Genomic DNA, 72,089 nt, shown 5'->3' with positions numbered 1-72,089 from the left:
CTGTATCCAGTCAACCCAGAAATACCACAAGTTCAACCTTTCTCACAGTATTTTTCCACTTCTTTGGGACTCAGCCAGAATCTCAAAGTGCAGAAATGAGCAATAATCATAAAATCTGGGCCCCTTCCAGGAAACGTGTCAAATGAATTCAAATTATTCTCATTAGCATCACTAACAGGAATGGTAATAATGGCTTTCATTGCCAGTGTCCTATGAACCAGGATGGCTGGGAAAAGTGATTGCAAAAAAAAAAAAAAAAAAAAAAAAAGCGCCTCTTCTACTTGCTCCAGAAAACTGCACTCCTGGCATCCGGGGGTTTGAAGGTGGCAGAGTCCACATCACTCATTCTGAGAAAACAGAGGCCCAGAGATGTTGTCTCAAGGTGGTAGCCAGGCCAGGGAAGAGGTCAGAGCTCCTGGCTCAGAGTCCAGGCCATTTTCCACGACTGCACTTAGAACCCAGCTCAGACCCTGCCAGGAGCCCAGGAGTGAGGACAAGACGCAGCTGCGCTCCAGCTGCTTTTGCCCCTCTGCAGGCCCCTCCCCTTTACCTGGTCTCATAGAAATTCAGCGTTCAGGGGCAGCAACATGTTTCCCTGTGAGCACCCCACTGCTCCATCATGATGAGATGACTGTGAACTGGGACACCTCGCCTTGATTTTCTTATCTGTAGGATGGTGAAAATAATGGGCCCTACTTCACACAGGCTGCATGTCCTACCACAGTGCCTGGTCTTTCCACCATCATTATTTTTCCACGCAAAGCATTTCCTGACAAATTGTGAGGAATACATTGAGAACGCAAGTTCAATGTGCATCGTCACTAACTGCGCAGGAAGAGCCCCTGGTCTTGGATTCATTCCAGACAATGAGTGAGGCGTTGGTAGGTGGACTCAGTGTGATCCACATTGCTTCCTCACCAACAACTTGGCTTTGGACATTTCTGGAGAGTTTTGAATTACTGTAGTCCATAAATGACTTCAACAGATATCTCTTCTTAGGTATATACTTCTGGATTTCTGGCATTTAAAAGAGAATGATCATAAAAATGGGTTGCATATGAGCTAGTCTTTTTAACACATTTCAGTGCTCAAGGAAAAAATAACACTCACTTCTTACAATCTTAACAGCAGAAAGGTAGATATTTTCAAATGCAAACAAAATAAAATAAGAAACTGTGAAATTTACTGAGTGTATTTGAGGGAACCCTATTACTGCCTAGATTTCAAAATACCAGCTTTGAGCAGAAGAAAAGCCACCTGCCTATGAACTTCATCTATATGCACTGAAACAGTCACATATTCTTTCTCCCATAAAAACCTAAAACAGATGATTAATATAGCCAAAGACTGAGTTAGATTAATTAATTTAGCTAATTTGAAATAATCTGGCATGTTGGCAGCATAATTTAGTCTCAGCCCAGTGATAAAAAAACGGACGTCAAGAGATTCTTCCCCAAGTGTTTCAGCCTTGGAACCATTTTAATTTCATGTTGATCTCATTAGTAATTCCAATCACAGGGGAAAGGAGGGAAAAAAATACCTTTCCTCAGTTCATGGTCAATAACTTTGTCCCCGTGTGGACAAGTGCTCTCCCGCTTCTCACTAGGGGCTGGAAGCCTTCCATCTGATAATGGACGGTAATGGATGGATGGCGGATTTGCACAGCGTGTGGTCCCCAGGGGAGACAGCGGGGCGGGTGACTCAGAGGATGGGAGCCTCGCCCGGCAGCACAGCCCTCCCCAGCTCCAGGCGCATTTCCTCCTGAAAACAGGAAGCGACCTCGGTTTATAAATGCCCCGAAGGGAACATTTCAGCTGTCTCCTCCGTCATTGTACAAAGAACCAGGCAGAGATCCTGGAAGGTCATGAGGATGGGAAGTGAGTCCGCGGGGGTCGTGTCTCCCCCCGGGTGCGTGGGGCTCAGCAACACGTGTGGGGCCCTTCTCCCCAAGGCTCACTCTAGGACTCCCAGGAAAGGCGGCTTAGGTGAACCTGGGTGTGGCAGGTATTACAGGAAGGAAAATGGGCTGTACGGGTGATAGATAGGAGTGTAGGGGAAGGGATAGCAGGTGGAGCGGGGAAGGGATGGCGCAGGTGGGTAGCACGGGGCGCCTGCAGAACGATGAGGCCTCTGGGTTTCAGAGCCCTCAGGGTCCTACTCTCCCAGAAAGCCTGCGGGTCCAGCACCAGGCTTCTGTGTCTTAGGGCAGCTTTTGGAGGTGCTTCTTTTGTCTGCTAATTTTCCTTTACCTTCCTACATTTTGTTTGAAGTCAGAGAAAATTGCCCATTTGGGGGCAACAATGAAGCATTCATCACTCTCGGGAGCTAAGCCATCTCGAGTAGCCCTCAATCAAACTCTGCTATTTTTACCTCAGAGCACAGAGGCCACAGCGGATAAAGGACCCTTAAGGTAGCTCATCTAATTTGTGATGGGGCCCAGGGTTGTAATACATCGTCTTCACGGCCGTCTTCAGGGCCGTGAGCCCTGAGCAGGGCTGGTTTCCCGTGCATGTCTGCTTGGGATGGGGAGTTCATCAGGAAAACCAAGCACAGTTTAGAACAGGAACAGCAGCATGGCAGTCAGGGCCAGGACCAAGAATGCAAAGGGGCTGGAGGATCCAGGCTCAATAGTTGCTCAAAAAGGAAGGTACACACAAAGCTGACACACAGAGTGAGCCACCGCCGGCACTGAGGTCTCGGTACACAGTGAGCCACGCCTGGCCAGGACATGGACACACGGGACACTACCCTCCCTCTGCCCCCTCACCCCTACCGCCTGGTCCCACGCTTCCTCTGGAGCCGCCTCCTTTCCTATCCTCTGCACTCTGGTCCACTCAAGTCCCTGCTCTCTCACACTTCCTCCTGAAGCCAGGCTTTCTCAGAATCGCTGGGATCCGCCTCCCTCTGCAGCTCTGCAGAGCTGGGGGCTTTGCTGCCTCTAAAGCGCTAACTACTCACAGAACGATGTCAAGGCCACCTCTCGTCATCCACATCCATCTTTTGTCTCCTGCGGAGGGGCTGAGTCCACGCTTTGTGTGGCTTCAGTATTCAGCCCCTGGCTTCCTCATCTGGCCACTGTGAGCTTTCCTTACACAAAACTGGACTGAACTGCTGGGTCAATTCTCGAACCATGCAGAAAAGCAAGGAGGTGCGGGCATCGGCCTGAATGGATCATACTCTTCATTTCCCCGAAGTATTAATTAACATTAGGCCCTGAGATCCACAGCGTATAATCACTCTAAATTCAGATGCAATAGATTATAAAATGTGACTGTCACCTTCAGTAAATATTAAAACAAACAGGCCAGGCGCAGCGGCTCACGCCTGTAATCCCAGCGCTTTGGGAGGCCGAGGCGGGAGGATCACAAGGTCAGGAGTTCGAGACCAGCCTGGCCAATATGTTGAAACCCCCATCTCTACTAAAAATACAAAATTAGCCAGGAGTGGTGGCGCATGCCTGTAATCTCTGCTACTTGGGAGGCTGAGGCAGGAGAATTACTTGAACCCGGGAGGCGGAGGTTGCAGTGAGCCAAGTCACACCACTGCACTCCAGCTTGGGCAACAGAGTGAGACTCCGTCTCAAAAACAAACAAACAACAAAAACCCAAAGACTGTGGGGTTGGTAGTGAACCTAGGACATCATATTTCTTAGGAGAGTCCCTTTATCTAGGGGATATAGTTAAAATAAGACTAAAAAGGATCTGGAGTGTGTGTAAAGGTACGATTGAAAACCATCAGCTATCATCCCTGCAACAGTGCTAACATTTACACTGGCTGGGGGGCCGTGGGAGCCCTGCTTCTTCAGGGACATGAGGCCACGCTGACAGCAAGGAAGGCAAACACAGGAATCCGGTCCCCGCAAGAGTAGAGCATCCACCCACAACACTCCTCGACAGCGGCCGGGGGTGGGGGATCCGCACACCGCTCCGCTGAGACAGTACACAGCTCGGCCCCTCCAAGGGCAACACCTGCGTATTCCAGTCTCACTGGGATTAAAATCTTTATTTACATTTTCATTTTTGTATTACCATTTTTCTCTTCCCTCTGCTCTAAAACTTAAAACCCTATCTCAACTGAAATTAGTGCCTTTTTTAATACAAAATATTTATCCTAATCCTCCTTCAGTCAATTTTGAGGATCATATTAATGCAACAATCAGATAAGAATGGTCCCTATAACACCAAAGCCATCCATTTACTTTCAATTTTAAAGGAAGAAAAAAAAAACCTGACTCATTTAGGGCACCACTGAGAACCAAGTCACTCCTTTTCACACCTTTTCATTGTGGGTAATAACTGCCCAGCAAGTTTCTGGGCAGGAAGTTGAACAAGAGGAAACTTGAAGAGTTGGCTGAAGAGTGACTAACGAGCCACCAGGTAGCTGCCACCCTTCTCCACTGCTGCAGGGGACAGCGGTGGCCACATCCACAGCCTGCACCCCAGTCCCTTGTGCGCAGGCATCATACCTGGGAGGAGGAGGCTGCCTCTGGGTTTTTCGCGCTTCTGGACAAAATCAGGCCCAGTCCCTGGAGTCTGCTGGGGTGGCAAGATGGCGGAGGTTGGGGGCACATTGTGGCCTCCCTCCATGCCAAGGTGTCCTGATTATACCAAGATGTGCAAGTGCTATGCTAGCCACGGGGGCTCAGAGCCCAGGGCCCAGGCTGGCCCCTCTCCGGGAGCTGGGCATAGCTATACGGCTCCCTGCAGCCGCAGGGCACGGCCACGCTCACTGTGAGGGCGCCAGGTGCCATACACTGTTGTCTTCTTTGCCAGCATTTTTCTCCCTCTTGCTTTTCCTATCTCTTTCTCTCTAAGATTAGAAAGGAAAAGGAAGGAAAGGAACCTAATTGGGTGATGTTAGGAGCTAGATCTTGTTCAATCTTTCCATGGCCATCAAGGCAGGAATTATTATTGCACAGATATGTTGCCAACAAGGAGAGAACTAAGGCTCAGAGAGACTGAGGAAGGGAACAAAGCTGCCCAACAGTTCAGTGAAGGAGCTGGGCTTTGGGCTCAGGGCTCAGTCTCTCCAACATCCACGTGGATTTGTTCACAGGTGCATCTGTCCCGGGAGCATGCCCTGTAGGGCTGCACATTCACACTCTCATGGGCCAGCTGGCGCAGGACACTACAGAATTTTCCAGGCGGCATCTCTGGTCCTTACAGGGCCACAGCCCTGGGGCTAAGCATTCACAGTCTTCATCCGAACGCAGCCCTCCCTCTGGGACCCATCATATTCTGGCACTCCAGGCACAGCACTGAGGTCCAGAGCTATTGACACAGCTGAGTGCACACACCTGTCTCAACATCTACCTGCGTCCCACCTGCACCCTACCTGAGTCCCTGCTGTGTCCCACCTGCACCATACCTGCATCCCACCTGCATCCTACCTACAACCCTCCTGAGTTCTACCTGCGTCCCAGCTGCACCCTACATGCGTCCCACCTGCATCCCACCTGCATCCCTACCTGCATCTCACCTGCATTCCCACCTGTGTCCCACCTGGATTCCACTTGCATCCTACCTGTGCCCCACCTACACCCTACCTCTGGCTCTGTGCTGTGCTGCAGGACACCATCCTTGCACAACAGGGTGTGGTCCTGGGACTCCCCTGTGATTCTCTCCTAGAATGGTCACGAGCTATGCCAATCACACTGAACACACCAATCACACCGATCACACTGACTGCCTGCAGACACCTCTTCCTGGCTCATGCCTGCTAAGAGCTAATTCAAGAGCAAGATTCCATGGTACCTAGAGACCAGCAGTGCCCACTCAAGAGAAGCTCCTGTAGTCCTGACCCACACTGCTCAGTCCCGGATGACAGTGACAAGGAGCTGGGTCCCCTGTCTTGCTGTGGCACTCTGAGGAGGCCATGTCTTCTGCAGCAGCCACAGCGTGATGCCCATCAATGCCTGGAGATTTTGTCTCCTCCTGTGCCATGCAAGGTGGTGCTCATTCAGGACCAAGGTCCTGGTGTCCAGCTCCCAGGACTGTGGTCTGCTGAGGCTGATGGCAACTGCCTCCATGCAGTGCCTGGGGGTGGCCCTGCAGGGGAGCCCTGCCCAGCTACCACTGGGTCTGGGGGCACAAGCCCCACTCCTCTGCTTCAGTGAGTGCTGCTCTGAAGGGCCCTTCCAGTCCTGAGCCTCCGTGGAAGCTGTCGGGATCCCCTTGTGGGCATTGTCTGCCCTCCACGAGAGCCTCCCCAGAACCTCTGCCTCAGACTTTACCAGGAAGCCCAACCACAAGAGTTCCTATCAAACTTCACTTGTGTGGTTAACCTCTCAGCCCTTCCTGTCCCTTCTTGTTCGTTCCTCAGCCAGAATAAGCAGAGCAAGCAAAAAGGAGAGGGTGCCGGAGAGGTAGGCAGAGTGGGCTGCAGCATGGAGACCCTCTCACCTTCAGGGGCACTGCCCAGGTCACCAGCAACCCCTGAGCTCGCACAGTGAGAAATGCTGACTCAGCACAGGAATGTGGCTATGGGCCACACCCACAGCCCAATTGGATAGGCCAAAATGTAGAAGGAATAAGGAAACTACCCCTGATTAGTTATCATCCATTTATCTTTATCTATCATCTATCTATTATCTATCTATTATCATTCCAAATCTATCTTTTATTATCTATATCTATTATCTATCCATATCTATCTATTATCTATATATCTGTTACCAATCTAAATGATCTATTGTCAATTTAGCCATCATCTACCTAACCTATAACTATTTCATCTATTATCTGTATGTTATCTATTATCTATCGTCTAATTATCTATCATCTATCCTCTATCTACACATATATGTACATTCAACAGCATTTTGCATTTATGTAATAGCTGTGTTACAAAAATAGAACTATACAAAATATAGTATGAGTTTTGGATTTGATCACAATTTAAGGTCATGAGAACCAACTAAGAATTATTGGCAAAATCTTTGCAAACATAGTATCTCACTTGCTGTTTTGAAAATTATATGGTTGAGGTGATATATACTGTGAATTTCACATAAGAAATGTAAAGTTGAACAAACGGTGCTGGTGCCTCTAAGTGGTAGAGCTGGGACCCAAACCCAGGTCTGCTGGCTCCAAATGCCATTCTCCTTCCACCACACAAGGCCTCGCCTCAGCTGCGCTCTGAATGGATTTGAATTGAATTAACTGGCTGTGCCCAGTTTGGTGGTGTACAGAATTGAGGAGCAGCCTCGCCAGGGCAGCCCCCATCCAGTTACCCCTTGACATAGGTTGTGGGGGCACAAAACCAGCCCTGCCTCAGTGGAGCAGCTGTGCAGGGCTTCCCGGCCCCCTAGGTGCCCCTGGACATTGCTACCCAAAGTGTTCCCGTGGACCAGCAGCAAGGGCAGCATCCATGAGATCCTTACAAATGCAAACCTCAGGCCTCACTCCAGACCCACCGGCTCAGGATCTGTATCTTAACAAGGCATGGCTCAGGCCAAAAATAAGTTTAGATCCATTCCTGAAAAAATGCCAAAAAATAGACAAAGCAAAGTGTAATAATGATAGTACCAGTTTTTTTGAGCATCATTTTGAAGAAGACTGTTTAGTGCAAAAAAAAAAAAAAAAAAGAAAGAAAAAAGGCAGAGAAAGGAAATCCACAGTTTTTGCTGAATTGAAGTGAAACTTTGTTTGACTCTGATTTATGTGCCAGTCATCCTGACCTGCCATATGTTTTGCTTGGCTGGGATGGTGTTCTTGCAGGAGGAGACACTGCGGAAGTAAATTATTAGCTTTTTAAGTTCTACGGAACAAGAGAGAAAAGATTAAATGGAATGAATACCTGTTGCCTTCATGCCTGAACTATCCATAAAATCTTATCTTGTTTTTACTCTTATCTTGGTTCTTCCTATTAAAGCAAGGGGAATTTTCAACGGCTTTATAAGCTGCTGAAATGAACTGCATAGTCTTCATTAGAAGTGAAGGCCGTGAGAACAACCAGGATTTCAGAAGAAATTCCTTTGCTCAGCTCCTCAGAATCGACATAGATGAAGTTTTAAAAAGCCTGATATATGTAAACTAAACTAGATATTCGCCTGGGTGGAGAAGAGGAGAGCGTTTGTCTTGCAATTTTAGTTTTATCATGACATCTCCACTCTGGCTTTCCAGTCCCCAGAAACTGAACTGAACGACACTCTCGGGAAAAGTGGCCTTATCATGACAAAATCCATCCCCACGGCCCCGCCAGCTCAAACCATAAACACGGGAGTCACCCCTAATTCCCTCTTTTCTTCCTTGCCCTCAGTAGCGCAAAGCCATTTGTCTCCACCTCTGAAATCTCTCTCCAGCCCATCTCTTTCCCTTCGGATGCATGGGCTCCCATTTCTCCCTAGACTGCCTTATTTAGCGTTCCTATTAATACATATCAGAGACCTATTTCACAGCCCTGCATACACGCGTGTCTTTTAACGTTATTCTTCACAACTGTTTTTAAAGTCTGTGAGAGAAATTTGATTAGCTACTCCTTTACAAAGTATGAAGAAAATATTTATATCATTAAATATGTAATTATTTTGATTAATAACTTAATAATAAACAATAATTTATAAATAGTTAATACTAATAAATAATTTACAAATATTTACAATTTATAAATAATAAATTATTCATTGTTTAATAGTAATATATAATTAATTGATAAATTAACAATTTAAATAATTATCTAGATTAACTGGTCACTGTTAATTTGTCTTATATGCTAATCCTAACATATGAGGAATTAATCATTCAGATAATACAATATAATTATTAATATATAACAATATAATATTAATATATAATAATATAACATTAATGTAATATTAATATATAATAATATATGATAATAACATTATCTGAGTGATTAACCAATTCCCTGTATGTGTTAGGATTTGCATATAAGACACACCTGCCCCTTTAAGGAATCTGTAATTATGTTGCAGGGACATGACTTACTCTAATGAAGCAAAAAGATTCTAATAGAAGACACTGAGAAATGAGTGTCAGGGTTCACAGAGGTTAAAAAGAAGTGTCTTGGTAGTTCCATGAGAGCTTCCCGCTACAGTGCTGGACTCCAGTGCGATGGTGATTTTGGAGTCTCCCTGCATCCGACAGCTTTCAGGAAGCTAAACATTTCAGCAGGAAAAGTAGAGCCCTTACCCCTGCAGGGCCTGGAGTCTGGGTTCTCAGGCAGCTTCTGTTTCTTTAGTTTGTAGATTCCGAGGAATCAGCCGTCCACCCTCCAAAAGGTCCTAGGCCAGAACACGGGCACGTCTGAATAGGTCTCTGATATTTATTAATAGGAATTCTGAAGGTAGCTGTCTGCTGGAGTCACTTGGTGTTACTGTCTGTATTCATATATAATAATATAACATTCCAAAAGCTTGTGCCCCCACCTCTGTGCCCTGCACCCTCCCACCCCCTTCCCTTATCCCTCATCCCATAAAGAGAGAGGAAGCAGGTGGAGAACTGACCGGAGTCAAAGGCCAAATGCATCTAACAGCCCTGGGGAGTCACGTTCTGTTTAACTGCAATATTCCCAAAGTTGTAAGGACTGAATCTTGGTATTGCTTTTCCCACCTTCTTTGGATTCACTCTGGCCCCATTTCTCTTTCTTACTGAGAAAATATCCTTGGATGTTCCAGAGGATAATGTATCTCTCGGAAAAGCAGCCCTGTCCTTTAGGACAGGGGTTGATTACAATCGTAAAAGGGATTCTCACCTGTTTCCTCTCCCCTCTCTTACGGTCACTTGGTAGAATCAGAAAACAGTCTTGAAAGGTCTGTCATTTGCTCTGCATCAGGAACTGACCAATCCAACCCCAACCAGCCCAACTTAAGCTGTTGAAATGGGAAGATTTAGGAGACGGTATCAATACTCTTATTTGAGCCAACTCATTTTGCTGTGGGCCAGGATACAATGTCACAGCATTCGATTCGGCTTCTAGACCAGTGGAACACATCCTCCATGGCTCCCAACTCCCACGGCCAGGTCCTGTTCCCACTATGGCTCGGGAGAACATGCCAGAAGCACAGCCCACATGGGCCTCCACCACCCAGCAAACTGGGACAAGCGTGGCTGTAGACTCAGGTCTTCTTAAACCCCTGCTGTTCCTTACTTAGACTTCAGAAGATAGGAAATGGCTTTGTAACAGCCACCAAGAGCCACAGCGCCACATGGAATGGAGCCTTCTTCTCCGGATAAAGGAGAAAAAGAGAAGCCCTTTGCTCTGGCCAGCCAGGAGGGATGGGGTTTGCTGATGCCCAGGCATTTCTCAGAGCAATGCACCCCGGGGGCTTCAGCCCCACTAAGAAGCCGCCTCCGTCAAGCCATGGCCTCAGCATGGGCCCTGGAGATGCTGGCCCCTGTCCTCCATGGATCCTCAAGGGGAAGCTCCAAGCGAGAGCCCACGGAGAGGTGGAGCCTCCATCCATCTCGGGGGTTTCCAGACCTTCGTGATGAATCAAACCTCTTTTTCAAATGTGATTTCACCCCAAACGCCAACGTGTAAAAGCAGATAAACACAGAAAGCCATTGTAAAAGTCAAGAGAAGGAGAAGGGCTGTTGGGGGCTGATTGTTGCTTCCAAATTCATCTGTTGCAGCCTGGGCCCTTGGTTCCCCAGAATGTGACTGCACCTAAAGAGGTAATTAAGGTCAAAGGAGGCTGACAGGGTGGGCCCTAATCCAACCTTCCTGGAGTCCTTCTAAGAGGAAATTAGGACACAGACACAGAACAAGGGATGGCCCTGAGGGCTGGGGGAGAGGACACCATCCGCAAGCCACAGGGAGAAGCCGCAGGAGAAACTGGCCCTGTGGACACCTTGATGCCAACTCCCAGCCTTGAGGACCTTGAGACAACCAACGCCTGCTGTTTACGCCGCCTGTCTATGGTGCTTTGTTACACGGGCTTGTGGACACGAGGCTGTGCCTGTTCTCCTGACAGCCCCTGCTCTCCCCAGACTCTATCCAGGCACCTGACACTCCTTGGAATGCTATTGTTTGAAACCCACTGATCTAATTCCATCCTTTCATTGTGGAATCCCATTGTGGAATGTGAGTCCATTCCGTGCTCCCAGCCCAGGGCAGAAAGGACAAGGGTCGTAACAGCCACACTGGCTGCCTGTCCTTCCCACAGCAGTGCAGCGGGATGGCCCGGCTGGGTCCGGGCACACTTGTCCCTGCCGGCTCCTGGGTTCTGTGCTATTAGAGACACAGCTGGGAGCCTCTGGCCCACTCCACCCCGCCCGTGTCAGACGTGCTCCTGGGAAGGTGTATCTGAAACCTGATTTGCAGTTCATATCGCACCACCTTTGTTAGGTGATGCTTAAATCACTTTCTTTTTCTAACTCACAATTAAGCTCAGGTGCTTATCTCACCAGATGATTCTAATGACTAATCCTCAAACACATGGAGTGATCTAAATTTTTCTTTTCTCAGACAAGCACAGAGGACAGAGGACATGCTCTCCTGGTGTGAAAAGCTCTGTCGCTCTCTGCCTCGGCTGACACAGGCTGCAGGAAGAGCCTGTTCAGAAGAAGGGAGGAATCGCATGGAGGGACAATTTGACCTTGGCCAGCTGGCTGCTCCGTCGTGACTTCTTTCATGGAAATAGCATCAGGAATTTGATAAGAGAGATAAAGGAGCAGCGAGCTTCCTGCGGCCACAAAGGCAGTTTTCAGAAAGCAGGTTTTAACGACGATGCCACTGGGGTCTCCATGCTGGGAAGAAAAGGAAGGAGAAACAGAGATGTTGCCTGTCCGTCTAGGGCCTTGGGAAGCTGGAATTCCGAATCCAGCCCTGCTGTTTAAGTGGAAATCACCCACTCAGCCTTCACGCCCAACTCTAGGGTCTCAGTCTGCTGGAGGCTTCATAACAAATGCCGCAGATGGGCGGCTTAAGCCACAGACATGATCCTCTCCCTTCTCGGGGGCTGGACGTCCAAGATCCAGCTGTCCGCAGGGCTGGTTCCTCCAGAGGCCTCCCTTTCTGGCTACTGGATGACGTCTTCTCCCCATGTCCTCAGTCAGTCATCCCTTTGCGTGACTCTCTATGCCTTAACCTCCTCTTCTCATAGGATGCCAGTCAGATCAAATTAGGGCCACTCCAACGGCTTCGTTTCAACTCAGTTGCTTCTGTAATGACCCTGTCTCCAAGTCCGGCCACACCCTGGGGTATGAGAGTTAGGATTCAGCGCATGAGTCTTGGCCAACCCACCTCAGCCCATGACACCAAGCCCCTGACGCAGTGCCCACCCTCATGCATTCCTCCCGGAGCCCCTGTTTCACTAGCACGCACATTGCAGGCACCCAACTGGAGGAGACGCTCTCATCCATGCGCCGTGATAATTGTGCTGCCAGTCTCTCCTTCCTGAACCTTACTCGGAGCAGAGCCTGTCTTCTGTTTTTTGTTGTTGTTGTTGTTGTTGTTGTTGTTGTTTTGAGACGGAGTCTCGCTCTTGTTGCCCAGGCTGGAGTGCAATGGCACGATATCAGCTCACTGCAACCTCTGCCTCCCAGGTTCAAGCCATTCTCCTGCCTCAGCCTCCCAAGTAACTGGGATTACAGGCATGCACCACCATGCCCGGCTAATTTTGTATTTTTAGTAGTGGTGGGGTTTCTCCCTGTTGGTCAGGCTGGTCTCGAACTCCCGACCTCAGGTGATCCACCCACCTCGGCCTGCCAAAATGCTGGGGTTACAGGCATGAGCGACTGCCCCCAGCCTCTGTTTCTTCTTTATGGACCTGGCATGGAGCAGCCAAGGGCCTTTCTGATTGATGCCTTCAGATCCACCCCGAGACCCTCAGTAGGTCCAACATACTAAAGCCTGGTGGATCTGCGCACTGAGCACAAATCTTATTGATTTATTTGTTTATTTCTTTTTGAGACAAGGTCTCACTCTGACGCCCAGGCTGGAGTGCAGTGGCGCAATGAGAGCTCATGGTAACCTTCAACCCCTGGGCTCAAGCAATCCTCTCACCTCGGCCTCCCACATAGCTGGCACTACAGGCATGCACCACCACACTTGGCTAATTTTGGTATTTTTTGTAGAGATGGGGTCTCACTATGCTTCCAAAGTTGGTCTTGGACTCCTGGCCTCAAGTGATGCTCCTGCCTCGGCCTCCCAAAGTGTTGGGATTATGGGCGTGAGCCACCGTGACTGGCCCTACAATCCTTATTTGTAAATCTTTCAATGAGGTGTTAAGAAGGCTTGGAAACACACAGTGTCTGCGGGGTCCTCCAGGAATCAGACACTGAGATGGAATCGGACTTGCAGGAGATTGGTTGGGACATACCCATTGTGGGTAAAGGTGAGGTGGAGCCAGAGGCCAGAGGGCTTCAGGCCACGGTGCAGATCAGACACCTGTGGATGGAGAAAAGGAAGCAGAGAGATGGCAGGAAAAGCCGAGGACAGACGGAGGCAGCAGCTCTGAGGCCCCACAGCCCAGCTGATGGGAAGCCCCGGAGGAGAGACTGACCGTTAGGGAACCCCAGGCTGGGGGCAGAGGCCAGCCATCCACGTCCGTGACATGCAGCCCTGGTCAGGATGTGAGTGGCAGAGTGGGCCCAGGAGTGGAAGACGCATCATATCTCAAGGGTGGGGAGGCTGAACTCTGTCCTGTCAGAAGCTGCTCTCCTGGGGGGCTCTCAGCGGGCACCCCCACAGCAGCCACACCACCTCGGTAGACAGGAATCACCAGGTGTGGGACCAGCAGAATTCCCCCAGCTGGGCCCCACGGGGCTGGGGACTGTAATGTGTGGGGTCATGTGTGTGAATTGTGAGTGGGAAAGTGAGACCATGCAGGGAAAAACCCACTGTCCTTGTCCCCACCTGAGAAAAGGGAGCAGAGAGGCAGGCAGCAGGGAAGCCCATTAGAGTTAATGAGCTGGGCCCCTCTAGCAGATGGTTCGGGCAAGCACTTCAGGACAGTCCCACTGACTGGCCAGGATCAGGGAGGTTTTTCTCACCTGTCCCTGCCTCTCCTTGGTTGAGGGCTGCCCGCGCTTGATGAGCAAAAAGTCCAAGCACAGACAGAGTTGTGTGTGGTCCTTGGACGGACCAGGGTGCAGTGGTGCAGCCCACGGTGGGTGTGTAGCTGCCCAAATCCATCCACACCCGCCTCAGTTGGCTCTGCCATGTTGCTAACCCTTCAAGGAGATGGCCTCTGGTAATCACCCAAACCCAATAAAAGACAGCAGGAGAGTGAGGGGGGCAGGGGACAGTGGCTGCTGCAGCCGTTGGGCTGAGGGTAGCATGAAATAAATAGCATTCACCCACCTCCCTCCTCTCCTCCTGACATTCCAGGTGCCTCCAGCCAACCGCTTCTGTGCCACCAAGACAAAGGGAGGCTGGCAGATGACTGGTGTGGGCCCCTTGTCGCATCTCCATCTTCATAAAGTGGTCTTAGGCCATGTGGATAAATCACACAGTGTGGGCCCTCAGAAAATGATGTGCACCAGATTTGAGCCAGAGAAGAAACCCAGTCCTCAACAGGTGTCAACCTGGGAGGACTCAGCGCTTCTCTCTCCTGTTCCCAGATCACATAGCTGAGCCTTCACCAGGCCCTGGGAGTCCAAACACATCTTTGCCTCCAGCCACAGAGCTGATGACTGAGTGTCCAGGGGGAAGCATAGCCACTGTGCAAGATGCTTCTCTGGATGCCGTCTTTCTGGGGTTCCCTGACATGCTGAATGGAACTGAGGTAGATGGCAGTGCATTTTTGTCTTGCGTACAAATGCCAGAAACTCTTTCAGTAAAGAGGCCACACTAGGCAACTGTGATTGAAATGATCACTTGGTTGAGTTTGCGGCAGCCACTGTTATCTGCAGTCATCCACCTGGTTCTGAGAGGGGCTGGGCCAGTGACTACACTGAGGGTGCTATGGGAACCCCCCTGCTCATCTGCTTAAGTCTTTCAAGGAAGTAGTGATCTTCCCCGTAGTGATCTCATGTCTCCCGCAGCGATCTCTCCCGCAGCGATCTCTCCCGCAGCGATCTCTCCCGTAGCGATCTCTCCCGCAGTGATCTCTCCTGCAGCGATCTCTCCCGTAGCGATCTCCCGCAGCGATCTCTCCCGCAGCGATCTCTCCCGTAGTGATCTCCCGCAGCGATCTCTCCCGCAGCGATCTCTCCCGTAGTGATCTCCCGCAGTGATCTCTCCCGCAGCGATCTCTCCCGCAGCGATCTCTCCCTTAGTGATCTCTCCCACAGTGATCTCTCCACAGTGATCTCTCCCGCAGTGATCTCTCCCGTAGGGATCTCTCCTGTAGTGATCTCTCCCACAGCGATCTCTCCCGCAGCGATCTCTCCCGCAGCGATCTCTCCCGCAGTGATCTCTCCCATAGTGATCTCTCCCACAGCGATCTCTCCCGCAGCGATCTCTCCCGCAGCGATCTCTCCCGTAGTGATCTCTCCCGTAGGGATCTCTCCCGCAGCGATCTCTCCCATAGCGATCTCTCCCGCAGCGATCTCTCCCGTAGCGATCTCTCCCGCAGCGATCTCTCCCGTAGGGATCTCTCCTGCAGCGATCTCTCCCGCAGCGATCTCTCCCGCAGCGATCTCTCCCATAGCGATCTCTCCCGCACTGATCTCTCTCGTAGTGATCTCTCCCGTAGTGATCTCTCCCGCAGCGATCTCTCCCGCAGCGATCTCTCCCGCAGTGATCTCTCCCGCAGTGATCTCTCCCGTAGGGATCTCTCCCGTAGCGATCTCTCCCGCAGCGATCTCTCCCGCAGTGATCTCTCCTGTTGGGATCTCTCCCTTAGTGATCTCTCCTGTTGAGCCCTCTCCCGTTGCACTCCAAGTGCATTCTTGCTTCTGATTTACTGTGGTGACTGGAAGGGGAATGTCTTAGTCTGTTCAGGTGGCTATAACAAAATCCCATAGATTGTGTGTCTTATAAACAATAGAAATTTGTTTTTCACAGTTCCAGAGGCTGGGAAGTCCAAGATCAAGGTGGAGGTCTAAGACAGGTTGACCTCTGTCAAGGGCACTGTTCCTTCTGTGGCTGGAATCTGGTGTCCACATCATTTTCTGAGGGCTCAGAGTAGGTGTGACTTACCCACATTGACCAAGATGACATTATGAACATGGAGGTGCCAGCGGATTTGGTGTCTGGTGAGGATCCACCTCCTGGTTCATAAATGGTGCCTTCACGCTGTGTCCTTGCATGGTAGAAGGAGGTGAGGCCTCTTTTCTTTTCTTTTGTTTGAGATGGAGTCTCACTCTGTCGCCCAGGCTGGAGGGCAGTGGCACAATCTCGGCTCACTGCAAGCTCTGCCTCCTGGGTTCATGCCATTCTCCTGACTCAGCCTCCTGAGTAGCTGGGACTACAGGTGCCCGCCACCACGCCCAGCTAATTTTTTGTATTTTTAGTAGAGACAGGGTTTCACCATGTTAGCCAGGATGGTCTCGATCTCCTGACCTTGTGATCTGCCCATCTCAGCCTCCTAAAGTGCTGGGATTACAGGCGTGAGCCACAGTGCTCAGCCTGAGGCCTCTTTTCTAAAGGCACTAATTTATCATGAGGGCTGTGCCCCATGACCTAATCATCTCCCAGAGACCCTACCTTCTAACACCATCTCATCTCCCAGAGGCCCTACCTCCTAACACCATCACCTGGAGGGCTTGGTTTCAACAGATGAGTCTTGTGAAAGCAGGAACACTCAGACCACAGCAGGGGACATCCACTTGGCCTTCCTTACCTTAGTGACTAACATAACGTCTAACAAGACAGCTCCAAAGGCAAGAAGTGGCACCCCTGAGGCTGAGGACCAGGGACCCACCAGGGAAGCTGGGGCCACAGAGCAGATGGGGCCACAGCCAGAGACAACCTGAAGCACAGGTGGAGGGGGCCTGCCTGCCTCCTGCGGACCAGCCAGCCCTACAGCACTGCTCCCATGCGCTGATCCCTGTCCAGGACCCAACAGCCTAGGAAGCACAGCCTGCAGGGTCAGCCCCGGGATTTAGAACAGAGCAAGAGGAGGAGGAGGAAGAACTCCTTCCTCCAAAGATGCCCAGAAGGGAGATGCCTGTCACCAGTAAAGATAACAGGAGCTTCTGTTTGCTCCACTCTGCAGCAGGCTCTGTGCTCTGTGTGTGCCTGTGTTGTGCACATGCACAGGTGTGCACAGGGGTGTGTGTTTGTGTGTGGTTTCATCTTCTTGTCATAGTCACTAAAGACAAATGAAGAGGCTTAATCTTGGGCTGGTTTTGTAAGCTGCCAAGCATAGCTTGCACGTGGCAGAATCAGCACCCCACACTCTTGCAGGGCAGACCAAGAACAAGAGGCTGCCAGGTTTTCTAGCGATGTCAGCAACACTGAGAAACAACTGAACAGGTCCTCTTCCCTTAGGTTTTGGTAGCAGCATCAGTTAATGGTGTCTTGGAAGGACCTTTTGTCTATTATTGCAGTCAAGCTTTTTTTTTTTGCCTCCTTTGGGATTCAACTATTTTGCTTTATTTAAAGAAAGAGCTCAGGCTGGGGAAGAGACAGGTAGCATGAAGCTCCGGCAATGCAGCGACCCAGCATGGCACCGAGCTCCAGTCCTGCACGCCTCACTGGGCCTTCTCTCCATCTACAAGAAGGAACAAAGGGTTCACTGGAAGCCAAGGTCACAGACAGTAAGGGCAGGCCTCAGAATTAAATCTCTAGCCTGGAACACACGATGCCAGGGCTGCCAGCTCCCGGCACCGCCGGCCTTTGCAACGCTGAGGGGCCGATTGATATCAGGCTGATAGAACAAGCTCAGCCTGTGTCTGGGAGCTTCCACTTGGGCTGTGCTCCCTCAAATGCACAAGCCCAAAAATGAGGAAGTGAGGTTAACCATTCACTTAGATTTCACCTGGGAGGTCGGCTAATACAACATGTTCATAATGATTCCCAGCCTGATCTCTGAGAGCAAACTTGCCTCCACCTCCTCTTCCTTCTCCTCCTCTTCCTTCTCCTCCTCTTCCTTCTCCTCCTCCTCCTCCTCATCCTCCTCCTCCTCATCTTCCTTCTCCTCCTCCTCCCTCCACCTCCCTCCTCCTCCTCCCTCCTCCTCCCTCCTCCTCCTCCCTCCTCCTCCTCTTTCCTCCTCCTCCCTCCTCCTCCTCTTTCCTCCTCCTCCCTCCTCCTCCTCTTTCCTCCTCCTCCCTCCTCCTCCTCTTTCCTCCTCCTCCCTCCTCCTCCTCTTTCCTCCTCCTCCCTCCTCCTCCTCTTTCCTCCTCCTCCCTCCTCCTCCTCATCCTGCTTCTCCTCCTCCTTCTCCTCCTCCTCCTCTTCCTTCTCTTCCTCCTCCTCCTCCTCATCTTCCTTCTCCTCCCCCTCCTCCTCATCCTCCTCCTCCTCATCTTCCTTCTCTTCTTCCTCCCTCCACCTCCCTCTTCCTCCTCCCTCCTCCTCCTCTTTCCTCCTCCTCCCTCCTCCTCCTCCTTATCCTCCTTCTCCTCCTCTTCCTCCTCCTCTTCCTCCATGTGGCTGGGAGTGACCTCATCACAGTGATTATCTTGTCACCATCTGAAATGTGGGTATGACCTCTGAGAAGCTCAGGGCTTGGCTGTAGGTGGGGAGATTAAGGGGTCCTGAACCCAATCCCCTGTTTCTTCTGTTGGGGAGAGTGTCCCAGCCTGTGATGGGGGTTTTAGGGTAAAGTACTACCAATAGATGCCCAAGAAACCTTAGGGAGAGTCAAGGGGCCTCGGAGACCCCACAGGACCCCCTTCAAGGCCCAGGGAGAGTTGAGGGGCCTCGGGGACCCCACAGGACCCCCTGAAAGGCTCAGGGAGAGCCAAGGGGCCTCGGGGACCCCACAGGATCCCCTGCAAGGCCCAGGGAGAGTTGAGGGGCCTCAGGGACCCCACAGGACCCCCTGAAGGGCTCAGGGAGAGCCAAGGGGCCTCGGGGATCCCACAGGACCCCCTGCAAGGCCCAGGGAGAGCCGAGGGGCCTTGGGGACCCCACAGGACCCGCTGCAAGGCCCAGGCTCCCCAGCCAGGCCCCCACCCCCCTGCATCCTCTGCTCCTGAGGGTCCACCAGCAGCAGATGGTTAATGATGGTCGCAGTCGGTCCCCCTCTTACCTCTTCCTGCTCCAGGACAGGATATTTGTCTCAGACATTACCATTCACAAGACATTTTCAAACTCAGGACCCCCTGAGAAGAAATATCACACTCCTTATTGCAGGAAAGAAACCAACCCCGGGGCCCAGGAAGTGTGAACAACTTGCTCCCTTGCTCAGAGCTCTCACACTTGCTTTTGTTTGTTTGTTCCCGTCTTCATCCTCCCCAAGAGCTGCTCAGTGGACCACACTCTGTGGGGTCTGTCATCCCGCTGACCACTCACCTGCTCCTATGCCAAGAACCAGGGATCCTCCCTGATTTCTTACAGGAGTCTCGGAATTGCTGGTGCTGGTGCACGTGCAGATTTACACCATCAACGAAAGCACAACCATGGGGAAATCAGAGTCCAGGTCAAGGTGAGAAGCACCTTCTAAGCATTTAATAGATAAATGCCTGATCATTCCTCAGTGAGAAATATGAAAAGCAACCACAATTCATCTTAAAGCAGGTGGACATGCATTATCTTTATATTGCTGGCATTCACAATGAGATTTCCTTATGAAAACTATAACCCTTCTTCTTCTATGTAAAACAGCAATGCTGGCTTACAGTGGTTCTGGAAGGAAGGCCTCTTTACTCAGAGGTACCCCAGCTGGTGAGTTGCACTGCTCATTCTGATGGCTTCCTTTTCTGCCCCAGTGAGGAGGGCGTCTGCGATGTCGTCCACTCACAGGTCAGCCTGGGAGGGCAGCTGGCTGGTCCTCAGGAAGGCCAGTGTGCTCAGAACAGAGACGGCCACTCCCCGCACTGCTCCCGCCAGGTTCTATGAGGCCAGGCGCACCCTGACGACAGCCCACGCCCGTCAGATGCCTCCTCTGTGGAGTCACAGATGGAAATCCTTTCTATCCCTGGGAGCTCTGTAAGTCTCGCCGATGATCTGTGCGTAGGTGCTTGGGTTGGATCTGGATCTGGATCTGAGCAGGTGTCCGATGATCCATACACAGGTGCAGGGTTACCTGAATCTGAGCAGGTGTTCTCTGGAGGAACGGGCGCCAGGGAAACTACTTCTGCTGACTGCAGTGAACCGACTCCGTCCTTGGGTGCCAGGAGGACTCCAGCTCAAACCCTGTGGTTCTCCCGTGCAGTGAAATCCCTAAGGATACAAGAGATCGGGTTTCCCATAATGCACGTCCCTTGCACAAACCCTGCAAAAGCCACACTGTCAGCACCTCGCAGAATGAACGTTTATTATTTCTGTCCATCTCTGGAACCGTTGGTGCCTGGAAACCAGCTGATCACACGGTGGTAACTTCCAGTTGTTGAAGTGCCATGGCAGCTTTGATTTTCACGCAGCTGGTGCTGGGCCAGCCTCACAATGCAAGGCCCTGTGTTCCAGCCGACAATAAAGAAAGTGTCCTCAGGAGGGAAGAGGAGTCCCAGAGATCCAGACAAGAATTCCAGCTCCCTCGGCCACGGGCTTTCTCACCCTGGGCGCACTGATTCTGCTAAGCCTCCGTATCTTTATCGTAGAACAGCAATTATAACGCCACTTCATAGCGTGCCAGTAAACATGCCAATAAATGGTGTGATGTGTGGAAAACCTTTAGCATGTGCTTGACAAATTGGTCGTATATGATAGTTGAGGGGAAAAATAAGTAATATGCTTTCCTCACCCACCCCTGGGTTCATGGTTGAGATCCTGTAACAAAACAGGGATTAACAAAAGAAAAGCATAATGAATTTATTTAATAGAAGTTTTATTTTACATGAGAACCTTCAGAAATGAAGACCCAAAGACGCAGAGAAGACTGTATTTTTATGGGAGTCGTGCTGAAGTGTGATTGGAGGAAAAGGGTGTGATCTGAAGGTGATACGCTCGGGAAATGAACAAGGCCTCTCGGCTCAGAGCCTTCCTGACCTCTCTGTGTGCAGCTCCTCTCCAGGTTTCAGAGGCATACGAGGGGCTGGTATCTGGAATGACAGTCTTATTTTCAGGGAAAGTAGGTCAGAAAACTCTTTTCTGGCCAGCTCACAGGGGAGAAAGGTAGAAAAAGGCCAGAGAGGAACCTTCTGGCTCCTGCAGTTTTCTCATTTCCCAAGGTGCCCTATTTGGGGGTAGCATTTCCTGCATCCCAGCAACAGAATCCAAAGCACAAACAATTCAGAAATGCAACTGTCATCTAGTGTCATAGAATGGTCTATAAAACCACATGCATTATCATAACCCATCATTTGTTTTTGTGTCTCAAATTACAGGCTCTTACAGGCAGAAGCACCATCTCGAACTTAAAACAGAAACATCCCATCATCCTTGAATTACAGAGCAGCTAGCTCAGCCCCCTTTCTAATATTTTAATCTGTTTTAAACACAAATCAAGGTTATGTCCTACATCAATTCATCTCAACAGCTTTGTTGTCTGCATTTGTAATTTTGAAATCAGTTATTTCAAAACATTTTCAGAAAAAAGCAGGAGATAAATGCACGCATCCATACATCCCATATCTGTGAGCACACATACATATTCACTGCATGAAACCCATAGATATTCACTTTATTCTAAATTCTGTTTAGAATAGTAGTCACAATGGAAGTGAGCAAATTGCCATGAATAAGAAGGATCTTCCTCACTGTGCTAGTTTTCTAAACCAGGAGTCAATGCTAGAATGAAAAGGATGCTGGCCGCAGAGTGAGCCTGCTCAGGCCTTGGTTCCGCGATCTTCTTCACTGTGCTAGTTTTCTAAACTAGGAGTCAGTGCTAGAATGAAAAGCATGCTGGCCGCAGAGTGAGGCTGCTCAGGCCTTGGTTCCACTCTGCCTCCACTTTTTGGTTGGTTCTTAAACATCAGTTTACTTCCCTGAGTCTAAGTTTCTTCATCCCAAACATGGGAAGAAAAAAACTCCCGTTTCTAAACCACAATGGTGTTGTTAGGGTGAAGTAAAATAATATACACCAAAGTACTTTGAAAATATAAAAAGATACAAATATAAGGTGTTTTAAAGTATATTTGTATACTACAGGTATAAAGTATTGAGATAAAATATATTTTTAATATTATAAGTAATAAGCAAAGATCAGGACTTGAATTTCTTGGCACTCTCTCTTTTGTTACCATATGACAAATGGCGTTAGTTCAACAACTAACTTTCCTAAGGAAGTACTATATGTGGCTATTACTTTAATAACTTTTCCTCCAAGCATCATAAACTACCACCTTCAGAAATGCCTAAAACAAATGTACTCAGTGGCTTCAGACTGATGTGGCCTGAGGTAACTTGTAAAGCCTTCCATTTCCAAAGCTCCCTCATTAAAATAATTCACAACGTATTCAACAACGTCCTGAGTGCTTCCTTCTCTGTGTGCTGAGAGAAGTGGGGGAGGGAAGCAGCATCGATTAAATCTCACTTGGTCCCGGCCGCCATTCCGTGCATGTTACATGTGTGCCGTGCATGTTACATGTGTGCCGTGCATGTACATGTGTGCCGTGCATGTACATGTGTGCCGTGCATGTACAGATCGTGCTGTTCACTTTAGCCTAAAGCTGCCTCCTTACACGTTTTAGGTTCGGCCTAAAGGTTGCTTCATACACAATGAAGTGCGACTTACCAGGATGTGTCCACAGGCCGCCACCTGCTCCTGGAACACACAGCCAAGCCCAGCCAATCCCAGCAGTCGTCTCTCAACTGCTCACAGCGGCCACTGTTCAAACTATTGAAAAAGGCAAACGCTAGGCTAGGCGTGGTGGCTCACACCTGTAATCCCAGCATTTTGGGATGCCGAGGCGGGCGGATTACCTGAGGTCATGAGTTTGAGACCAGCCTGGCCAACATGACGAAACCCTGTCTCTATTAAAAATACAAAAATTAGCCAGATGTGGTGGTGGGCGCCTGTAATCCCAGCCTCTCAGGAGGCTGAGGTAGGAGAATCGCTTGAACTCAGGAGGCGGAGGTTGCAGTGAGCTGAGATCACATCATTGCACTCCAGCCTGGGTGAAAGGGTGAGACTCCATCTCAAGACCAAAAAAAAAAAAAAAAAAAAAGGCAAACGCCGAGCTGGAGCCAATCCCACTGTTTCTGGCTGTCACTTCCATTTCCATTCCCACTATTGCCACTTTTCTGTCCTAAACCGTAGCAGCCCCAGAGTCACACCTCAGAACCTATTCTGGTTCCGGGGAGCTGCCTGATGTGTGACCCATTCTTTTCTCAATTAAACTCTGTTATACTTAATTTGTCTGAAGTTTTTCTTTGAACAATGCAATGAGGAAGCCGAGGCTTAGAGAGCTCCTCCCTTGACCACTTCCTAACCTGGCGAGGGACCGAGCGCAGACTGGAAGCCAAGGTTGCATTTCTTCAAGCATGCTGACTCCTAAGACTAGAAACAGCTAGGTATTTAAAACAGCACCAATTTACACAATACTGTAGCATTTGTATCATTCAGTTTGCTTTTCTCAATTGTCTTCATCTTTTTTCCCCACTAGGATTCTTTTATATATGGGACCACCCCCTAAATAGTCCTAAATCTAAACATTTTGCTTACTGTCCAAATACATAAAAATAACCCAGAAATCCAATTTTTTAAAAGTAAGCATTTCTTGCCTAGACTACTTTATACAGGAAATATCAGAAAGATTCTTTGTCACTCCATCTTCCAGATGTTGGTTAATGAAAATGGGATGATTCACAATTGATGCGAGAATTATGAGCCTCAAAGATTACCCCATTCCTGCCCATTTTCCCCCACTCCTCAGGCGGCAGAGCCCTTCAGCTTGCCCTGTATGTTGGTAACTGGCTGACCGGAGGCCGTGGACCTCGGCCAGCCAAGAGGCTGGGATGACAGTAGCTGGATGAGAAGCCTGGCTCCCCTTGAGCCCCCCAGTCCCCAGAGGCCCAGATGAAGCAACCAGAGAGAGGGAATCAGGGTTTCCACTACAGAACCAACTTGCTTCCTGCATCAAAGAGAGGTAGCTGCCTGTCTCCTAGCTGGAGGGATTGCATTTCCTGGTTCTGATTTTGGAGATTAAACAGTGAGACCACCATTTTTATTTTACCAATGGGGAGCCTACTGAAAAGGTTCTTCTAGGTTAAAAAACAAATTTCTCCGTTTAACAACGAGGCTTTAGCTAATGTCATTGCCACTAGCAACATGCCAACTCTTGAACTTAAATTAAAAACTTTGATACCTTTTTGTGAAAAAGCTTCCACATAAAACATAATTACTGTAATGAAGATGCATTGATTCTCATTGAGGATTTCTGGCAACAATTTTGTTCAATTTGCTGAGGAATGTCGGGATGAAATGACAGGGGTAACCCCTGAAGAGAAACTACCAAAGATAATTCTTAAGGAGAGCAGATGAAACAAAGCAGGATGGTAGGCAATTATCTGCTGCAGTTAAGTATCATACATTTCTAAGACGGAAGCACAATGCCATCAGTCAGCTGAACTGGAAATCTATCAAAGAGAGCATTTTACTTTCTGTCCTATTAATGGTGTCTCATAATAAAATAATAATTTGCATTTCTATTGTGCCTTTCATCTCATAGGATTTTATAGATGCTAAATTATTTAGCTTTATAACAACTCGGAGATGTAAATTTCTGGAGATGCTAACCTGAGGCATTGATAAACTGAATGACCTCCCCAAGGGCACAGCTCGAACAGATCCTGAAGAACAGCTGAATCCTGTCTACCAGGGGCATTTCTGCTGCCTCATATTTTATGGTTAAGCTCATCTGAGCACTCTTCTCACCCAAACAGATGTTTCTTTTTAAACTCCAATCAAAATCACCCCATCATTACGTGACATAAAGAATTATAGCCAAGTAAATCCCTTCAGAACATAGCTTAGTCTCTGTGCCTTTTTCTTCATTATTAGTGACCAGATCATCTGACAAGCGTTGAGGAACTGGCAGAGAATCTAGGATCTTTTAGAGGGACACCCTTCCATGCACTGCATGAATATGTCACCCTGTTTTGCATGGTGTATAGCTGGCCTTCACTTATGAGAGTACTTCAAGATTTTGTGCTTAAATTTTATAGTCTCTATATCGATAACGGAATAATAATGGCAGACATAATTTTGTATTCAGCCTTCCTGATTTAGCTCACCCCAAATTGAGCCTGAAGGTAGAATCTGTGAAGCCAGGGGTAAAAAGAGATTAGGATTGAGAAAGAGGGTAATTAATCATTTCCCAGGCTACAGAGGCTGAAGAAGAAATAAAATTGGGTGGGCATAAGAATATAAAACTGAGGACTGAAGACCTCTTCCTATGCACGAGCCACATCCCATGTTAAATAATTAACTGGTTGGCCATTGGGCTGAGGCACTCCAGGGCCCTGGGCTGCTATCATAGGCAAGCAAAACCCAACTCAGTCTAAATAGTAACAGGAAACTTAAGTTCGACCAATCAGAAACCACCAAATCCCCACCAAGTGGAGACTTTACCAATCAGAAACTGCTAAGGAACCTCTCTAGTTGGGGACTTCCCACTTTAACCAATCACGTGTTTTCTTTGTCCTGCTTCCAGAGACACCTTGTAAACGTTTTCCCTCCCGCCCTCTTATGGAGCTCTTAGAAGCTTGTGGTTTGTTGCTGCCTGATTCATGAATTGCTGTCAGCTCAAATAAACTTGTCAAATTTTTCATGTGCCTAAATTTATGTTTTAACATCCCCCAAATATGTAAGCCTTGTTTACATTAAGGATGAGAAACAGATTTCTATTTTCTAATCTAAACTTTTCTCCATGAAACATTCTAGAATGTCTTCCAAAAACGATTTGTACATAGATAATATTTCTGAGAAACAAACATAGACTCTTAATTGGTGCATACCAAATCCCAGTTTCTTACAATGATTTTTTGATTGTGAATTGGATTTTGGTGGGGGAGGTTGGAATTTGGAAGGAGATATTACAACACTCACTATTCCTTTAGTTGTTTGAGTAGGTACTATTAACAAACTAACGGTGGTCACCCAAAAGACAGTGGTCACCCCATCGTGACCTAAAAGACAGTGGTAACCCTAAAGTCAGAGGTCACCAGAAGCGCTGATTTCTGTTGAGGCAAAGGCAGACACACAATCCCGGGGTCCTGCGGGGTCCTGAAGCCAGTGTTCTCAGGGCACAGGAAAGTGGCGGGTGCACTGAGCCAATATTAACTGCCGCAGGGAATGTAGTTCACTCTGGTGTAATTGGTATTGTGTGTAAGGACCTCCCCTCCACTTCCCTTCCCTTCTCCAGACAGAATCTCACTTTGTTGCCCAGGCTGGAGTGCATTAGCTCTATCTCTGCTCACTGCAACCTCTGCCTCCTGGGTTCAGGCGACTCTCCTGCCTCAGCCTCCTGGGTAGTTGGGATTACAGGCACCCACCACCACACCTGGCTAATTTTTGTATTTTTGGTAGAGACGGGGTTTCACCATGTTAGTCAGGCTGTTCTCGAACTCCCGACCTCAGGTGATCTGCCCTCCTCGGCCTCCCAAAGTGCTGGGATTACAGACATGAGCCACTGCACCCAGCCAAGACATTTTCTTTTCTGCTTTTAAAGCATTACACTTATCTCAAAACATTCAATATAGAAAAAAAAAAGAAAGAAAGAAAAGAAAGAAAAAAGAGGGAAACATCCCAAAGCATCTGGCCTTCCCTCTTCGTCCTTCCCCCTTGCCACCCTTTTAATCAAATGGTCCGGACACCGACCAGGGTCATTGGGCCTACACAGTTCTGCGTGGTGGTAACAGGAAATCACTTCGTTTGGAACAAAAAATCACTTGTGGTCACATCACTTTGCTTGCTGGACAAAAATGCTTTAAAGATGATGTAATTAAATGTATTTAAATAAACTCTTTACACGGGTGTGAACTATTTTTAAATGAAAATAATTTTTTTTAACTGATGTCTCATTCCTCTGTGCACACTTTCAGAACTCTTACATACTTACTATTTTTATAACAATTGAAGCTGCTACCTAGCGGGATAGAATCGGTCTAGTGCTATCTCTTGAAATGTGATTACATACAGGAGGAAAAAGGCTGCTAGGTGTAGTATGGGAGATGCCGCTTCTTTTCATATACCATCGCCATCAGAGAATACACTGTAAAACTTGTTTTTCTACCATTTTCAGATTTCCTTTTGCTAGTTGCAATATCTGAATTTGCTTTATTATTTACAAAGCTTGACGGTTTAAAACATGGTTTTCACCGACATGCCCTTGTTCTTGTGTGGTGGGGTTATTGTCTCTGCAGTAAATTCAGAATTCGATTGTCATGAGGCAGCTTAGCCGACCTCCGATCAACACACTCACTCACAGACAGTTTTCTAACCTCCAGGAAGGAAATAGCCCCAGGGCTGCTCGCATTTCTTTCTCTTTCTGAGCACTGCCCTTTCAGTGCTTTACCCAGTTTTCTTTATCATAGCCAATGTTCCCTACAGGCAGGAGTTCTGTGACAGTGGGGTGTGAAAGCTTTGTATCCTAGCGAGGACATTAATCCTTCTGCCCCACGGGAGCAACAACAGTGAAGGGAAGTGGGCCAGTTTGGGCAACATAGTGACGGCACAAAAATCACAGTCAGGGAGTTCACAGGGGATGGAATCTCACCCAGTTAACCTGTTCCCGACCCTGAAAACACACACACACACTTACGCACACCCACGTGCACAGCACACCCACACACGCACATGCACACGCACACATCACACACACTCACGCACGCACGCACACACACGCGCACATGCGCGCGCACACGTGCACGCACACATGCACACACATGCACATGGACACACACGCACACACGCACACACGCAACTGACGGCCTGCACATCTCCAGGGGTGTCTGGAGCCTGTGATCATCAGCACCAGGGACCCAGAGACAAAACCAGCAGTCACAGCCAGGCCTCCAGGCTTCCTGTGGCTCCGCCCAGCACAGCACTGTATCTGATGTGCGGGGCGGAAGCTTCGTTGAAGACAAACATCCATTGTTAATTTCTGAGGCGGTGTCTGTTTGGCAGATGTGAGGTTATGGTCGGTCAGCAATGGCTGTCCACACATAGGCACGCCCCTGGACCCGCTGAATCAGACACCCTGGGACCCGGCTCTGTGATCTCTGTCTTCCAAGCCCTGCAGGTGACACTGGCTCACACTGCAGTTGAGAATGAAGGGATGGAAATTACTTTAAACTGAAAACTCCTGAACAGTCAGCAGCCGCAGAAAGAAACTACCTCCACTTAAGCAGCTACCCCAGGAAGCAGAGCTGCATTGACCCCCTCTGGGGGCATTTCCTGCTTGGAGGAAGACTGAACCCCCCCACACCGAGCAGTGCAGTACAGGCCGGGCACAGTGGCTTACGCCTGTCATCCCAGAGCTTGGGGAGGCTGAGGATCATCTGAGGTCAGGAGTTCAAGACCAGCCTGGCCAACATGGTGAAACCCCATCTTTACTAAAAATACAAAAATTAGCCCAGTGTGGTGGCGCACTCCTGTAATCCCAGCTACTCGGGAGGCTGAGGCAGGAGAATCTCTTGAACCTGGGAGGCAGAAGTTGCAGTGAGCTGAGATCACACCACTGCCCGTCAGCCTGGGCAACAGAGAGAGACTCCATCTCAAACAAAAAAACAAAAACAAAAACAAAACAAAACCAGTTCGGATCAGCTGCCCATTAGCATCAAGACCGAAAGGACCTTCCACACTCCCCATGAAGCCCTGAGCCCCTGTTTTTATTGTGTTTGCTGGTATATAAACCCTTTCCTCATTACTGTGTCCTCACGTGTGTGTGCGTGAGCACAGCTGATGGACCTGCTCTCCCTCCTGTCCACCTGTCTGCTGTCAGTTCACTTGCAGACCCCAGATATTTCAAGCTACGACAGTAGAGAAAAAAGTCTCCCCAACAATAGAGAAAAAAGTCTCCCCAACAAGAACTTCTGCTGTCAGCCTACTCACCTGCACCATGGTTCCCACCAGCACTCCTGTCACAAGTGACAGATGAAAACTCATGCGGAAGACAACCTCAGAGCCAACATTCCTGGAACGAGGCTGCCCTGGGGGCCGTGCTGGGGACTTCACATGGAATATCTCATCTTCCCCACACAATGACTTTGCAAGACGGAAATCACTCATCCACCCCAGCTGATCAATGGGGACAGGTTTGGAGAAAGCAGAGCCAGGGCAGGCGCTGATAGAAACACGCGGGGAAGAGGGTGAGTGAGCTCGGCGCCAGGGGCACGCGGGGAAGAGGGCGAGTGAGCTCGGTGCCGGGGGGCACACGGGGAAGAGGGCGAGTGAGCTGGGCGCCGGGGGGCATGCAGGGCAAACCCCGGGCTCATCGGGTGACGGGGGCGCAGCAGACATGCTGCTGCGGGTAGGATTTTCTTTTGGTCTCAGATCTGATTTTGTGAAATGGGAACATGAGCAGCACCTCAGGTTTCTGTGCTAAGTGAAGCAATTCCTGCAGCGCCTGGCATGTTGGGGGGCTCCACACCTTAGAGTCCTCCTGCTGACCCTGAGGTCATTTCTCTGCCCTGCTCAGGGGAGCCCGGGGGACCTTCAGTCCAGACCTGACCTGCCCTTTACCTGCTGAGTAAGTTCAGGTGAATGATTTACTAGCTATCTGTCTGGTCTTCCCCTAACTGTAAAAAAGAAGCATTGGGGGTGTCTGGGTGGAGGCCTATGCATCTCCCATTCTCTTTAGATTTGAGGCCTCAGTCAACAAAGACTTAGTGAGCACCTACTATGTGCACAGCACTGTGCAAGGAATTAGGGATCTAACACTGAAGCAGGAAGACATGAGCTCAGTCTTGTTGGGGCTTACAGTTTGTAGGGGAGAAACACAATCATCAGTAAATCCCAAAGCCAACATTTGGTGACAAACTGTGACAGGTTTGCTCTGGTTGCCATAACAATCTATCACAGACTGTGTGGCTTAAATCACAGACATTAGTTTTTCAGTTTCAGAGTCTGGAAGTCTAAGATCAAGGGACCAGAGGGTTGGTGTCTGGAGATGGCTCTCCTCTTGGGTTGCAAATAGCTGCCTTCTCACCATGTCCTCCCATAGCAGAGAGAGAGAGAAAGGGAGAGGGAGGGAGAGGTGGAGGGGGAGAGAGAAAAAGAGAGGGAGAAGGAGAGAAAGAGAGAGAGAGAGGGAGGGAGAGACAAAGAGAGGGAGAGAGGAGAGGAGAAGAAAGGGAGCTCACTCTCTGGTATCTTTTCTTTTAAGGAAACTAATCCTATTGGACTAGGGCCCTGTGCTTATGACCTAACATAACCTTAATTACCTCCCTACCCCACACATACCCACTCTGGGGGTTAGCACTTCAGCGTGTGAATTTTGGGAGGACACATACATTCAGCCTGTAACAGGTGGTATGAGGCAAATTCATCGTTCTGTGTCAGGACCAGTCTAGTTTATCAGGGGCTCAGTAATTCAAACAACTTTACTATGATTTGAGGAAAATCTGAGTGACTGAAAAGGAGCACTTAGGCAAACTGGGTGATTTATTTGCCATCTGTCTGTAATATCAACTGAGGTGAGAAACCCCATACTCTGGTATCTAATAACTCGGTTCTGGGCATCTATACAGACTTTTAATATGTCCATGTTTCCAAGCCGAGGCAGAATGTAGAGGAGAGGGGTGTGGGAGGTGGTAGGGCTGAAGCTTATGGGCAGAAGAGACAAACAGGGCGTTGCCCTTTCACAGTCATTGTGGTGTCTGTGAGTGACAGGTGAGTGGCCCAGTATCAGCATATGTGACAGATTCGGATCTGAAACAGACAGCCCCAAATTAGATTCCAACTCCATCTCTCACTGTCTCTGAGACTTTGAGAAGTTTCCCTAACCTAGAAAACCTCTACCTCCGTATTTACAGAATGAGAGAAAGGCCAGTGCCATGAGGTTGCTTTTAGAATTAATTGGAGTAGCACACTCAAGCCCTCGGCTTTGGGGCTGCTCCGCCGTGTGGCTCCCAGCACATTCCGGTCACCTGTCTGCAGCAGGCTCAGGTTCCTGTCCTGAGCCAGTCAGAGTGGCACTCCAGGGTGGACTGTCCCCACAGGGTCTTCAGCCAGCAGCAGCTGGAATGGGCCCCATCATTGAGACAGAGGATGGAAGGGCAGAGTTGCATTTCCAACCCTGACAGCTAAAGAGCAGAGGACGACAGGGTCCCAGAGACCTGTAAGCACGGACCTGCCAGGTCTTTCATTCCTGGGCTGTGGGCTTTTTTTTTTTTTTTTTTTTTTTTGTCAAGCTAAGAGAACAATATTGGGCTTCCCCACAAATGACTGATTTTCTCTGAAGGCAAACCCACCAGATTACATGCACTCAATCATCTGGGAACCAGGTCAGACCCGAGCAGAGGTTTTGTCCGTAAGATTTCAGGGCAGCCTTTTTACGGTCAGATTCTTGCAGAGGGGATGAATTGCAGTGGCCACTTAGAAAATTTCCAAATAAAGAAATTCTAATTGTTTCCGGGTCAATGAGGCCTTCTCTCACCTGAACTGGGATCAGATTAGCAGCAACAACAATGAATGAGTGATGGAGATGGCATCTGGCACCCACAGTACACACAGAATGGTTATGTTTATCTTCCATCTCCTGTGCCAGCTTACTGACATGGGGCACTGCAGTTCCCAGAGCAAGCCTGGTGAGTGGCAGAAGCCCAGAGGCTGCAGACCTGCCTTGTAATTGGGGACATCCCCAGCGCTGCGAGAGTGATTTTCCTCACACCACCTGGCTTAGCCATCTGGGTTGAAATCCACTACGCATAATCACCTTTCCAGGCATCTCCCCTGCAATGTGCTCTGACATGGACAGGAAGGAAGGCTCACCTGCGAGCATGACATTGCACTCAGAGGCGCATTGCTTCTATCAGTGACCAGACAAACCATTCCCTACATTATTTTTCTGGCCAGGGAGAGCATGAAAAATAATAGTTCATCAGAATTTAAGTGTGCAGGGACCTGACGTGACATTGCTCAGTACAGTCACATTTGTCCCTTCCCATACAGGACTTGTCCCCTGATGAGCACATGGGACAATCATCCAAGTAGAATGAAACCAGCTGGGAGAAGCCACCACACATCCCCTTCAGAAACAGCAACTCTGTCCCACGCCTGACTGACTTCCTGGTGCCTGGAACTCCTCTGAGTGGAGCAACTCTATTGACTGAGATTATCTCCATAAAGTCCAGGTGAAGATAAAAATAGCAATCTCACCATTTACTGATGGTCAGTTTCCTGTCCAATAAGAAAAGAACAAGACTTCAGGGAGGCAGGGCAGGCAACAGGCAGGTCTGAGTCCATTTCTCAGCTGAAATCTACAAGAAACTGAGGACCTCAAAACCCCAACCCTGGAGCAATGCAGTCCTGCCGGTATGCTTGTAGGGGTGCTCAGAAGCAGACCCTTCCCCAGCTGAGCCTTCAGATGAGCCCTCACCCCTGGCCAGTAACTGAGTGTGGACTTGTGAGTGAGCCAAGCCAGCCATGCCACACAAAGATTCCTGACCCACAAAAACTGTGAGATGATAAATGTGCATTGTTTCAAGCTGCCAAGTTTGGGGGCAACTTGTTACACAGCAGGAGATAACTACTACACCACCACCATGATCTGTTTTTTGGCCTTTGAACGTATCTCATTTATTCTTTTTTTAAATTCTGTTTTCCTCTCCAAGATTGCCACCCAGTGTCTGTCCAATTCCTCACCCACAAGTCAGTTTCTACTTTCCCTCTGAGCCCTTCTGATTTTTTCCACTCATGATGGTTTTTCTCTTCCACAAGACACAGAATTTATTATCTCAGCTGTGCCATTCCAAGATCAGGGTTTCTTTAAGCATTCCCCCCGGCCTTGGAATAGCACAGCTCAAAACAAGGTACAAATGGGATTTACTTTTTTTTTTTTTCTGTGCTCCTTATGACTGTATTACATCCCCTTTCACTCTTTTTTCTTTTATTTTTGAAAATATAATAATGTTATCAACTAAAGTCACCATGTTGTAAAATAATATCTTGAATTTATTTCTCTTGTCTAACTGAAATTTTGTATCCTTTGATCAACATTTCCCCAACCTCCAACTCCCCCATTGCCCAGCCCTTAGTAACCACTATTCTTCTCTCTGCTTCAGTGAGTTCAGCTTTTGAAAATTTTCCACAGATGAGTGAGGTCATGTGGTATTTGTCTTCTGTGCCTGGCTTATTTCAGTTAATATCATGTCTTCCAGGTTCATCCATGTTGTTGCAAATGACAGGATTTTCCTCTTTTTTAAAGCTGAATAGTATTCTGTTGTGCATATGTACCCCATTGTCTTTATTTGTTCATGCCTTGTTGGACACTTAGGTTGATTCCATATCTTGGCTATTGTGGAAAATGCTGCAGTAAACATGAGACTGCAGAGATGTCTTTTAATATACTGATTTCAAAGCCTTTAGATATAAACCAAGAAGTGGAATGAACTGATCCAGGTGGGACTGAATACCAGACAGACGGGTCATCAACACTAGTAGGATTTGCATTTCTTTAGAAGCAAAGCTGGAGAAGATTGGAGGTTAGGGACTGGATCAGCATTGGTTGTCCAAATAAAGTAAGCATGAGAGTCTGGTGAAAGGAAGGAGTAGCCACTGGGAAGAGTCCATGAGAGGGAAGCAAGTGTGAGTGAGTGCTATAGACTGCTGGGGGTGGGGTGGGGGTGATGCTGACACCTGTGATATGTGTGTGTGTGTGTGTGTGTGTGTGTGTGTGTGTGTGTAACTTTCCCTCTAAATCTCTAAGTTACCCACGGCTCCCCAAGAACCTGGTAACCTAGTGGAATGCAACGCTTTGAAATCCACTCAGTAAATATTCATTGAACCACTGTATGAAACTAGAATCCCTGTTCATCCCTTTCTTTCTTTCTTTGCAATCTTTAAAAGCAAAAAGACATATATTATTAACAGTTCATTTATAGAGTCAATTCTATTTCTAAAGAGAGCACATTTTAAATGTGTTACTTTTTTAATGTTTATTTCTATGGCTATTTAGGCTTAGTTTATATTCAATTTAACAGGGAAAAACATAACAAATTCAATAGCAATGCAAAGGTAATATAAATAGTCTAATAACAAGATATTATTTTCATTTGGCCCATATTAAAACTAGATTTAGAGGAACCATGCAAATTCACACTTAATAACAAATATATTTATATGTGTATATTAATTTCCCATTTGGAAACACAGAAAGCTTTCTAGATAAGGTATTTTACTGCCTGATATAAGGCATAGTTCTAATTATATAAAGGTTTAGGAAAATCAGGCCTAGTCAAGTTATATCTACATATTCATATGGCTGTAACTAAATTAATTGAGTATAATAGACTAGAATTGTGTAAAAATTAATATTTGAAGTTTTTATTATTGTTGCTGTAATTTTAAAAATGCCAGGCAACTGGTTTGACTAAAATTCTTGCCACTTTGGTTATAGCCAAACTATAGGGGGGAAATGTTCATTTTAACTCTTAGTTGTTACAGGCTAATGGTTCATCATGTCCTTAATAGAAATTAGACCCAGATGTTTTAGAGAAAAGCATACCATTTATTCAGACTATATCCACATTAGAAGAAGAGAAATAGCAATTGAGTAATAGTCAGAATTATTTTACCAACGCAGGCAATCAGTTTGGAGCATTTGCTACCACCAGAATCCTTAGGAGATTAAATCATCAGTTCTGCGACCAACGCAACGATGTTTGATCATCTTTAACGTCTACTATACTCTCTGCTTGCAATTCTTTTCCAAATTAATTAATTTAGCAGAAAATCTCAGGAAAAAAAAATTAGCCTGAATGTAATCCTCTGTTTTCCCATAATGAAAAAGATAAATAAATAGTCTAAAACAGAAAAAATAAACACACAGCAAAACACTTGCTCTTATACGTGGAAAGTTAAGCTAAGAATGTTTGGGGGAAATTGGCAGACCTTAAGTCTTGAATTTTCTGGGACCTTCCCTCTATTCTTTTTCACTTTCAGCATCTTCCATGCCGTGCTATACAGCATGATAGGGTTTGAACTACACATGTTGCTCCTCTTATTATAAATGCCTAATCCTTAGTCGAAACTATTTGTCACAATAATATCCTGTAGTGAAGACTTTTACAAGATAATTACATGGTGAGTAAACAAGGCAGTGTTGTCTTTTATCTGTTCGAAATGGGATGTCTTCTAATTTTATCACCTGCCTTTTGTTCATATATTATTGGGCAGGGTAAATAATAATCACTGAACAGCCTTTCTAAATCATTTGTTATTATCCATGCTACTATTTCTCTAAACTAATGAGCAATATTTAGTGCTTACGATCTTCCCACTTTGTAAACATCGGCTTTCATTGTTTCTGCATTAGGTGGAGGAAATATTGAGCCCAGCTTTCCCTTTGAATGCTTATAAGGTTGCTTGCAAAATATTCTTCTGATGACACAGACTGGAGAGAACTGTGTCTTCAACCTATTGCATTTAACCCGGGGATGCTCACTGCTAGCTGAGGGTGGCCCAAAATGAAGGCCACAGATGAACCTCTTCTCTACTCTTCTTTCCTTTTATCCTCTCCTTTCCCTTCTCCCTTCCCTCCCCTTCCCTCCCCTCCCCTTCCCTTCTCTCCCCTTCCCTCCCCTCCCCTTCCCTCCCCTCCTCCCCTACCTTCTCCTTTTTCTTTCCTTTCTATTTTCTTTCTTTCTTTCCTTCCTTCCTTCCTTCTCCTTTCCTCCCTTCTAACATTTATGGAGACATTACCATGAACACAGTGGACACTGTTGTTAATTCCATCTTAAAAATGAGGAAAATGAGGTTTTAAGAAGTTAAGCAACTCATCTGATGTTACACATCTGAGAGGTAGGAAAGCCGCATTGAGACCAGGATCACCTGACCCTGCGATACAGCCTGTCACTCATTCACTTCATGTCTCTCAGAGACCTCTTCACGTGCCAGTCTCACTGCTCAGAGGAGCACAGAAGTCTCATTGGAGAATATCTGGGTAGTACCAGATAGGGAACCTGTTCTCAGAAAGCCACCTTTCTCGCCCAGATACCCCTTTGGCTACTTGATAGATCACCTGTCACGCCCATCACCTGTGCCGGTGATCAGTGTCTCCCCACACTTGCAGCTGTTCTCAGTAACCAGGGCAAAGTCTGAATTTGAAAGCTCATTTCAGGTGCTATGCACGTGACAGTGTACCAGCAATGTCTGGCTTGTTCCTTCTCCCATTCCTTCAGGGGTGGTCAACCTATTCTGAGAAGGAAGCCCTGCCCCCATTTCTCCATCCCCACGTCCCCGTCATCCTCGGCTTCCAGCTCTGCCCTTCCATTTCTGGCATGCCGGTGGGTCGAGCATTGTCTGTCTTCTGGGGAACACAAACCCTTTTGAGTTGTTGGAAAGTTTCTGATGGGTGAGTTGTTGGGAAGTTTCTGATGGGGTCAGCTCTGGTTCTCATGGGCCATTAAAGTTGGATTGTTGAGGGCTAGAAAGGAAGATAAAAGTGCACATCCTGAGTGGAGGTATGAAGGGTGAATGGGGACCGGACCGTGAAAGGATGTCCTGAGGAAGCGAGCGGTCTACCAGATGGAAGCCCAGAGGTCCGAGCTGATGTGGAGGACAATGGACAGGGAGGGGCAGCGCCCACTGCTTGTGCAATGGTAAGAAAATGTACAGAGGGAAGGACAAACCCCAGGAGCTTTGCTCAAATACCCAGCCGCCCCAGGACTCCCAGACATGCAGACCCAGCCTACAGTCAGGCACCCAGCCAGGTAAAGCTCCCATCCCTGGAAGGGGGTTTTTGCCCCATTGCTACTGGAGTTCATCATTGGTGGTTTATTATGATGGAGCTTGGACAAACTACAAATGGGCACTGAGTGTATCTAATGCTGTATGTGAATACCATTCATTTTTTAAAAGTATATAATTCAAATAAACATTCTTTAATAATGAAAAAAAGAAATACTGTTAAAAGCACCAAAATTGTGTGTTATACTATTGCATGTACAATGAGATAAAGGTGATAGCCCTACTTGCTGTACAAATACTTAACTCTAAAGTCATGAGTGTAAAAAACAAGAAATACAAAGCCATACAATAACTACAATGCAGAAAAGTTGCACTAAAGAGCAAAAGGCAACAGTGAAAACAACATCTGGAGATTTTATAGCATTTCTGTAAGTACTGCAAATCCCCACACTGGCTGCCAGGACCCCTGGCCGGGTGGTGACTGTGGTGCTGGGGTGTTGGTTAGATCGCACCTCCAGGGTAGCAGAGGGTGTTTGCTAAATATGGGAGTGGAGATGGTTACCAAGCCGCCTGTCTCTGAAAATCTTGCAGAGGTATTTTCTTTGTACCACAAGGCTAAAATTAAGCAGTGCGATGTTTTGTGATATAAAAGTGTGGGTTTCTCGGCCAAAGAGTTTCCAAAACTGTCACTGCCAGACTTTCCCAGGGACCAGCACTCCAGAGGGTTAAAAGAGTTTCCCATCAGTGACTGTCTTTCAAGAGGTCAGCCGTGTGTGTGTGTGTGAGTGTGTGTATGTGGTTGTGTGTGTTTGTACACAGATGTGTGTGTCACAGGAGAATTTTTTTTTAAACAAGTGATTTGCAGTTCCTATTCCCCTTGAGAAACTTGGCTTCCTAGCAAATTGCAATATGAAAAGCTGACTAGAATTCCTCTAAGATAAGTTTAGCTCATTAAATGATTATCTTGTTGTAACTAAAACCCAGACACTGTGTTAAATATTGCAGATTTATGTAGAGAAAGACAGGATACCCCCTATGAACTGAGGGTTTATGTTCCTTCAAAATGCCTGTGTTGAAACCCTCATTTCCAGTGTGATGGTATTTGGAGATGGGGTCTTTGGGTGGTGATTTGTTTATGAGGGTGAAACTCTTATGAATGGGGTGAGTGTTCTTTCCTTCTCTCTCTGTGCTCTCTGACATCACGTGAGGTCACAGCAGGAAGATGACTGTCTGCAAATCAAGACTGCAATCCTCCCCAATGCCGAAACTGCAGCTGACACCTTAATCTTGGACTTCCAGCCCGCAGAACTGTGAGAAATCAGCATCTGCTGTTTAAGCCGCCAGTCTGTGAGATTTTGCTATGGCTGCTTGAGCAGACTAAGATAATACCCGCCATCAGTTCTGAGTAGGAGGTGCCTTCCCACTCTCAAAATATACACTTCACGTACATTTAGTGAAAATTCCTCTATCTCAATGTCCATTGGCACCTGCAGGTCCCCTTAAGAATGATTTGAACCATGCCCCTCATCCCTCACCCACCCCAGACTCTGCATCCACACAGACTCTTCCAAATGAGAGCAAGGGCTGCGTGCAGAAGCAGGAGGCCAGCTCCTTCCTCTTGTTGTTGATATACTTCAGGTAAGTGTTCTTGTCAATACTTTGGCTAAAAGCTTTGTCATTTATCCAAAGATTTGTGTCAACTATTCCTACACATATTTCTTCCTTTATTTATGCATTGATTCAACAAATTCTGAGGGTTCTCTGTGTCCTGAACACAAGCTTGAGGTACAGGATCTATCTTAATTGTACTCCCCATATGCCATTTGAGAAGACTGAAGTTCAGAGAGGTCATGAAATTCACCTCATGCCCAATAGTCAATCCTGAAAGAGTCAGGGCTTGAACTCAAGTGATTCTGATACCAAGGTCTATGTCCCTACCAGAATAACAACTTCCACAATATCTCAACCTAGCAAGCATAAGTACCTTATGATTACCCACCAGACATTATTTGCTATTTTAAAGAACATTTTATGATAGAACATTTTAAACATACATATATTAGAGAAAACAATTTAGTAAATTTTCAAGCACTCGTAACCCATCTTCACCAATTTCCAATATTTTTCTTTCTTCTTTCATCAATCTCTATCAACCTCCACATTTTTTAAGCTTCAAAACTTTAAAGCAAATCTCAAACAACGTGTCACTTTTTCCACAAATGTTTTATTATATTCCAGAAGATGTTTTTATATTTAACCGCAGTGCCATTATCACTCTCAAGAAAATTAGCAACAATTTCTTAATAATATCGAATGCCCAGTCTGTGTTCAATTTTCACTGATTGTATCAAAATAAATGTCTTTTCCCCATTGGCTTGTTTATATCAAAATCCCAACGTGGGCCACATTGCATTTGTTGATTTCTTACCTTTCCTATCATCTACAACAACTTCCATTCTTTAGCTCCACCTTTTTTTTTTTTTTTTTTTTTGCATTTGTTTGCTGGGTCTTTGGAAGAAATGAAGAAACAGAGTCATGTGTTGTGTGGAACCTCCCACATTCTGGATTTGGCTGTATCCCCGTGGTTCCCTGTCTATAATGTGGTTGAAATGTGAGTCTGGTATCTAGGCACATATAGAGGCTCCTCCCTGTGGAGAGCTCTGCTAGGCATTCCTGTTCCTTTTTACTTTCTTTCTTTTCTTTTCTTTTTTTTTTTTTTTTTTTTTTTTTTTTTTTGAGACGGAGTTTCGCTGTTGCCACCCAGGATGGAGTGCAATGGCACGATCGCGGCTCACTGCAACCTCTGCCTCGCAGGTTCAAGCGATTCTCCTGCCTCAGCCTCCCAAGTAGCTGGGATTACAGACATGTGCCACCATGCCCCATGCCAGCTAATTTTGTATTTTTAGTAGAGACGGGGTTTCTCCCTGTTGGTCAGGCTGGTCTCAAGCTCCTGATCTCGTGATCCGCCGGCCTCAGCCTCCCAAAGTGCTGGGATTACAGGCATAAGCCACCACGCCCAGCTGGCATTCCAGTTTCTAAACACCGTGACACACAATGGATTCCATCTCTGTTCTAGCCTGGGCATGCTGTCTTTACCTTGTGAAGATAAACCCTGTTTCTTACTGTACTTTCACTGGGGCAGTAGATACATAAATATCACACATTTTCAGTCCTTTAAGCCTAAACAAATAAGTGCAAATAAAATCAAAGTGTTTTTATTTTAAATTCCAGCTTCCATGGTGGGGCTGGAGGATGGAGTAGGTGACAGAGCAATGCAGGATCTCCCTGGAATCAGATGTGAGCCTGTTTTTCTCACGCAGCTTTTCCCTTGGAGATCTTTTCATTTCTTATGTATTCTGCTCTCACCTCCATAGTTGGTTTCTATTTCAGACCTGAATCCACATCAGATCACATCCTTCTTCTTGACTGTTCCATCGCAACTTACACCTAATGTGACTACAATCAAACTCAAGACAATTCTCCCCAAACCAGGTCTCACCCTAAAACTCCCCTTGCTTATCAGTGGCACCATGTTCAAAAGGCTCACCACCTTGAACTACTGTTTTTTTCTTTTGTTTCCACATCCACTCACTCACCATTGTTCAAGCCAGCATTTCTTTGTAAATTCAGGAAATGCGTGTGCCATGAATGAAGCAAAGACCAATCCAAAAACAGATGAGGCATGTAGTCTTGTCTTCCTATGCCTTCTGAGGATGCCTTGACCAAGGGAAGCTCATGGAGATGAGGAAGAACCAGAAAGTCCTGAGGCTGCTGATGAACAAGCAAATCCAAATGAGTCCCTCCCTTTCAGAATTGCCAGCTACCTGCTTACTTCAAGACTTAACATCAAATGATCAAAAACTATTTTCAGAAACCAAATTGTTTCCAAGACATAGGTTTTCTAGCATTGAAAAGGATCAGAAGACTATACTAAGTAAGTCCTAAAAGCAGTTTCAAAAACAGCTCTAAAGGATTTTGGCTGATTCCTTAGAATAAGCGGATGGCTTGCCAATAGGATGATTGTAAATAGCTCTACTCTGACCTAATGGTTTGTGATTCAAGATTTGGGGCATTTATTACTGAACAAAAATCAGTGTTTCTCCAATCCAGAATAGAATGTGGTTGATATGAATGTTAGACTGTTCTACATAGAGAAATTGTTACCTAGGAAACCACTCGTATTCAAAGACAACCTGACTTTTATGCATGTTTTTTGAATGTCGATATTACACCTTTGAGTGGTTTGACCTCAACTATTTGTTTTTGTTTTTAAGACAAAGTTGGATACCTTTAGGTAAAAGTATACAGTTGTGTAACTATCACCACAATCAAGATAGAGAACAGTTTCATTGACCAAAAAGTTACCTGTGTGACTTTGCAATTGACCCTCTCCTCCAATCCCTAGCTCCAGGCCAATGCTGGTCTGCTCTCTGACATGATGGTTTTGCTTTTTATAGAATTTCATAAGAATGAAATAATATGGCATGTGCCTTTTTTGTGTTTGAATTCCTTAACTTATCATAATGTCTTTGACATCCATCCATGTGTGGCATGTGTTACTATTTTGTTCCTTTCTATTACTGGGTAGTATTCCATTGTGTGGATACTCCATAGTATTTATGCATTCACCAAAGCTAATGAGCATCTGGGTTGCTTCCAGTATTTGGCTATTAAGAATAATGCTGCTATAAACACGTGTGTACATGTTTGCAAAGACATGTTTCTATTTCTCCTTGAGAAATACCAAGGAGTGAGCTTGTTGGGTCATACAGTAAGTATATGGTAACCTTCTAAGATTCTGACTAGTTTTTACAGTAGCTGTACTATTTTTCATTTCCACCAGTGAAAAATGAAAGTTCCATTCACTCTGCATCTTCACCGACAGTATTGTCAGGCTTTTTACATTTAGCCATTTTAGTGGGCACAACAATATCACATTTTGGTTTCATCTGCATTTTCTGAAAGCTAGTGATGTTAAGCATCTTTCCTCTATGTGCTTGCCATTCATATATCTTCTTTGGTGAAGTGTCTACAAATCTTTGAGCACTTTTGACCATTGAGGTCTCTTTTCTCCTTATTACTAAGACGTGTGTGTGTGTGTGTGTGTGTGTACATATTTCCTTTTATATTCTGAATACAAGCCCTTTGTTGAATATATGTTCTGCAAAATTTTGTCTCAGTCTGTGGATTGCCTTTTTGTTGTCTTATCTATATTTTTCAAAGGGCAAAAGCTTTTCACAAACCTTTCCTGGAGTATCCTACAAGGAGCACACTGTTCCTGTAGGATGCCCCACCACATACTCAGGCCTTCACTACCAGCCTTCCTGACCTCCAGCAACCCCACCTCAGCCTCCCCATGGAAGCTTCATAGAGAGAGCTTGAGTTAACAGAACAGCCCCACCACATACCCGGGCCCTTACTACCAGCCGTCCTAACCTCCACCAACCCCACCTCAGCCTCCCCATGGAAGTCTCATACAGAGAACTTGGAGCCTGAGTTAACTAAATGGGAAGGGATCAGTACCTGGAGCTGACAATTATGGTCAAACTGTCTCGGACTCAGGGATATCAAAGAAAGGCCTAACTATATGTGGTCTTATTTCAAATCATTTTGTATGGTCACATCTAAACAAGGTTAGGAACAGTGGTAAAATCAACTGTGGCCTTTGCTTTGATTTAAAAACATTCTTATCTATCGGGGGCAGATTTACCTGGAAGTTACGGAAGCTTGAGCTTCAGGAATCTAGAGTTCCACAGACGGGCCCCTCCTAAGTCCTGGGGAGGACCTTGCAATGTGTTTATGTTCATTCTAAGCAAATATAAATGTGTCTTCCTTATTCACATGTGTAATTTCATATTCTTATGTTAGCAAACACCCTGCCTCAAAAGATATATTTCAAGCTCTACAAAGAACTCAGGGACAAGCCAACTACAGTTATTTGAATAATTTAAGAGTACAGCTTCAAAGACAATGAATGTCCTCTAAATTATGAGAGAGACTGTGTGATGTGTGCAGGTATGTATATTCAGGCCTTGTATGCGTAAGTGTGTAAGGGACTGTATGTGAATGTGTGTGTAAGGGGGGTGCTCTGTGCTGGCATGGAGTCTAGAAGAGGAAGAATAACCATAGGGTTGGTAAAATATCTCAGGAAATATCCTCTAACTTATTTGTCTCTGTTTTCTCTGCTTCATTTAAAAGGACAGTTTTAACAAAAACTATGGTTTTTTTAATTTTTAATTTTTATTTTTATTTCTATAGAACTTTGGGGGAACAGGTGGTATTTGGTTACATGAATAAGTTCTTTAGTGGTGACCTGTGAGATTTTGGCTTACCCATCACCAAACAGTGTCCACTATACCCAGTGGGTAGTCTTTGATCCCTCACCCCCTCCCAACCTCTCTTCCGAGTCTCCAAAGTCCATTTTATCCTTCTCATGTCTTTGTGTCCTCATAGCTTAGCTCCCACTTACGCGTGAGAACGTATGCCACAACCTGGATGGAATTGGAGACCATTATTCTAAGAGAAGTAATGCGGGAATGGAACACTATACTGTTTTTAAAACCCTGAGTTCCAAGAACAGATAATTGGCACAGAGGTCTGAATCAAGACAAGCTGGTAATACGTCTCTGAGATCAGCGGAGCACAGTCATAGATGGGGTCCTTGTTCGGGTATCCTCAGTTCTTCTCTTCCACCTAGGAATTAGATTTCTTTACAGCCTCTCACGTCATACCTTCATTTCCAAACAGGTGCACACGACTCTGGGACCGAGCTCCCATCTGTCTCAAGGACTCTCTAGAATCTTGGGTAGACCACTCGGGAATTTTGTCTATAAGTGAAAGTGAATTCTAGATAGCAGTGAACATCTTTTGTAGCTGTAATGCCCCATTAAAAATAACGCCATTACTCTTTACATGTGCTTAAGATAAAAAGTGAAGTAAGTTTTTATTTGTTCAGTGTAGTCTTCCAATCTTTTCCTATAACTTTTCTGGGTTGTGTTTGTGGCCTGTCATTTGTGGACCCCGTAGCAATCTCGAACCTACCTCTCTCTGGCCCCTGAGGGAAATGTAACTGACAAAAGTCCCAGCCACTGTGCGCCGAGACCCATCTCCACATCCGTGCTCAGGCCATATGTCCCCCGGCCAAGGACGAAGCACGCAGGTGAGCTAAGGCAGGTCCATCCCGAAGACATAGACGTCTCTGCTGGTAGCTTTGGATGGGAGAATCCTCACCATCTTCCCAAACTTTCTCAGGAAACTGGAGTCTCAGGTGTCTCCGCCACCTCCTTCTCTCCCTCCCTCACCTGACGTCATTCCACTCACTTCCGCCTCAGCAACCACTAATCTACTTTCTGTTTTTGTAGATTTGTCTCTTTTAGATATTTCATTTAAGCAGGATTTATATAACATCTGGGCTTGTGTGTCTGGCTTCTTTTGCAAAGCATCACATTTTTAAAGTTCATCTATGTTATAGCATGTATCAATATTTCATTCCTCGTTATTGACAAATAATATTTTATTATATAAACATGCCACATTTTATTTACTCATTCATGAGTTGATGGACATTTGGGTTGTTTCTGCATTGGGCTATTATAAATAATGCACACAAAAAACTTGTGTGCAAGTTTTTCTGTGGACATATGTTCTCATTTCTGTTGGGTGGACACCTCAGAGCAGAATTGCTGAATCATAGCTACATGCTATGATTGACATTTTCAGAAAATGAAAACTGTTTTCTAAAGCAACTGCACTATTTTATATTCTACCGGAAGTGCATGAGTACTCTAATTTTTCCATGCCCTTAAAGTGTGCACTATGCAAACTTGATTTAATAACATCTAAACTTAATCAGTCTGTCTACATTTCTAGAAAACAATACAAGAAACTTAAAATAGATCACCTCAAGTAGATTATTCCCACCTGTCTCACGTGTTCTGGGTGGGTCAGAACCCCCCAAATCAGAACTTACTCTTATTTGCCATAGCTAAAATGTGTTTCAATTTTACTCACATATTTACTAGTTGCCTTGATTGTCACGTTTTTTCCCTTTCATTCTTATCTTTTTTCTAGAGTCACATTTTTTTTCCCTTGGTGGTGCTTTCAGCAATGCTCTGTGAGAGGTAACATCTCTGTTTCCTTCTGTGCTTTTAATCCTCCCTCCCTCTCTTCCTTCCTTCCTTTCTTCCTTCCTTCTCCCTCCCTCCTTCCTTCCTTCCTTTGTTATTTCCTTCCTTTTTTCTTTCCTTCCTTCTTCTTCCTCCCTCACTCCCTTCTTCCTTCTCTCCCTCCTTCCTTTTCTTCCTTCCTTCCTTTTTTCTTTCCTTCCTTCTTCCTCTTCTCTTCCTCTCTTCTTTTCCCTCCCTGCTTCCCTCCCTCCCTCCCTCCTTCCTTCTCCCTCCCTCCCTCCTTCCTTCCCTCCTTCCTTCGTTCTTTCCTTCCTTTTTTCTTTCCTTCCTTCTTCTTCCTCCCTCACTCCCTCCTTCCTTCTCTCCCTCCTTCCTTCTCTCCTTCCTTCCTCCCTTTTTTCTTCCTTCCTTCCTTTTTTCTTTCCTTCCTTCTTCCTTTTCCCTCCCTCTCTTCTTTTCCCTCCCTCTTTCCCTCCCTCCTTCCTTCCTTCCTTCCTACCTTTCTTCCTTCCTTCTTTCCTTTCTTTCTTCCTTCTTTTCTTTTATTTTCCTCTTCTTGGCCTAAAATATTTTTATTGTACCCTTGTATTAGTCCTTTTTGTCCTGCTATAACAAAATATCACAGACTGGGCAATTTATAATAAACAGATATTTAGATCTCATGGTTCTGGAGGCTGGGAAGTCTAAGATGGGGTACTGGCATCTTGGGGGGCCTCTTTGCCACATCATAACATGGTGATAAGCATCACATAGGTGAGACAGAGCAAGAGATGGCTGAGTTCATTCTTTGATAAGGACCCCACTCCCATGCTAATGGCATTAATTAAATTAATTAATTCATGAAGGCACCTCATGACCTAGTCACCTCTTAAAGGTCCCACCACATAACATTGTTCCATCAGTGATTACATTTCTAACACATGCTTTTGGGGGGACACATTCAAACCCCAGCAACACTAACATAAGAAAATACAGAATTCTAAGTTGACAGCTATTTCTTTTTCTGTTTTGTCCTCTGTCTTCTCCTCCCAGGATTCCATCTCCATTTTGGTAGACATGTTGTCTACGTTTCCTATGACTCTTGCATATCTTTTAAATGTTCATTGTCTCTTCTCTCACAGGTATCTTAAACCTCAGATTGGGAAGGATTCTTTGGAAACAAGGAAAGCCCTGGTCTCTCGCCCAGGCAGCTCTCCAGTCTTAAGCCATTCTTCACAGTTCTCTCAACATGCAGCTTTTTTCATCTATTAACCTCCTGTGCTTGTTTTCTTTTTTTTGTTGTTGTTGTTGGAGACAGAGTCTCTCTCTGTCACCCAGGCTGGAGCACACTGGCCCAATCTTGGCTCACTGCAACCTCTGACTCCCTGGTTCAAGCAATTCACCTGCCTCAGCCTCCCAAGTAGCTGGCACTACAGGCACCTGCCACAGCGCCCGGCTAATTTTTTTTTGTATTTTAGTAGAGACAGAGTTTCACTATGTTGCCCAGGCTGGTCTCAAACTCCTGAGCTCAGGCAATCTGCCCACCTCGGCCTCCCAAAGTGCTGGGACTACAGGCATGAGCCACTGTGCCCGGCTGCTTATTTGCTTTTTAAAGCTGATTTCAAGTCGTCCCATCCCATAGGCTCATCGACCCAGGATACTGTGGGCACTACCCTCCAGGGGCTGTAAGGCTTGGTGGGCATTCTGTTTCAGGTCCCCACCTAGGGGATGGGGTCAGATATTCACTCAGTATAGCCCAAAACTTTGAGAGTTGGTGAATAGAGAATTGGCCGCTTGATCTCTGGGAGAATTTGCAGCCTTGAGTCTGTTTGTCCAAATTCACCACTGCCAAAGTTTCATAGCATAAATGATTCTTCATGAGGCAGTGAATCAGTGGCATTTACAGGGACTTTTCTTAAAAATTCTAAATTTTATATAACATTCGTCTCTTCAGTGGAAATTTAGGTCTTTCCCTAGGACAGTTATAGAGCTGAAGCTAACCAACAAGACTTTATCACTTTTGAAAAGAGAGAATCATTTACCATAATCTCTTCTAAGCTTAAAGTTGGCATCCTAGTTAGTGCTTTATTTAAACAATGATAACAAGGTTCTGAGAATGAGGAGCTGGAGAATGGCAATGCCTAGAATATTCTCTAAAAAAAAAAAAAAAAAAAGACATTTTCCCTTTAGAAAATGATGGTTCTCCTTGGCATCCACAGCCACAACCCAATCTGTCACGCAAACATAATTTAAAGGTTCGATTTCTTTTTATTTTCCTAATGAAATTCAAACTAAATAAATATAATTTACTTGTTCTATTGAAAAGAAGAGCCTCCTGTTCACTCAAAACACTATATTACCTAAATCTTAATAAGTACAATAAGTTATTTAAATTCCTGTTCTTTTATTCTTATTTTCATATTTTTAAAGTATAGTCCAGTTTCTCTCTTCTCTTCTGAAATGTTTCTATTGTAAAACAAAAAAGTATGCTTTTTGTTAAGTTGAAAAGTGTAATAGAAAACTTCAGCATCTGCTTTGTTAGGATTTGGTATCAGGCTAGAGAGCTTGCTCAGGTAAAACACGTGAGTGAGAAGAGGGCAGGTGCTGTCTCCCTGTTTTCTGCAGAAGAACAGAAACTCCTCTTATTTCCTGGGGGGAATATCTCAACCTTCCTACCTGATATCAGGCCCAAGCAACCCCACTGTTCTTTGCGTCTTTGCCCTGCTCCTGCTTTTACCTGGACACTGACACTCCCATCTCAGGAGGCAGCTTCCTCCAGCCACAAGCAGGTGTGCAACGGCGTTCCCTGGCACTCCGCTCAGTGTTCCTGACACCCCGGGCAGCACCACGGACAGCATACAACAGTGCTTGTCACTGCCTGGGGCATCAGGTTGGGGTCCATCCATACCACCACTGCAGGAAATGGAATGGAACAGACCCTTCCTTTTTGCTGGACAATTCATTTAATTGCTGTGGAATTGCTGTATGTCACCAACTACTCTCACACACAGTAGTTTAAAATCACGGGTTCTGCAGATTTCTCAGTATTCTGTATCTGTGCTCCGTGACACATCAACTTAGCGATGCTGGACTGTCAAGGATGGACACACAGGTGCAGGCCTCTGGGAAGAGGCTTGGTGGCTGGAGCGCCACCTTGCAGGAGAACTGGGGCTTATCCACACTGTGGAGGAAGGCTCTGGAAGAGCTGCCAGAGCAAGCCAGCCTCTGCTTGGGCCTCTCTTCTCCTAATTGTTTTTGTAACTGTTTAATAACCCCAACCAACTGGTACAGGGAATGCTCAGTACCTAAGACACAATACAGATCCACAGACTCAAAGGTGGAGGCACTCCCCCAACAAGACTGAAGACTTCAGGGTCTGGTATTGGAACTGGGAGTGCAGGGCTTGTGTTTCGGGTGGATTGCTGGGTTTGTGGCATGTCTGAGCTTTGGCCAGCTGTGAACAGAGGAACGGTCACTGTTCCCAGGCAGTAAAGTTTGGATTCAAGTGTGTTTGGAGTGTCTGGTTTCACGTGTCATATAATTCCTGAAAGGATGCCAGGTAGGTCGAGCTCCTTGCTGGGCTCCTTCTCAATGTGGGCCACAGTGTCCTTCTCGGGGTTCTGTTTCTCTGAATCCTGAATAACGAGTCCCGGCGTCTCTCCCAACATGCCCACATTGTTGATCATGACCCTTCAAGCCAACTGCAAATGTCTCCTGGGGGGAAGAGCTGGCGCCAGTGGCCCTGACAGCGGGTGCTGCCAGTGTGCCCGTGTTTAACATCCTACTGACCAGAGCAGCTCCAGCCCAGTTCAAATCTCTGCAAACATCCATCGCAACTACACTATGGGCTGTACAGAACATGGGCAAGGGTTTCTGAAGGTTTAGGGCCATTCACTGAAACCTGCAGCTTGAAGGAATAAGGCTGAGATTCTCATGCTCCCTGCTCTGTGTGTTTCCAAGGAGAGATGCCCGAAGAGGAGACAGCCTCTTTTCTTCCCTCACTGGCCTCTTCTAGAGCCCAGGGTCATGCCTCAAATCTCCTTCTCATTCCCTCATGAAACCCACAGAGGGGCTGGGAACAGTGTCTCTGGGGGCCAGGCCGACCACCAAGAAATTCCATCACACCCAATGGGACCCCCATGGTGAGCAAAGCCAAGGGTCCAGGGCCCGAGGGGGAGACCGGAAACCACCCTATCAGATTTCCCCTTTTATATTCTCTACGTTTTACAATGAAATCAGGCTGTATCCTTTAATTGGTCAGCCAGGTGAGTTAATGTAGGTCTGGCTACAGAGTTAGTGTGGTGCTCATGCAAAATTAAATGCATGGCCCCTTTTCAAAAATTAGGATTTTAAGACAGACACAGCACAGCTCATGCCAGTTTCTCTCCACATGTTACACCGTGGCCAGAAGCTGTGGGCAGCACGTGTGTGTGTGTGCATGTGTGTGTGTGTGTGTGTGGTGTGTGTCCTTTGTGTGTGTGAACATGTGCATGAGTGCGCCTCTGCGTGTGGACATATCTGTGTGCACGTCAGGGGGAGCTCGCCATAATCTCAAAAGACACAATACTGAACCCTGTAATCCTGAATGTGGAGATCCTTAAAGATCAAAATCTGAAAAATATTATTCTGGAAAAAATAATTAAAATTCTTTAAAAGGTATATTTATTTACATGCTAAAAAGGGGGGATTCATTTGATAAACATAGACAACCTGACAACACTAATAGGTACTTGATAAGGTAGGCAGCAACAGCATTCATATTTTCACAAGCATACGCACCCAAGTACACAAACGTGGTCACACGGGCGTGCCAGTTACAAGCAAAACAGAGGGGCCATCTAAGAAAGCGGCCCAGAAGCTCACTCTCTAAGCACATATCACTGTGGTGGGCAACTGTACACGCAGCGGTATAACCACCATCTTCTGCGCACCGCGACGGACATTCCAAGTCTTTTGATGAGACGGATCAAAAACCACGCGTGTGCGGCGCCTAAAGAGCCACAACCTGGCGATAGTTCTCGCTCACAGTGCAGATGTGGGAAAAGGACATCTCTTCGTTTACTGAGGAAGTCACACACGCACAGTGCTCACGCACAATGAAAACATGGCGAGAATGCATTCTACGGAGCTGCATTTGCAGAAAATGCACTGAACAGATGAGAACTCTCTCAAGGCCTCTACACCAGGTAAAACTCCAGTATTGAAAATGATGCAAAGGTGAAATTCACCGCATAGCAATTTGAAAAAAAAAAAAAAAATGCTGGCAATTTAAAATAGTGAAAAATAACTAAAAACACAAAAAGAGTCTAAACTAAATTAAAAGAAAAATTTGACATTTGAAAAAGTGTCTTACAGGGATAGATTATGGGCAACTACGGGAGATGGGCCGTAAGAGTCTGCTGTTCATAATTTAAAATAGTGAAAAATAACTAAAAACAGAAAAAGAGACTAAATTAAAAGAAAAATTTGACATTTGAAAAAGTGTCTTACAGGGATAGATTATGGGCAACTATGGGAGATGGGCCGTAAGAGCCTGCTGTTCCTAATTATTAACTGTTCATAATTTAAAATAGTGAAAAATAACTAAAAACAGAAAAAGAGACTAAATTAAAAGAAAAATTTGACATTTGAAAAAGTGTCTTACAGGGATAGATTATGGGCAACTATGGGAGATGGGCCGTAAGAGCCTGCTGTTCCTAATTATTAACTGTATTTTGAAGTCTTTCATCGAAATCAATAGCTGCTTTTTTTCTTTTGGGACATGGTTCTCCTTGGAAAATACAATTCACGTGCATTTTCTGCATAGTGCTGCTCCAGTTGGAATTCCTCCATGAGTTGACATGCGCCGCCGTGGGTATTTCCTATTAAGTTTTCCCGTCTTCTGCGCTGCGCTCCTGTGTAGTTTTGGGCATGCAGAAACCCACTCTGTGTGCACTCATGTGTGGACCACAGATATGTCAAATAAGCCTGAACAGTCACACAGTCACCTGAGTGTCTTCCTATCCTACCTTGCACGTGATTATTTTCCAACCAGCCCGGAGCCTCGTGGACTCCTTCAGGCAAAGGCAGCTTTAATTCGTTAAAGCTCCTGGAACGTCATCAGCCGGAGGGAATGCGACTGCAGGCAATGGCACATTTTAAATCGAAGTTTTCCTTGTCATATCTCATGGCCAATCCTCTCATCTGAATTTTTTACCTAATGCATTGGGATGTATGAAAACGAAGTAAATTTTATTGGAAATACCTTGAGATTCACCTGTGGAAACGTCAATCGCACCAAATTTCAAGTCTGTCATTGTGGTTTGGAGAGTCCATTGGAATTCATAACATTCTGAATAAAGAAGAATAACAAGGTGATAGTCCCTCCTAACACCATGCAACTATATCCTGTGATTGTGATTTGGGGGGTTTTAGTCGTTCAGGATTTTAGACCTTAGGGATTTTGATCTCTTGGGATTGTCTGTAGGGGTTATGATTCAAGCCTGGGCACATGCTCCACCTGTCCATTCCATCAGGGTGGTTTTACACGAATTTACAGGAGATGGTGAGGACCACGCCACTCCTGTCCCTCCCTGTGAGGCCTGCAGAGGAGCGTCACCCATCGGTGTGGGTGGGGTTCTGCAGGAGAAGGCACGGAAGCCCATGTGCTCAGGGTCACTTTGCCCTCTCCCCTGCATCATTGAAGAAATGCCCCCAGGCAGCATTAGGTGTTAGGTGCAGTGACACAGCCGTGAGGGCCTGAGTTCCTGCGAGGTGTTCCTAATACAGTTTGCTAAGGAAAATCACAGGGAAGGAGACAGCACAGAGCTTATCAAGTAAGGTGGTAATAGGGGCAGTGTTGGTGGCTAAACACCAGAATATGAGCCAGCCTGGAGGGTCTGGGGAGAAATTCCTAAAGGACTAGAGAAAGAGGGGCAGAGAGAAGGAGAGAGAGGGAGGGACTAAGAGAGAAGGAGTCAGAGAGAGAAGGAGAGAGAGAGGAAGAGAGAGAGAACAGCAGCAGGACAGGCAGGTCTGCGCTTCTGCTGGGAGGTGTCCTTCAGGAGCCAGAGCCTCTACACAGCTGTGTGTGGATGCCCAGGCAGGGGAGCAGTGAGTGAGGTCAGCAGTGACCTACAGTAGCAGTCCCCGTTTGTCCTCTGAAGTTTTTAGGGGTGACTTCAATTACCATGCATGCAAGCGGAGAAAGTTTGTACCAAGCAAGAAACGATTTCCTAGTCTCAGGGTAAAAGTTTGAGATATAAAAAGAATGATATTTATCCTACATATAAGCAGGAGTTCTTTTCCTCCACTTCCCTCCTGATCAGGCTTTGCTGCACAGATCTCTCTGCCGGCCCTTGAATGCCCTTCTCTCTTACTGGGCTTCCCAGAAGATCTCACGCCTCCGTCCTGCCTGAGCAGATGCACGCCCAGCTTCTGCCCTCTCGCTCCAGCACCCACTGGGTTCCGCTGAGTGCAAGTCCAGTGTTATTTGGCAGCAGCCAAAGCCTTTAGTCTCATCCCTCTTTTTGGCCTCATTAAGGAAATAATTTGCCTCACAAGGCAATGCAGTTTAAGAGTCCTAAGGCTGAAATTGCTCCTCTCTGATGAGGATACAATGTAAAGAACTGCCTGCATGCCTGTGACCAATTGTATACGACTTATTAGTTACCATGAATCCCTCTGTGTTAAAATTCTGGTTTTATCCAGTGGAAGTGTTGGTATTCACTTGAATAATGACATCTTCAGTAAAAGTCAGCCATGCTAATTTTATGAAATATTATCTACTGGTAGCTTATGCTGGTTTCACAGTTTTTCCCCTCTTCTACTCAAGAACGGGATATGATCAACACCTTGAATGATTTTCTCTTTAACATGGAGTAATCTGTCTGCCCCTGTATAAACTGCATTCCATTTTTTTTGGCATAACAGCTTCCTCTTTTGATGAAATGAGCCTTTTGCATTTATGAAGAATGTGTGTAATGTTGGCTGCTGGCTGAGATAACCTAACAACTTTCTGAATTCAGATATTGGTAGAGTGCATGGATAACAGCAACTAGTAATTAAGGGGGTATTGATTGGTTCAGCCTGGTCTAATAATAGACTGTATAATAAATCATAAGGTGTTTTGCAATTAGGAAAATCCATACTAAATAACAAAGTACTGTTATCTTAGTAGCCTTAATAAGTATGGAGTAATGCATTATGGAATAATTGCTACAACAGAGGGCACCTGTTTCGAATCACTCTCCATTAATCACACGCAACAAACCTCTTGTTTTCATGGAAACTGCTGTTCTGGTTAAAAGGCATTGGTGAAATACTCCACTAATATCCCCCAAATGCTTGTTTCTCCTCCAGGAATTTTCCGTATCTTCAAATGCTAGGAGAGCCTTCTCCCTCTATCCCCACCCAGGTAGTGATTAAAGGCTCCATTATTTCAGCAGTACCCACTAGTACCGCAACATTTATAGTGCTTTCAGCATTTCCATTACAGACCTCTAATAAATGACCAGCTATAAAGCAAAACTGAACCAGCTGGGAACAAAGTTGGCATAAAGAGATTTCAGCCTGAGAGTAGGTATTCTTTTTTATGAAGATTTTTCCATTTAGTTTTAAAATATATAGAAGACTTTTATTTACATTTGCCATCTATTTCACAGAAAAAAATACAAAAGAGAATTGTATTACTTTTAAAATTCTAGCTTATATTGCTTCTAAAAAAAGACACTGTAAACAACTTTTATCTGGATTCCTGTTTAGTTAATAGAGTCCTTTTTTCTTCCATGACATGCTTCAATTTATAGCTATGAAAAGTTAAAAAGCTATGAACTCTGTTGTTATCATCATTTGACGGAATCGTGTTTTGAAAAGACTACATATCTTAGAGCTGCAAGGGATCATGAGATTATTTAATGCAATAGTCATTTGTGAGAGGAAGGAGCTGAGGACACATGGAACTTCCCAAGGTCATAGGCCATGTGAATTACAGAGTTGAGGTTCTAACGCAAGGCTCAGGAGGTAAACCCAGGACACACGGAACTTCCCAAGGTCATAGGTCATGTGAATTTCAGAGATGAGGTTCTAACGCAAGGCTCAGGAGGTAAACCCAGGACACACGGAACTTCCCAAGGTCATAGGCCATGTGAATTTCAGAGATGAGGTTCTAACGCAAGGCTCAGGAGCTAAACCCAGGACACACGGAACTTCCCAAGGTCATAGGCCATGTGAATTTCAGAGATGAGGTTCTAACGCAAGGCTCAGGAGCTAAACCCAGGACACACGGAACTTCCCAAGGTCATAGGCCATGTGAATTTCAGAGATGAGGTTCTAACGCAAGGCTCAGGAGCTAAACCCAGGACACACGGAACTTCCCAAGGTCATAGGCCATGTGAATTTCAGAGATGAGGTTCTAACGCAAGGCTCAGGAGCTAAACCCCCACACCCAGATCTGCATCCAAAGGGCAGCTGTCATCAAGTGTTATCCCCTGTCCCAGGCACCAGGGCCCACGGCTGGGCTGAGATCTCCGATTTCTAACCTGTCATGGCCCTTCACTGCTCTGCACTCAGCGGAGCCTTCACGCCCACTCGGTTGTGATGAGACCTAAAGTCAGACACGTTCTATGGGACTTCCAAAGGCACATGGCAGCCCCAATGACGGGTCAACCCTACCATCCCCATCACCCTCATTACTAATACTGATGGAGCAGTGCCACTGCTGAGGACCCCTAGAGACACTGTGTGTGCATCGTTTACCCTCATGCCATCAGGAGGGCACTCTGATTGATGCAAACCACAGGCCAGAGAAGGAACCTGGGTGACTGTCCAGATGGCAGGTGTTCCTAATACAAGCAGTGGGCCTTGTCTGGGAATCCAGCCTGGGGCTCAACCCCTAGACACACTACACCAACCAAGATGAAAGCAGTTTGCTTTGGAAATTATGCATTTTAAAAATGGTAAAGTGTTTGTTTACATTAAATTATACGGTCCTCTTAGTGACCTATGGGCTCCATTTTTTTTTTTTTTTTTTTTTTTGAAAATGTGTTCCTTTTGTGATTCTGATTTGTTACAAATGAAGCCACCTTTGCAAGATGATGACAGTGAGAGATGCCTGGCATGGCCAGCTCCATCTTGATTCTAGCCTCACAGGCTGGCTGCCTTCCCTCACTCCTGGGCATAGGCCAAGCTAACCATGGGAAGAATTTAGTTCATAGTTTAACTGTGAAGCAAGAATGATTGTAAGTTCCTCCATAAACTGGTTCCTTCCTTGTTTGGGGCTGAAACTGACTCTGTAAGACTAACACAAGGGCACAAGATTAGGATTTTGTGACGGGCCTGGATTCTGCTATAAGAATAGTTTCTATAATCTCTCACTACTCGGGAGCCAAGTGGCCAGAGACCACAAGATTTGTGACTTCCTCAATTGCTCCTATAGGTAACATGACTATTGTGGAACCTAAGATTGGTCTTTTGAGATGTTTTTCAAACTTTTTTTTCTTTTTTTTTTAAATTATACTTTAAGTTCTGAGATATATGTGCAGAACATGCAGGTATGTTACGTAGGTATACATGTGCCACAGTGGTTTGCTGCACCCATCAACCTGTCACCTACATTAGGTGTTTCTCCTAATGTTCTCCCTCCCCTAGCCCGCCACCCCACAACAGGTCCCAGTGTGTGATGTTCCCCTCCCTGTGTCCATGTGTTCTCACTGTTCAACTCCCACTTTGAGTGAGAACATGTGGTATTTGGTTTTCTGTTCCTATGTTAGTTTGCTGAGAATGATGGTTCCAGATTCATCCATGTCCCTGCAAAAGACATGAACTCATCCTTTTTTATGGCTGCATAGTATTCCATGGTGTATATGTGCCACATTTCCTTCATCCAGTCTATCATTGATGGACATTTGGGTTGGTTCCAAACTTTTGCATTCTAGCAACTGACTGAGCCCACTCAGACTTGTGACTGATGACTCAACCAGTCCCCTGGACCCCACCAAGAGGTGGACTCAGAACATGAGGACTGCACTCCACACTCCTGTGATTGCATCCCCAGCCAACCAGCAGCACCCATTCCCTAGCTTCCTGCCCACCAAACTATCCTTAAAAAGCCCCAACCTTCAAGCCTTTGAGGAGACTGATCTGAGTAATAACTGTCTTCCACGTGGCCAGCCCCACATTAGTTAAACTCTTTCTTTACTGCAATCCCACAGTCTTGGTGAACTGGTTTGTCTGTGTAGTGGACAGAGAGAAACCATCAGGAGATGACATGTAGACCAAGCCTTTGACACTGAGGCCGATGGAAGAGCAGGAAGCCCCACATTGTTCATTTAGTCACAACACACATGTGTATTTTTCCAACTATAGCACACAATATAGTAATTGATTTAAGCCCATCTGTTAAAAATGCTGTACAACACGGTGAGTGTAGTTAATAATAATGTATCATATACTTCAAAATCACTGAGACTAGATTTTCAGTGTTCTCACCACACACAAAAAAATAAGTATATGAGGTAATGCACGTGTTAATTAGATCAAGCTAGCTGTTTTACAATGTATACATATTTCAGAATACTATGTTGCACGCCATAAATACATAGAATTTTTATTTGCCAATTAAAAATAAATTAAAAGAGTATGGAAAGTGAGAAAATGCTATGCCCAAGAGGAATCTAAGGAAATTAGACAACTGAGTATATCAGGATCTCCTGGATGGTTCCTGAAACAAAAAAAGGGCATTGTGTAAACACTAAGGAAATGTGAAGAAAGTATGGACTTTAGTCAACAGCAATGTACAATATTGGCTAATCAATTGTGAAAAATGTACTTCACTAATAGAAGATATTAATAATCAGGGAATTGACTGTAGGTTGTAGAGGAACTCTTAGTATTATCACCCCAACTTTTCTATGAATCTAAAACTAAAGTAAAAAGTTGATTAAAAAACAAAAACATTACACTAAATGAAAAAAGCCAATCACAAAAGACCACATCATATGATTCCATTTCTTTGAAATGTCCATAATGGGGAAATCTAAGAGACACAGAAGAGATTGCTGCTTCCTGAGGACTGACAGTGGGGTGGGGGCGGTAGTGGAGGGGAGGGTGGTGACAGGTAACAGACACAGGCTTTCTTAGATAATGAGAATATTCATGTTCTAAAAGTTGATTGGTGATGGTTGCACATATCTGTGAATATATTAAAAACCATTACATTGTACACTTTCATTGGGCAAATTGTACGGTATGAGAATTATATGTCAATAAAGCCTACTAATTTAAAACATGCTATAAACTAAGAAGTCATAGAGAGCTGTTGAAATTTACAGGTTCAGTAATGAGCCCTTTTCAGATGAGTGTTTCAAAGGGCCAATAAAATAAACACTAAATATCAGTCTTTATTAGATATCGATATTCAAAGACATAAATTTTATTAAAAATACGATCATTCAGGACTCTTGAATTAAAACCTGTGTAAATTTAGAAACCTCACCAAAAGCAAATCTATCTTTCTATATATGTATACAGATATATTTTTAAAGTGTAAATGGCTGAATTAAAACACTTTTATTGTGAGGGTTTACAGAAAAATACACTGCAATTAAAAACATATATTATTTATTAAACTAAAGAATAGACCCTCTGACTGTCAAAAACTTTACTTTTTAATATGGAGGGCTTAGCAATAATTGTATTCACAAAGCACAAAGGTTTAACAGTCAGCAGATTCAATCTGTAAATCATGGCTATTGAGCCAACCACTTCTTTTTATTTTTATTTATTTTATTTTTTTTGAGACAGATTTTTGCTCTCGTCACCCAGGCTGGAGTGCAGTGGTGTGATCTCAGCTCACTGCAACCTCCGCCTCCCGGGTTCAAGTGATTCTCCTGCCTCAGCCTCCCAAGTAGATGTGATTACAGGCGCCCGCCACCAAGCCCGGCTAATTTTTCTGTATTTTTAGTAGAGATGGGCTTTCACCATGTTGGGCAGGCTGGTCTTAAACTGCTGACCTCAGGCGATCCACCTACCTTGGCCTCCCAAAGTGCTGGGATTACAGGTGTTAGACACCGCGCCCGGCCTGAGCCAACCATTTCTAAAGGCAGGAGATGTGAGAAGGGACAGAGGCTCTATAGGTGATTCCCCATGAACAAGCTTCCGACTTTGCACCTCGGCTAATCCCAAAGCTCTTGTTTCGTGTTTCCGTAACATTCCAGAGGTTTTGTTGGTTTGCGTCCTGGCTTTTCCTCTCTCCACTTAGAGAGGCTTCCTCACCTCCCCGGCCTCTCCAGGCACCCTTGTCTTCGTCCCTTCCTTGGCTCTATTCACGTCCTTTTCCAACCTCCCAAATGTCTGCTTCTCTTTCCTCCAGCCACTTCCCTGACCCTGGCAAGGCTGTGAAGCTACAGGGCGTTATTTAGCATATATTGTGTTTATTGGTTAAAATGTGTTCCCCATCCCTGGAGTTTAAAACAGCTGAGTTTAGAGTTTCCTGTTTGTTTCTACAAGACAGTGGTTCTGAATGTGGGGCCAGGATGGGCATCACAGGAGAACTTGTGAGAACTGAAAATTCTCAAGCCCCCCAATCCCCCCAGGCCTATGCCTCTGGAAGCTCTGAGATGGGGCCCAGAAGCTGGGCCTTAACAAGCCCTCCCAGTGGTTCCGATGCATGTTCAGGTTTGGGAACCACAGGTCTAAAAGAAAGAAAACCCATTAAAGGACATTTGGGTTCTATTGTTGCCCTGTCTCTCGCTCCCTACCCTCACTGTCTTCTTTGTGGGCACTAAAGGAAAAATGGCGCTGCACTGCGAAATGCCTCCTGAGGCGGTGGGAAGAAGGAGGCCAGATAATTCCACTACCTCAAACACAGCGTTCAAACTTGATGTTGCATCAGAATCCCCTGGAGAACTTCTTCAAAAACTCCAATTTGGTGGATCTGAAATGGACCCAGGGTCTGCATTTCTACCAGGCTCTCATGGGATGGGCCCAGGATCTGCATTTTTGCCAAGCTCCCATGAAAGCTGATGTGACTAATCCAGGAACCACACTGATGTCAAAGGACACACTGATTTACTCCTTGGTTGATCTGGTTAATTGCCGTAAGGGGAAAGAGTCTCAAATAACACACGGAGGTGCCACCGTGACCATAAATAAGGACTAAGAATAAAGTTCCCAGCAAGCTCATGCTGGATTCATTCCACTGTGCTTATCTCTAATAACCAGAAGGGAGAAGACATCAGGCCTGAGAGATCCTTTTCCTCTCCAGCAAGCTGACCACGGCTGCTGTCCCCGCCACTTCCCCAGGCTTCCCTTGCCTCTTCGGATTTAACGAAAGTGTTGATAAGGCCAACACTCAAATTACCTGTAGTCAATTCCACATCTTTCCCACCTTGCAGCACTTTTAGAACTTTTCGGAAAGTCGCTTCTTATTTGTGTAGCAAGACAGAAAAATAAGCCAGTCCTATCAACTAGGAAGGCTGATTGATCAAGAAGGTTTCCAGATCACATTATTAGCTTGTCACTATTGTGTTAATGAGAATGCAACAATATAACTCCAAATGACATCTTGCGTGATTCAGTGTTGTTTTCATGGTTGAGTGAGATGATACGTGTAAAGACATTTAATAATGTTCTGGATATGTCTTCCTATATGACTCCTATAACTTACCCTGTATTGCTTCACAATAGTCCTCATTATCTTTGCAGTAGAGATTGATTTGCTTTGTTTCCTGTATTGCTGTGCTGATGTGGCATGTTATTATTTAGTGAACTAATATTTGCAAAATTTGTTTGTTTATGAAAAGAAATGTAGGAAAACTATTTGACGTCACTTCCAACCTCTGGATAAGATTTGCTATGTCAGATTTATTTCCTGTAATACAATCAGCAATATAACAGTAACTGTTTATAAAAATAATGATTTTTCGGCTGGGCGCATTGGCTCACGCCTATAATTCCAGCACTTTGGTAGGCTGAGGCAGGTGGATCACCTGAGGTCGGGGTTTGAGAACAGCCTGGCCAACATGGTGAAACCCATCTCTACTAAAAATACAAAAAATTAGTCGAGTGTGATAGCAGGTGCCAGTAACCCCAGCTACTTGGGAGGCTGAGGCAGGAGAATTGCTTGAACCCGGGAGGTGGAGGTTGCAGTAAGCCGAGATGGCACCACTGCACTCCAGCCTGGGCGACAGGGTGAGACTCTGTCTCAAAATAATAATAATAATAATAATAATAATCTTTACAAAAATATGTGGTCTACATTGAATTTTTGAAAACAGTTTCACTCCTATTATTTCATCTTCAGGATACCTCCTGAGATAAATATGTTCCTCTCAATAATAATAATAACTATTATTATTGGGTACTAGGGAATGAGAGAGGAGATAACAGTAGAACCCAATAATAATAAATATATAATAAATAATATAAATATATAATATGTACATAATATATAATAAATATTATTATTGGGTTTTATTGTCTCCTCCAATAGAACTAATAATAAATTGTGATTTATTTATTAAATAAATTAATAAATTATGTATTATTTATAATTATCTGTAATACATAATTTATAATAATAATAAATTATGATCAAGAGAATTTGAGATAACATAAATGTTTGGTGTGAGAACTAGAACTAAAACCTGCCTTCTTGACTCACTGTTTCTTATTCTTTGGTAAGACCATCATCGTTTCTTTTTCCTCCTGAGACCAGAGACCCACTCAACGCCACCATTCGGAAACTCATATATGCATGACTTGCATTTTTTCTAATTAAGAACTTTAGCAAACTTGGTAGATTCTAATCTTAAATATGTTAAATTTGCTACTCAGAAATGAAAAAGTCAATCTACAAATAGAATTAAACAAAAACCAAGTAATTATTTCCCACTTGGTAGATTCTAACCTTAAATATGTTAAATTTGCTACTCAGAAATGAAATAGTCAATCTACAAATAGAATTAAACAAAAACCAAGTAATTATTTCCCACTTGGTAGATTCTAACCTTAAATATGTTAAATTTGCTACTCAGAAATGAAATAGTCAATCTACAAATAGAATTAAACAAAAACCAAGTAATTATTTTCCCACTGCTCATTTTCGTAAGCATGTATCTTGCTAAATCTTACAATCTGCTTCCTACTACGCTAGACACTGTTGAGGACACAAAAATGACCACAGCAGGGTTTCTAACTGGAGATGCTTGTGATCCGGGTGGATGGGATGAGGACAGGAAAGAGGGGACCAAGCTTACCGTCAGGCCATGAATCTACACGCGTTAATGAACGTATCTACAAGCTGCCTTATTCATTTAATTAAGAATAAAGTTTACTCATTTCTCACAGGTTAAAAAGCTTCAAGTTAAATAATATTGCTGATGTGCTATAGGGAGTTGGTATTACAGTTTTATCTCTCTACTCCGGGGTCCATTATACCCTCACACAGTACACATGGCTCCATTTAATGGTAATGGAAGTCACACTTGGGTATTGGAAAGATAATTTTCCCCTCTAGAATTTGCACAAGACAATCCTTGAGGGAATAATATTTTTTACAGCCCAGTCATTGCCCTATCTGGACCAAACAAGTAACTCTGCACAGTAATTAAATAAGCACAACAGGCAAATTCAAATTTCAAGAGTCTGAGTTTTATGGTTACAGATGTTCTTCCCAACATAGTCTATTCAGCAGTTCCTTGGGTCATAAATGTTTAATTTTTAATCTATTTTTATCGGTTTTGTGCAATGCAGGCTGCTAGTATACCAAAAGAATTTTCACTAGTGCATTTTACATGCAGAAAGTTTGCAGTAATAAAAGTTTTAACAAAATAAAATCAGGTATGTTCCCTTAAGGGAGTGAACATTGCTTTAGCTGAAAACACAGGTCAATGTCCTTGTTCTAGAACAGGGACTCTACCGATCTCACTTACAATATTGTTTGTGAGTGGCAGTCTATTTGCAGACTTAATATCATCCAGGGAATCACACGACTTAACTTGCAGATGTACTATTGAAAACACATAGAGTTACATCATCTATTTGCACGGCAAATGTCCTTTGAAATGATTCACAAACTCAAAACAATAGTCATTTCAGGATATATTTATCTTTTATGACTCAAACACCTGCCCCACTTTTCAGGGGACCTTATGGTATAGACAATATGTGCAGATAAAAGGTAAATTGTTGTTAAAATACCACAAAAAGGAACTGACAAAAATCACAGCTGACCTCGCATGTTTGCATATTTATCAGCAGCTATCAACCTGATTTTTAGTTGCCCTGAACACATATTAATTATTACATTATACTGTGGGTGCAGAAGTGAAATCTTCCGTTGAGTTTGTTTGTTTGTTTTTATAACATACAGCACAGCACAGGGCCTGACAATTTACAAATGATCACTGAACTTCCCTTTTACCTTGGCATATCCAGAACTTTATCTCAATCCCTCCTTTGGGTAGACCTGCCCAATACACCAAAAGACAGGGTGAGTTAATCAGCCCATTTTGGCAAAGGAGACTTACTGAAAGTGAAAGAGGCGGCAGGCTCTTCAGTCAAAAGGGGCACTAGCAAAGGAACTAATGGGTACCACTGAGACCAAGACAGAAAGGCCAAGACAGAAAGGAGGCGGGGGCAGAGCTCATGCTCTCCCGCTGCACCTAATTCCATTGTCCTTCCAGCTCAGAACCTACCTGAACAGCAAAGACCCTGCCTGGCTGCCTTCTCTCCTGCACTGGGTCTCCCTGTCAACTCCAGAGTTACCGTTGTTATAACACACAGAATAATCTTGCTTCAGACCAACAACACCCCACTTCCCCACTGTTCCTAACACCAAAACATCATCTGTCCTTCCATGAGGAATGTGAATTTTCGACTGCACTTTGCCCTTTCTGACGGCCAGGTTGCAGCCCCATGGCTCATTTAAGGGAAGGCAAAGCTCCCGTGGCTGTAGGACTCTCTGAGAAGCTCACATGCTTCCGGCAAATTAAACACTGTGATCTGTTCTCTACAGAGTCCTTCCAGGGCTGGCTTTTCCTCCTGCTCAGTGGCTCACAGAGGAGGCTGCTTTTTCACACCAAGTAGCCTATGGAAATATTAAAGACACTATGAATAATGATGCTTGTTCTTCATTATTGTGTTTATTTTAGTTTCTAGAACTTCAGTTAGCTTATAACTTTAGTTAGTTTACAGCACTTGATCAACTTACAATTCACAAATAACCCCTTCAACTCTGGAGGGAGGACTGGGGTTCCAAAGATCTCCACTTGAATTCCGGCGTTCTGTTTGTTGGACAAGAGCATGTTATTTGCTGGGTCTCTGTTTTTCCTTTCTTCTCCCACAGTAAAGTATATATTCATAAAAGTACCTAGCACATAGACCGGGCACGGTGGTTCACACCTGTAATCCCAGCACTTTGGGAGGCCAAGGTGAGCAGATCAGCCTGACCAATATGATGAAACCCCGTCTCTACTAAAAATACAAAAATTAGCCGGGCGTGGTGGCATGCGCCTGTAATCCTAACTACTCAGGAGGCTGAGACAGAATCGCTTAAACCCGGCAGCCTGGGCAACAAGAGCATAAACTCCATCTCAAAGAAAAAAAAAGTACCTAGAACAGAGGTCAATCTCAGGACAAGTGGAATCTGGGGTTTCATCTACTGCCTCAGGTAAGGAAAAGCAGAGATGCCATCACTTGCTTAAAAAGACCACCCAGCTAATAAAGGTGGGGCTTGGATAGGAGCAATGGTTCTGCGGAGTGAGCCCTTGTTCAGGAGGACTGCTGGGTCAAAACTACTTGTTTAATGCTAAACAAATCATTGTTTAGGATTATTGTTACAAAATACTGTTATAGTCATAACACATGACTCTTCGTAGTATTACTCCAAGACTTGTCTGCCTTCACTCTCGTTCTCTCTTGAATGTACAGTGGAGTATTCCAGAGGTTATGTGATGTACACTAGTGCAGTGTATTGAATGTGGAAGCAGAGAAGACCCAGCTGTCTTGCATTAAGCCAGACATGAACAATTTGCAAAAATGTAAAATAATGCCATTCTTTTCTCTAATTTTGTTGGAGATTATAATGACTTTTCATAAAAATATTTATATTAACATGTAGTTGGGTCATTGTTCTTATTTGTAAATAAAGTAATAAACAAATATCTTAAAATGTTCACAGTTTAAAATTTAAATTTGGCAAATAGAGATAAATGTAAGCACATAAGCAATAGCTCTGGAAAGCCACATGATTTTTTCAGACTGTAAAGAGATCCTGAGACCACAAAGTTTTCAGTACCGCTGAATCTGAGAGTGTTTCTCAAACTCTGATGAGTGTATCCATGACCAGGGCCTTGTTGCAATGCAGATTCTGGGACAGCAGGTCCAGGAGAGGCCTGAGAATCTTACCCTTGGTAAATGTGGCTGTTGAGCTCAACATAGTTCACTGTCAGAGCCTGGGAGGAATGGGAGGTTAAGTTGGAGCCATGGCCTGTCTGCTGTGGCGCTGCGTCCCTGGGGGAAAGGGAAGCCTCTCTGTGTCCTACAAACCCTCTCCAGGGTCCAGCAGGGTGAGACCTCATGTGCCCAGCCACTCAGTGGGCATGACACATGGGGAAGACAGTAAACAAAAACAAAAACCATGTCAAGCAAAGCCACGTTGGCTTCAGGGTTAGGGCGTCCTGGTTATCCTAGCAGTTTGAGAGACAGTCTGTCTGCATGGGGTACACAGGGGGGTTTTAATTTGGGATTAGATCCCTTTTGTTCTCCTTTACTTTGTTGATTTTTTAATTCTTTTTTCTTGTCCTCCTCATAGTGTTCATTGCAAAGCATTAGTTTTCTTCTCCATGTTTTTCTATTCCTTGACTAAAAATTAATTTAGATTATTAATAGAGATATCATATCTTCAAAGTTCATAATGTTTAACTAGAATTGGCTTATGGTAGGGCAGGCTCCAAGATCTCCCCCACTGCAGGGACAGATGGTGGTGGTCAGGTAAACCTAAGCAGCACCGATAACCTCACCAGGGGCTCTGGGAGGAGGAGAAAAATGAAGGTTTATCATCTACTGGAGAGAAAGGTATGAGAGTTGGAGAAGACAAAGACATTGAATTCAAATTACCTTCACTTTATGAACTAGGACGTTAAGTGTTCAATACCCACAGGTTTCCATGGTAGCTGTCAGTCCTGACTCAGATTTCACAGGAACAGAGTTTAGGGATTAGTCTGAGGGTCCCCATTGTCACAGAGGAAGAGTGTGTGGGCTCTTCAACCTTGTGAGAGTGTACATCTGCCTCTCCAAACAAACACGATTAAAAAATAAAGGGAGGAAAGCTGTCAATTGAGGGCCTTGAGTGTACTTGGTGGATAAAATACTTTGTTCCTCATGGAATAAATCTCTCCACTGGCAGATTCAGAGCAACACTCTCCTTCATTGCTAATGAAAGTTAAATGCCTATTTCCTATGCTCTGATTGGAATATTTCCTCTGTGTCCTTCTAGAAAGGCTTGTTCTAATAAGATATGTATTTGGGAAAAGGGATACCATTGGAGTTAACTAACTCTTTCACTGACTTGAATTTTGTAGAGCAATGGCATATCAGTCTACTGGAACAAGGCATTCATCAACACCAGCCCCATACACGGTGTTCTTTGTTGCAAATATGTTTTTGATTTGCCTTGCAATGCAGAGGTGTTCAATGCCAAATTCAGAGTACACCCCTGTATTAGTTCATTCTCACATTGCTAATAAAGACATACCCAAGACTGGGTAATTTATATAAAAAAAAAAAAGTTTAATGCACTCACAGTTCCACATGGCTGGCAAGGCCTCACAATCATGGCAGAAAGTGAAGGAGGAGCAAAGGCAGCTCAGACTGTACCATGGCTCCTATTAGCCACAGCTGGAGTGGTTGGAAGGCAGGGCACCAAGTCCCTTGGCTACATACAGAAAGGAGCCCCTGGGCCTGGCCCAGGAAACCATTTTCTCCTCCTAGGCCTCTGGGCCTGTGATGGCAGGGAGCTGCCACAAAGTTCTCTGACATGCCCTGGAGACATTTTCCCCATTGACTTGGTGAATAACATTTGGCTCTTTGTTATGTGTGCAAATTTCTGCAGCAGGCTTGAATTTCTCCCAAGAAAATGGGTTTTTCTTTCCTATCACATTGTCAGGCTGAAAATTTTCCAAATTTTTATGCTCTGCTTTCTCTTGAACACTTTGCTGCTTAGAAATGTCTTCCACCAGATACCCTAAATCATCTCTCTCAAGTTCAAAGTTCTATAGATCTCTAGGGCAAGGTCAAAATGCTGCCAGTCTCTTTGCATAGCAACAGTGACCTTTACTCCAGCTCCCAACAAGCTCCTCATCTCCATCTGTCACCACTTCCGCCTGGATTTCATTGTCCATATCACTAGAATTTTGGTCAAAGCTATTCAACAAGTCTCTAGGAAGTTTCAAACTTTCTTACATCTTTCTGTCTTCTGAGTTCTCCAAGTCTCTAGGAAGTTCCAAACTTTCCCATATTTTCCTGTCATCTTCTGAGCCCTCCAAACTGTTTCAGCCTCTGCTTGTTACCCAGTTTCAAAGTTGCTTCCACATTTTTAGGCATCTTTACAGCAGTACCCCACTACCCAGTACCAATTTACTGTGAGTCTGTTCTCACACTGCTAATAAAGACTTACCCAAAACTGTGTAATTTATAAAGACAAGGAGGTTTAATGGACACACAGTTTGACATGGCTGGGGAGGCCTCACAATCATGGCAGAAAGTGAATGAGGAGCAAAGTCATGTCTTACATGGCGGCAGGCAAGAGAGAGCTTGTGCAGGGGAACTGCCATTTATAAAACCATCAGATCTTGTGAGACTTATTCACTGTCATGAGAACAGCATGGGAAAGACCCACCCCCATGATTCAGTTACCTCCCACCAAGTCCCTTGCACAACACATGGGGATTATGGGAACTATAATTCAAGATGAGATTTGTGTGGGGACACAGCCAAACCATATCAACCCCTAAAACAAACCCGTGAAATAGAAACGTGTATTTCTGTGTGGCCAGCAAAATCAAGGCTCACTCATTTTAAAATCTGTAGTTGCATTTCAGTATAAAGTTTTCTGAAAGCATTTTGTAAAGGTAAAGGAAAGAAGCTAATTTAAGCAGCAACCTTTGAAATAATTCATATTCATTAAACCACAAGTAGAAAGAGGGACCATGAGCTTGGGAGACATTCTCATATTAAACTCCTCACCCCAAAAAGGAACTGTCTCTGAGGTAAGAAAACATATGGAGTCTAAGCTCTTTCTGAATACATCCATAGGTAAAAAGTGGAAAATATTAAAACATTGGGAATCCAGAGAAGTCCATACAAGAATCAGGCCTTTAGGAGTAGGACTCTAGCTGAAGCCTGAATTTGGAAAAGCTTTTGGAAATAAGCTCTCCTAGCACAAATTTCTGGGCCAGGGACCCCACCAAAGCAGTCTTCATGATCCAGCCACCAGCCTTCGAGTCCAGTCAGCTACACTGCAGTACATCAGGGCTGTTGCTCTAGGATTAAACCCCTTAGCAAGTCTACACTGCAGTACATCGGGGCTGCTGCTCTAGGATTAAACCCCTTAGCAAGTCTACACTGCAGTACATCGGGGCTGCTGCTCTAGGATTAAACCCCTTAGCAAGTCTACACTGCAGCACATCGAGGCTGCTGCTCTAGGATTAAACCCCTTAGCAAGTCTATACTGCAGCACGTCGGGGCTGCTGCTCTAGGATTAAACCACTTAGCAAGTCTACACTGCAGTACATCGGGGCTGCTGCTCTAGGATTAAACCCCAGTACATTGGGGCTGCTGCTCTAGGATTAAACCCCTTAGGAAGTCTACACTGCAGTATATTGGGGCTGCTGCTCTAGGATTAAACCCCTTAGGAAGTCTACACTGCAGTACATTGAGGCTGCTACTCTAGGATTAAACCCCTTAGCAGGTGAGGGTTTTCCTCAAGTAACTCACACCATTGGCAGCCTGTAGTGTGCCCTGTTGTTTGAAGGATGACTGGGGATTTTTTAATTAGATAATCAAAGCCCTGGACTAATAGACTATTGCCAATCCCTTCTCTATTCTACTCATCTCTTCTCTTTCCTTTTCCATCCCCCTTTTTTTATTGGTCTGGTAATTATTTGATAAGAAAAATGTACCCTGATCAGTCTATGTCCAGCAATCTGTCGCCATCTAAATAGTTTTTGAGGCCCCAATAATTATTCCAACCAATGGTTTCCCTGATTACCTTCATCCCTAAAATCAGGCAGCATTTAGATAAAAATTACACATAATTTAGTACTTCATCATATTTTGCTATTATTTCTGTTATTTCATGTGTTTTAGCTTTGTCTTTCTAACCTGGATGCAAGATCTGTGAAACTTTGATCATTCTCCTGCATTCCCCAAAGAACCTAGAACAGAACAGAGCACAGGATCCATTGACTGATGGGCTTATTTATTGACATGGCCCAGAGGTGCTCATAACAAGCTATAAATATGAAGTCAAGACATTCACAAAATAAAGAGATTGACCAGGCGTGATGGCTCATGCCTATAATCCCAGCATTTTGGGAGGCCAAGGCAAGACGATTGCTTGACCCCAGGAGTTTCAGACCAGCCTGGGCAACATGGAAAAAACCGTCTCTAAAAAAAAAAAAAAAAAAAAAAAAAAAAATTAAAAATAGTGGAGTGTCATGGCGCATGCCTCTAGTCCCAGCTACTCAGGAGACTGAGGCAGGAGGATGGCTTGAGCCCAGGAGTTCCAGGTTGCAGTGAGCAAGGATTACACCACTGTACTCCAGGCTGGGTGACAGGGTGAGACCCTGCCTCTCAAAACAAAATAAAATAAAATATGAAAAGATCAACATTACAAGGAGAATAAAGTATTTGGCCCAGCACTGAGGAGATTTTACTTAGGCAGATTTTTTTTTTTAATCAGTAAATATTACAGTCATTGACAAGGAAGTAGGAGATCCAAAGAGAACCCCAGTTTTATAGACTGGTTAGAAAGAAAGGGTGGCCCTAAAGCTTATGGCCAGTAAATATAAATAAATAAATAAATAAATAACAAAAATTCTAATTGCAGTGATATGATTAGCACAAGATTCAGACAATAGAATGAGTGGTATTTGATGTCTACATTAAGAAATTTCTACAAAATCCAATAATTGGATCTGCTGTGAGTGAACGAAGGTAAAATTGTGTAAAAAGATAACTCAAGAATGTGACGCTTCCAAAAAGATAGTACATTTAGAATGTCTGTTGGAATAAAGAGACATAGCTATTTTACAACTTAGGGTATTAAGAGAAAACTTGAACTGTGGCGAGGCCAGCCACCTGGGAGTCAACTACCATGGGAAAGGTGGTTTATTACTCACGGACCCCAAGTGGAAGTGGTGGACACAGCACTTCCCCAGGGCCATGCAGGGAAGCCCAAGGCCAGAGGCAGACGGAGGGGAAAGCTGGCAAGAGCCTTTATTATGGTTTCCATAGCAAGGCAGGCTTAGCTTAGGTCTGGCTAGATTGAATGATTTCTCGGGGCTCTGTGGCATAGGAACTGGCCTCAGTTTTCTGGGATATGGTTGTGGGGTGATGAGGGCAGATGAATAGGATAGAGATCTTGAGTGTGAGAGCACGATAAAAAGGTGATTGAGGTGTGGCCCCCGGATTGGTCCTAGGGGAAAGCATGCCTTGCAGAACTTCCCCCAAGAAGCGGAGGTAGGGAGGAGGAGGCCGGAACCATTGCAAGGTGATTCAGGCACATGACAGGGTGGTCCAGAAGATTATGCATCCAGCATATCCATGTACAGCAGATGTCAAAGTGTTACCTTTGCAGAGCTTGAAATGTGATTAATACAGTCGCATGGACACAGCAACTGTTAGGGATACAGAAAAAAATAACAAGGAACATAACCTATGAATTTAACTATTTCACCTTGAACTGGGTGCTATGGTTTCTGTGTCCCCACCCAAATCTCATGTCAAATTGTACTCCTCAGTGTTGGAGGAGGGACCTGGTGGGAGGTGATTGGATCATGGGGGCAGATTTTTCCCTTGCTGTTCTCGTGATAGTGAGTTCTCACAAGATCTGGTTGTTGAAGAGTGTGTAGTACTTCCCCTTTTGCTCTCTTCCTCCTGCTCTAGCCATGCGGGACACGCCAGCTTCCCCTTTGCCTTCCATCATGACCTTAAGTTTCCTGAGGCCTCCCCAGCCCTGCTTCCTGCACAGCCTGCAGAACCATGAGCCAGTTAAACCTTCTTGCTTTTAAATTACCCAGTCTCTGGTAGTTTTTTATAACAATGCAAGAGTGAACTAATACAATGGGTCTGAGAATCAGGTCACTATTCAGATAGCAGAAAGCTACCTACTATTGAAACACGAAATCAAGCCTACTGGCTGTACCTTGGCCTCTTCTACCTTTGCACCAGAAAAGGAAGCCAACTTACAAACAAGATAGAGAAAGCTAACAAGTGACCAAAATAGATTTTGACTGTAAGTGAAATAAACTTAACTACAACATTGAGCCCATAACCTTGGTAGTAAAATAAAATGAAGTGGAAAAAGCCATGCTGTAATAACAATTTAATATTCACCAGATTGTAAAGCGAATCTAGGAGGAATCATTGTGCATGCAAGAAGAAAATTACCACCCAATATAATCTGTGGTGAGACATATTCATGGCCACCCAGAGAGCCCCAAAATCTAAATGGTGATTTTCTTTAAAATGATGGCTGGGCGCTGCTGGTGCTTAATTTCTTCATGCCCTCCAGAGTAGAATGAGCCGTACCTGCTTCAAACATGCCTGAGGATGAGGCTATACCACAGGAAGTACCTGGATTGCAGGAGAGAGAGGAGTGAGTGGCCTTCACCAATGGCCACTGAGTGATTGCATATTGGAAAGGCATTGGTCTAAAACTCAGAAGGCCTCGGTTCTCACCAGAGCCTTGCCCATAGGCAGCTGTTTGATCCTGAGCAAGGAATTTAGCTCTTTTCATCTGTTGAAATACTGGGGTTTTTCCATGTCTCAGAGAAGTGGGTAGGATTAAAGGATTTTTAAATTTTCTTCTGAGGCAGCCATTACACTGACCCACAACCATCATGCCTGAGCATAAGAATGTGCTGCCATTGCCTAGACCGTTACCCCTTCTCTTGTGTTTGTTGGCCGGAAATGCCCCAGACACTTCATTGTACCTTAAAACTTATTTAGAACATCCACAAGCAACTCTTTAGGGACACCCTTACCATCTTGGAAGGTATATAAATGTAGGCTATTACCAATAGAAAAATCTTAGTATTGGATCACCACGTGCACACAATAGCATCCAAAGCATTGTACAAAGATGTTTCTTATTTTACTCATTAGCCCGTTCAGAATTAACCTCATGTGGACCTCCAGGAGTCCCTCTTCTCTCCCGTCTCAATCACTCAAAGTTATTCCCTGGATCTCAGATGTTCCCCCAGCATCTTGGCTACATATTGGACAAGTAACACCAAATATTGCATAACACCAGTCTTGTACACCTCTGAAGACTTCAGGTTCTTTAGAATTCCATCCTACTAAAGGTTCCCACCCTGAATGGGGCTAGAGAACAAGGAGGAAGGAAGGAACGGAGGGAGGGAGGGGGAGGGGAGGGGAGGGGAGGGGAGGGGAAGGGGAGGGGAGGGGAGGGGAAGGAAGGGAAGGGAAGGAAGGAGGGAAGGGAAGGAAGGAGGGAAGGAGAGAGAGGGAGGGAGAAAGAAGAGGAAGGGAGAAGGGGCCACTGTCTAGGTTATTAAGGCAACTTTGTTGAGAAATTATGCTTGTATTTAAATATGAGATTGTCCTAATACTTGGGTTTTCAGAACTCAGAGCTTCAGTCAGGTATGTCGCTGGGCTCAGCCAGGTATAGGTGTAATCTGCCCCTGGGTCTAGTAGGTGAGGTACTTGGCCACAATTTTAGTTTTCTCATAAAGAAACTTCATCTTCTAGGCTTCCCCTGTAAGATTCTGTAAAATCTGTTTATCCCTGCCCCTAGTAAACATGTGAGCATATTATTCCTTCCCCTTCTGGTGTCTGCATTAGCACAGCTCATTTCAGGAAGGCCATTCTTTAAATACAGCAAATAAAACACCATTTGTTCTTCAGCATTAAACCTCTCTTCTATTATAAGCACATATTACAGAATTCTATACCTTTTGTTTCCTTGGCAAACTACTAGAGAACTTCTCCTGAACGTTGGTTCCCAC

Source organism: Pongo pygmaeus, chromosome 8, assembly GCF_028885625.2.
Source record: "Pongo pygmaeus isolate AG05252 chromosome 8, NHGRI_mPonPyg2-v2.0_pri, whole genome shotgun sequence".
Classification (NCBI taxonomy): Eukaryota; Metazoa; Chordata; class Mammalia; order Primates; family Hominidae; genus Pongo; species Pongo pygmaeus.
Note: the sequence above shows the minus strand (reverse complement) of the source record.